Source organism: Pezoporus occidentalis, unplaced genomic scaffold, assembly GCF_034315485.1.
Source record: "Pezoporus occidentalis ecotype Australia unplaced genomic scaffold, CSIRO_AGI_Poc_V1 ctg81, whole genome shotgun sequence".
NCBI lineage: Eukaryota > Metazoa > Chordata > Aves > Psittaciformes > Psittacidae > Pezoporus > Pezoporus occidentalis.
The window spans coordinates 5,060,108-5,123,478 of NW_026916170.1; the positions used below are offsets into that span (position 1 = coordinate 5,060,108).

Below are 63,371 nucleotides of genomic sequence, written 5' to 3' on the forward strand. Positions count from 1 at the left end.
TCTCCAAGCACCTTTTCCTGTCAGTACCTAGCTCAAATATTGTTTCTATTCTTTATCATGTTCCTAAACAAAATGTTTTTTCATGCTGATTTGGGCTTTCTTAGATAGTTTGGGGTTGGATTTGTTTTTGTTTTTTTCTCCCCTTACTTCTTTGATCTTTCTGTTCCCCATTCACAACCTTTTACTTAAAAGCTAACCTGAACTCACTCACTGTCCCTTAGTGTGCTATGATGTTCGTGTCTCTATTCTTTAGAATGATATTATTTCAGGTATTTTACAAATGACCTTAAATTTTCCCGCATTTGCATTAAGAGAAAGGCTATGGCCACATACAATCTTTATCAAAATATTACTACTTTAGAGGCAAGCTGAAGGCATATAATTCTAGGTCATTCTGAGGTTCTTGGTATTTCTTCTTTCCTAAAAAATCTATTTCTTGTTACAATGTCATGACACTTAGCATGCCTAGGATTCAGCAGTAAAGAATAATTGACTCTGTATAGATGGGAGAGTTTCTTATCCAGAGAACACTTCAAAATATCCTCAGATACATGTTGCAAAATGGTCTGAAGTCTTCTTTTTAATCTATTTTTGCTCATAAAGTTTCAGTGTCAGAGTACTTTTCAGCAGCATATGAATTAGAAGTGAAAATTCAGTAGAAATATTAACATTTCTTAGCTAACCAGTGAGAAGCAAGGAAATGTTAAAACTAAGCCTTGTTCTTGTAGCCACCAAAGTGTATTGCATTTGCAAGACCTTAATTTCTCTAGTTATGAGACCATCTAACACTAAAGTTCAAAGAGCTGATTTTATTTTTCCGTAGCCCAGCTTAAATCCAGAATTTCCCTCTCAGTTTTTCATTATTTCCTTCCACAACAGAGGTTGCTACAACTAGTAGTTCCCTAATCAAAGTTCAATCAGATCTGTCTCAAGTGTATTCCCCAAGACTACCTTTCCTAAGGTTCCTCCTGTAGGTCCACTACAGTGAACAAAAAACAGGCCTCCACAGCAGTTCACAGGCGTGAAGACTAAACGAAATGCCAGATGCATGACAACTTTTGAACGTTTTAGTTTTTTACTACAACCTAATCAAAATACACTGAGTACAACCATTTATGTATGAGTGAAAATAATGGCATCAGTGAAAACATTTCTTTCAGAGAAGTCAGAAAATACTACCACTGGTATCATCAAGGACTATTTTGTGCATTTGTTGTATGCAACTTATTTACATATTGCTTTAAGAAAAACAAGGATACAAACTGCCTTTTGGGCCAGTGAAAATCCTAAGTAATTCTACCATAAACTAGGCACAAGTGTCTGATGCCTAGAATACTGCCATTCTGTGGGGAGACAGTAGCTCATCAGTTTAAGTTTATTGAATTACCAGGTATTTGGTATATCTGGAAACATGTTAGAAGCTTCCCTTTCTTCTGCGGACTTCAGACAGATATTGCCCAGAGGGCCAGATGAAACTATTTCATCTAATAATGTGCATGACCTGGTTATTGAGATTACGATGATTGAGATCTACCAGAGAGTTAGAGGTAACGGATATGTGCAAGGAGGTGATTTGAACCTGTTTCTGGAGTACAATGAAGGAGAGAGGTATCTGAGAGTCATCTACCCTAGCTGGAGTCTATGCATAAGCTAGTCATCCTTGGTTCACTTTACAGCAAGGACATAGTCACCTTCAGAGAGCTATGTGTCCCAATTTAAGATTGGTCAGATAGAGTTATACAGAGTGAATCCCACTTTTACCCCCAATTGTATGTTTCCATACAACTTCATAAGAATCACACCACCACCCATCAGTCAGAGGTAGGGGGTTATTTAATAGAACATGTGTGGGAGCTGAACCATTAATGCCAAATGATTATCCAAGTGATTATCTAATCAGTCAGCAATTACCTCAGTCAGAAAGCTTCTAAATACTTGGGTAATAGGTGCTCAGGAGGTCTCTTTCTGACAGGCTCCTTCTTGTTGCACTTCAAATTCAAAGATCTTCAGACTGTGCATCTTTACTTACTATCTTTATTGTACAGTGGACCTATGCAGTGATCTTTCAGCTATACCATTGCTAACTTAATAATCTTGTCTTTAAGTTTGTTAAATGCATGACTATGCATAAGCTATTAGCAATTTTATTTCAAAGCCAAAACAATATGAATAAAAAGCTCATTATTTATTCCTTTTTTTATATTCTAACAGAAGAAAGTAATTCCTATACTGCTCCCCCATTTTAGATAAGTGAAATTTTTCAACAACAGAAATTCAATAGGCAAATGCTTATCACCAAAACCAAGGGTAAGACCTACACCACCCATGGTGAATAACAAACTTCAGCTCCCTTTCTTTGGCAGTCGATTTTGTACAGTACCTTACAGACTTATTACACTTATGACATACTAATTTTCCCCTTTGCCCAAAGGTTCAAGACAGACTCTGACAAAGTATTGCAGGATATGAGGCCAATAAACTATTTCAATGCTGCAAACATTCACTTCTAATCATTTGCAAGAAAATGCTTAATTAAATTAGAGCTATGATTTTCGCAAAGGGAACCCAGAAAGCAGTTGCATTGACTGTGACTGGCTTACTCCAACTTCTTTTCTAGGTATTAAGCCAAAGTTAAATGCTATAAGTACAAACCCAGCAGTCAAATGCTCATCCCACGGCATGTGGAGCCACCACCTAATAAAACCAAGTATCAGGTAGCAACTTTCAATAAGCTCTCTCCAGAAAAAAACTTCTCAATATTAAAGAATGTATTCCTCATCAATAGTTTTGCAAGAGTAATGGGCTACCTCTCTGCAAGTTCTTTCAATATATGTAACTGGTGTGCATGATATATTTAAACCAAATACTTTTAAGGAAGAAAGAACTGTCTATTAGGTTCATTTTGAGTATGCAAGTCCCATTAACATTTCTGGGATACCAAAACAAGGCCTGGCAACATAGAGAAGGCAGATATTCAGGAACTTTCAAGAGTGAAAGAAATATGGTTTTGTGTATCAGAACAATACAGAAGACATTTAACCACTACATAGATGAAAAGCAATAGAGACAAAAGAGACAAAGCGTCTCAAAAACTTTTTTACTAAGCTGAAGAACAGATGATTGCACTGAGGAGAGTAGGGATGAGAAACATGGTTTGGGTTGTTTTGTTTTGTTTTTTCCCAAGAAGCGTAGTCCCACAACAGGCATAGTATAGTTTCTGTTTTCTTCTCAGGAGGCTGGCCATACAGCCAAGTCTGATAAACCTTGCTGCATGGCCAAGTTCCTCCCTTAAATGCACATAATTAGTTCCCATTGAGAAGACAAACCATAATATATCCCAGACTAGGATCTGATCCATTTCTGTTCTTCAGTCTCCTGGTGGCTATTAATGGGTGGACTAGAACTGGAACACCCTTTACTAGTTTCCAAAGTTTCCCACTTGGAAAACAGAGTTGTGTGGAATTAATACATTTCAATAATAATGTTCAGTTTCTCTTAATTTAAAAGTTTGCTACAAATTAACCCCTCATTTAGTGAAATAAGTGTAAAAAAATACAAATGTATAGACACCCTTAACCAGCAGCATAACATAGTATCACAAGAAAGGCATGCAAAGGCACGAAAAGCATGAATGTTATTTGCACTAGTCTCTATTAGTTTACCCATCCCCAACTCAGTAATACTATGAACACACTCCTGCCTGTTCTGGTCCTCATAAGAGGGTAAATGGTACCTTGAGACCTGTATTTTACTGCAGAGACACAGAAATGTAGATATTTATGATATTAAACATGTACTCATGTGTTTAGAATTACCACGAAACACGGTTTCCATGTAGCTGAGAAAAGCAGCATCCATCTTTGTTTAAAGACTATACTCATGTGATCCATTAAGAGCTCTGGCAAACCCTGACTGTGACGAACTTAGCACCGTCCCACAGAGCATGGAGAAGCAAGAATTAACACAGGTATATATCCAGTGTTAGTATATCACCACACACAGTTTCACAGTAGCATTCTCCTCAGAAAGCTCAGTGTGTGCAATGAGATTCTGTCTACAGCTAACAGATACAATCTGAAACATGTTACTCAACTGGTAACACACAGCACTGTGGCCAAATATCTATCATCCAGCCAAGCAGAGAAGAAGATCTGGAGCCCTCGTTTAGCTCACCATCTGCAGTAGATTTCCACAGTGCTGTGGACACACTGCCACCAGGTATCCTAAAGGAAAGGTAGTAAGGGTATTTGCTTGGTTTTGACTGGAGAACAAGTCTAGCAACTTCATAGACTTTAGAACAATCATACCCAAATATATAATTTTATAGACAAATCTTTAAAAAGACAAAATCTAGTCTGCTTTCCTTATTCAGACAGGTAAAGGAATCTAAAGGTCTGTTATAATCTCAGTTTTTGAAAATTCTAGGCATGATTCACCATTTTTTAACTGTAGTATATTGCTATAAAATACTTTGGATCCTAAGAATGGCAATGACCATGAATGACAATGACTGTGAAATTCTTATTGTTTTCTTTGGAATCATGGAATCATAGAATCGTTAGGGTTGGAAAGGACCTTAAGATCATCTAGTTCTAACCCACCTGCCATGGGCAGGGATACCTCACACTAAACCATCTCACCCAAGGCCTCGTCCAGCCTGGTCTTGAACACTGCCAGGGACGGAGCATTCACAACCTCCCTTGGCAACCTATTCCAGTGCCTCACCACCCTAACAGGAAAGCATTTCCTCCTTTTATCCAATCTAAATTTCCCCTGTTTAAGTTTTAACCCGTTACCCCTTGTTCTCTCACTACAATCCCTAATGAATAGCCCATCCCCAGCATCCCTATAGGCCCCCTTCAGGTACTGGAAGGCTGCTATGAGGTCTCCACGCAACCTTCTCTTCTCCAGGCTGAACAGCCCCAACTTTCTCAGCCTGTCTTCATACGGGAGGTGCTCCAGTCTCCTGATCATCCTCGTGGCCCTTCTCTGGACTTGTTCCAACAGTTCCATGTCCTTTTTATGTTGAGGACACCAGAACTGCACACAGTACTCCAGGTGTATACTTCACAAGACCAGAGTAGAGGGGCAGGATCACCTCCTTTGACCTGCTGGTCATGCTCCTTTTAATGCAGCCCAGGATATGGTTGGCTTTCTAGGCTGTGAGCGCAAAATCCTAAAAGTAGGAGTTCTTTCTTTGTCTTCTGTATCAATCATCTAGGTTGCTCAATAATTTGGAACTTCATTTCTTTATCATTAATTTCAATCAGCATTTAGCATGAATTTCAATCAGAAGAAACGTAGTATCTTCTTGCTAGAAACAGCAGAAACTGATATTCCATGGGTGGGAATTGCACTAGCAGCTAGTGTATCCTTCTGAGTCTGTATGATTCTGAGGCCTGCAGGAAGCTGTCTCACATCTTGCAACAGTCTTCCATTTCCAATACTATTATCAGTGTACTCCTTATATCTAACTGGAATTGTTCCAAGTTGTGTCCATTGCCTCTTGTCTTATTCCAGTGTACCTCTGAGAAGGTCATATTCTCTTTCCAACTTGCTTGCATTCGTGCTGTAGGTCTTCAGAACACCCCACGTCCTGGCCATCACCACTTCAGGTTTATAGGAGGCTTCTAACTTTGGGAATATTTTTGGAGAGTAACTTGATGTGCATTTTTCTCTCAGCAGTTTTGTGTTGAACATTTTCCATCTGCATCTGCTCATTTTTGCCCTCAGAGCTGCTCTATTAGGCTGTTACGGTTATTTTTGAAATATCTGATTTTTTTTTTTCCTATGAGGTACTGATATGGAGGGAGAGTCAGGTCTCAGAGGGAGATCAATGAGTTGTCTCTGCTCAAAATTATTTATATACAAGGTTTTGCTTTATTTGTTTTGAACTGGGACTCCCTCTGCTTCATTATTAAATGATGCAAGGAAAACTGCCAGAAGCGTAAGGAAAACCATGTACTTTTACACTTGCATTACTTCCATAGTATTAACATGTGGCTTGCTCAGTGAGCAAATGAGGGATGCAGACATATTTTTGTAAATATACTAGCTTTGCTTTTCTGGTTTGGGTAGACTTTAAATAGATACATCTTTCTCATTCACTTTGGAGAGGTGCTGGGTGTAGCTAAGATGTAAGAGAGACTGAGAAAAGGTGGAAAACTATTTTCCTTTTGTTGCTGAAGGAGGAATTATTATTATTATCTAACTTCTTCCACATTGCTCTCAAAAATGCTTTTTTAGGGTTTTCTTAAAGGTGTCAGCTGTTATAAAATACACGTGAAATTTGAGAGATACTAAGCCGTGTACATACCTTATTTTCTTTCTTAATCCTCTGTTCAACTTAATGGTAAAAGGAACAAACAGCATTCTTTCCTCAGCTTTGAAAATTACCATTAAGTCTGTTGGGAGGATTATTACAGTTACAGAGCAATCACTTGCAAAATGAATTGGTATAGCGAGTGTTGCCTTTGTAGAATTGGAGGCATTTCATAATGGCAAAATTATAACTTTAAAATTGTGAAACTGAGATAATCTTTCTATCAAACTAGGATATTACATATTGAAAATACACTCCACATTAATAGTATTTGTGTAAGCCTGCTTCTACATCCTTGCTTATCTCTGTGTGGATTATGTCTAGAAAGAGCTATGGAGCTGGAAGAAGGAAACAGAGTGGAAACAGATTTTATAGCTCAGAAGGCTGTCTTCCAGATTTGCGGGGAGAGCTTAAAAACAGCTTTTCTTTGTGTGCCACAGCAGAGCTGAGCCTATCTTATCAAGTTTTGAAATGAAAATCTAAAATTCTGACTAGGTGGCTTATAGAAACGGATGTTGAATCTGGTCTGAATTCAGAGTGAAGGTGTTTGGGCTTGTCTCTAGTTTAGTAAAAGGAGGTAGAGTATTTTACTTAAGATCTTGGACTGAAATTTGGAAACTTTGTGACTTCAGAACCTGGCTGTAGCATTTGTTCCTGGTATGATGCTCAGGAAACCACATGAGAAAATTGCCCCTTATGTGGCCACAGAAGTCCATTCTTTAGTCCAAGAGTTGATAACATCATGGTTGCATAAATGCGATTTCATTATGTCAAAACTCTCTACAGTCTGATGTTTAGATTATTTTAGTCTTTTCACCATGCTAAAATAATATTCTGTGGTTTTTTTTTTTAACTGAAATCAACTTTTTTGTTCTAAGATCTGCTCTTACAGTGTCTCCAAAGAAGCCTTGAAAAGACCAATTAAAAACAAGAAAACAAACCAAACCAGAAAGCCAACCGTATCCTGAGCTGCATCAAAAGGAGCGTGACCAGCAGGTAGAAGGAGGTGATCCTGCCCCTCTACTCTGCTCTTGTGAGATCTCACCTGGAGTATTGTGTGCAGTTCTGGTGTCCTCAACATAAAAAGGACATGGAACTGTTGGAACAAGTCCAGAGAAGGGCCACGAGGATGATCAGGAGACTGGAGCACCTCCTGTATGAAGACAGGCTGAGAAAGTTGGGGCTGTTCAGCCTGGAGAAGAGAAGGTTGCTTGGAGACCTCATAGCAGCCTTCCAGTACCTGAAGGGGGCCTATAGGGATGCTGGGGATGGACTCTTCATTAAGGATTGTAGTGAGAGGACAAGGGGTAACGGGTTAAAACTTAAACAGGGGAAATTTAGATTGGATAAAAGGAGGAAAGGCTTTCCTGTTAGGGTGGTGAGGCACTGGAACGGGTTGCCAAGGGAGGTTGTGAATGCTCCATCCCTGGCAGTGTTCAAGACCAGGCTGGACGAGGCCTTGGGTGAGATGGTTTAGTGTGAGGTGTCTCTGCCCATGGCAGGGGGGTTGGAACTTGATGATCTTAAGGTCTGTTCAGCCTGGGGAAGAGAAGGTTGCATGGAGACCTCATAGCAGCCTTCCAGTATCTGAAGGTGGCCTATAGGGATGCTGGGGATGGGCTATTCATTAGGGACTGTAGTGACAGGACAAGGGGTAATGGGTTAAATCTTAAACAGGGGAAATGTAGACTGGGTATAAGGAAGAAATTCTTTCCTGTTAAAGTGGTGAGGCACTGCAATGGGTTGCCCAAGGAAGTTGTGAATCTTCCATCCCTGGCAGTGTTCAAGGCCAGGCTGGACAAAGCCTTGGGTGAGACGGTTTAATGTGAGATGTCCCTGCCCGTGGCAGGGGGGTGTGGAACTTTATGATCTTAAGGTCCTTTCCAGCCCTAACTATTCTATGATTTTTTTTCCTGAAAATCATGATCCTGCACTAGTATTTTACTCACATGGATCTAAGATGTTTGTGTGCTTCTGTTCTCTGTGGAACATTCCAGTGTCCAATCCCACATGGCAGCCACTTCCAGGAGAATTGTGATTACACAGTACAGGGCAAAATGACAGCGAAACACAATTACAGAGCAGTGACAAATTGTCTGTAAATTCCACCTAACCTAAATTGGATTTTTCTTTAGCAGGGCAGGATTAGCTGTTATTCTTACAAACCATCTGAAGTTACTATGCTTGGTCAAGAATGTTGATACACAAAACACATGGTGACAAATGACATCATACTGGGGCAATTTCTGCTGCTAAGAGGGCTATGAGTCTGTTTTTATCACTAGGGCTCCTGAGCTCTGCAGATTACATCATACAGGTTGTTTCTGTATCTGGCATCCATTCAGCCTGCATTTATCCACCTCCACCTATCTGCTTAGACAAATCAGCAATGGAAAAGAAAAAAGCAGAAGCCAGATAGTATGTAAATTCATGTGCACTAAGTTACAGAAGAGTTAATATTAAACGTTGTGCAATAAAGAATTACTTTAGAGTTCAAAATAGAACAACTCCCATTTAGAGAACCCGGGAATCCAGTCCACAGCAGGAATACAAAAATTGAACACTCTTACATGTTCAAGCACAGCAGATACCAATGGGGTACAACATTACAAAATAAAACCCAAGTATACAGCTGTCTATTCAATGCTACCATATGTCAGTATTGTCTCACACTGTGAGTCTACAATGCCTATTTTCTTCAAGTCTTTGTTAGAAGACATGTATATGCTTCCTTAAACACAACGACATCAAAAATCCCACAGTTTATTGCAAGGGAGTATAAATGAGGATGCAGAGGAAGCACCTACTCAGTTGAAAAAAAAATAATATCTTTTATTATTATTATTATTTTTACATAATAAGAGTTCTGAAACAGGCCAGTGCTGAGAAAAAAAAAATAAATAAAAATTATTATACTCAAGGGATAATGATATCATTGCTTTTTTTCCTCAAAAGAAAGATAATCCTTAAACTGAAGGATTAAAGCTCCCTCAGTCTTAACATGATCCTATATTACCTGGTAGCATTTGAATAAGACAGAGGAATGGCCTCTCCTTGACAAGACAGCAGAACATCATATATACTAATTTTTCTATTATCACAACAGAAGGATAATAGCAAAACACTAGTCCTAAATGGACATGAAAAGTTTGTCCAAAAACTAGTTCATCACTGCCAATTCTGATGAACTTGTGACAAGGGCTCAGTAGCCAGTGCCCTTGGTCCTTTGTGTCACACAGAATGCCAGAGCACTCAGACATACTTGGTGCTTGTGAGTAACAGGAGGTAAGACTGTAAATTAAGACAGTGACAGAATGAGAGTGAATAAAATCAACTTACAGCTTTTGCAAATAGCTTTCACCTTCTCCTTCCTCAACACTTCTTGGATAATGGGAAGGAGCAGAACTGTTCCATCTCCCTGAGCCCAGACCACAAGTAACTGCAGACAAAATGAAAGAACACTTACCAAGCAGGCTGAAACAATGATTTCTTTCAAGCTTTCATCAACTGGAAGGGCATTTAGAACCGTGCTGTGAATTCATGGGAACAAACTGCTTGTTAGTGGTGTTAACAAGGAGGTTCTGAATTATTGCATAATTTTCAAAACAACATCTATTATTGTAGCAGCAGTCATTTTCCAGTTACTGTGGTAAGCACACCACCCAATGTGACTTTAAGGCTGAAGAGTATAAGAATGGGGTATTTCAGGAGGTTGAGCTTCCAGGCAAGAAACCAAGCATCATGGAAGAGCTGCTGAAAGCCTTCTTGGGAGGTTATGGAGAGAAAATAACAAAGCTCATCAAGAAAAAAGCTGTGAGGTCCTCTCTTTCTGAAAGTTGCCATGCAAAGGTTAAACATGGAAACTTCTTTATGAGTACTGTGGTTGTTTTCTGTTTGACACAATAATAGGAAGCAGATGTTTCTGAATAGCCACCTTTAAGGAAAGGAGAGCAGGGGTGGGTAAGGGAGAAAGGCAGCTGGATATAAATGTTATGGCTTCAGAGTTCAAATTTATTTACAGTATGCAAAGCTGAGAAGTGAAAAACAAAAAAAAAGGCAGCAAAAATATTTTCCAGGAGGGACCTAAGGCAAACACAACTTCACGTTGTGCATATTAGCAACAGATAAATGTTAAACAGATGTTTGTTGTAAAAATACCCATCTCCACATATAAGCTTAAGAAATAACTGGCTCACACAAAATATTTAAAGGAGAGGAATACACATTGGAGGAAAAAGTTGCAAGCCAGAGTGGTTAAGACCAAAGAGAAGGATGTCAACTCAGCAATGCAAATGCAGCAATAAGATGAAGTGCCACTCTGGAAGAGAGAGTGACACTGTACAAAAATGGTGAGTGGTGAAAGATGCCTGTACTGCCTCAGGAAATTAATAGTTTCGATCTCCAAGAGCCTGCAAAGATTTGCAGCCTGGGAACGAGACAGCAGATCAACATCAAACGGACAGTCCTGATCCTGCATGAAACACAACTCAGAGATCTTTTACCTGTATTGCAGACTAGGACCAAAGCCAATGATAACAGTTTCAAAAGCATTGACACAAGAAAGAAAGAAATGTGTGCACTTGTAGATATGAAAGTGTATTAACTGCATATTTATGTGAACATTCGTTACTGAAAACCAAACTAAGTTTTATAAAATATTGCATATTTAGATATTTTTTACTTTGACTTAATCATACATTGTTTCTGGTTTTGTTGGATCTTCTCTGGATCCTGTTAAGATTTGTATGAGGGCAGGAGTAGTCATAACATTTATGAGAAAAGGAGTTAAATATCACTGATCAAACGTTGAGGGAATTCAGAAAGTTCAGCTGAAGAGTAAGAACATCTCCAAAACTCTCATCTGACATTTCAATATCTTGACTGGACGCCGGACTCCTGAATGCTTCTTACAGTGGCTACAGCATTAAAGCAATAAAATCTCTATGAAGCTCATCCTTTCCAAGCACAATTTTAACCAGAAAATGTTTTCATGCTGTTTGTCTTTTTCTATCTTATAAGTTGTAGATGATGTATAAATGTTTATTTTATAGCCAGCTTTGTAAGTATCAGAAGACACCACAAGAAGGTTTACACAGTATGTTGTACTAGAAAGTCATTGTGTACTCAGGGGCTGAGAGACATTTTTGCAGGAGTTCCTAGTAGCCCAGAAACTTAGAAGATATCATTGATAAATTTGTGACACTTTTCCCTCACCTCTCCCCCTTCTTTTTTTTAATACTTCTAAGCCAATGCAGGAGAATGCATGAAAAAATGTAAATCAATAGTTTCTGTTCTGCCCACAATAAATATAAAGAATTGAGCACCCATCAGAGCAATGTACCAAAATCATCCACAGACAGTTCTTGTTCTGGCATGATGTTTGGGATTACACCAGTAATACAAAGAAGAAGAACCAGGAATAAATGAGAAGAATATGACTCCAGAAGTGAAAGATTAATATCCCAGGTGTGGTTTCTAGAGGTGTATCACTCGTGTCAAGGGGTGACTTTCAAAGGGCTAGGAACTAGTTTTGCCAGAAGAAAGCAAGCCAAAAAGAATTAAACATCCCATTTTAGAGGAGGTTATAGGCATAAAATGATCAGAAACATAAGGAATACAGTCTCACTCCAAGTAGGAGACAGTATTGAAGAGGTCAGTTTTGCTTAAGAGCAGATTGATCACTAACAATAAAAGCCATACCAAGATTATGTCATCTGACAAGAGAAGCAATCAAAGCGTGAAGTCATTTGTCTTTCAGAGGAAAGCACTGTGTACTCTGTTTTGTGACAGTGAAAATCAACAAAAATGTTCACCTAGATATGAAAAAACACTTTCTACACATGAATATGACAAGATGGTTCTTTTAGGAGCAGGGATGACAAAGGGGATTATTTTCAGGAAAAATTACATAGCCACATTTATAAGCGTTGGATATTAACCTCTAGGAAGAGGAAAGAGCTTATGAAAGGAGTCACATAAAGACAGGGTAGACAGCCAGATAAAAATCCTGAGGGTTTGAAGGAGTCCCTTTGGAAAGATTTTTTCCAAAGAGCAAGCAGTTATTTATTATAATACCAGTACTATCCATACTGCAGACACAGATGGTGTGTCCACATCTGCACTTTAGTTCAAATTATAATTGCACTTTTAAAGTAAATCTCACGATTGATTCTGCTTAGGTTCACACAGACTCATGAAATGGACTTCATGGATTTTAGCTGAAACCTTAAGATGCACTCCAAAAGCACACCTGATGCAACTGAACCATCAATGAACGTCCATGCCACGGAACCAGACAACAGCAAAAATTAGAAATTTCCACACATATTTTTATCCACGATCCCTCAGATTTTTCATTAGTTCCATGTTGTCTTTCTTTCTTTTAACAAACTTTGTCTTAGCCGTCAAAATAAACTTTGCCAGCTTTCACTGAGTTCTTGATGTTCATATGCACATATATCCTGCCGTTGAATCACTAATGCCAAATAGCTTTATAACCTCACATGGAAATCCAGACTGTGGAATACAAATGTACCATGTGAAACCTCTTACTCATATGTTTAGAAAAGCAAACTACTGCCTGATGGTATAATTTTAACAGGCTCTTGTTAATGTTGTGTTAGGCCACCCACCATCTTAAACTCATGATTTTTAATTATTTAAATGTAATAAAATACAAAACATGTCCTAAATGCAGCTTTTATGCTTGCCGTTATTTTGGCCAGAAATAAGGATTCCCTCATAGAAACCAGAATTTGATTAGATGTACTGATCCCTTGTTAGGGCCATCTTGGTTCCATGGTGTCATTAGTTCTTCCCCCCTTCTGCACAGATAAAGCAAGTGTTGCCTCATAGAATCATAGAATAGATAGAGCTGGAAAGGACCTTAAGATCATAAAGTTCCAACCCCCCTGCCATGGGCAGGGACACCTCACATTAAACCATCTCACCCAAGGCCTCGTCCAGCCTGGTCTTGAACACTGCCAGGGATGGAGCATTCACAACCTCATTTGGCAACCCATTCCAGTGTCTCACCACCCTCACAGGAAAGAATTTCCTCCTTATATCCAGTCTACACTTCCCCTGTTTAAGTTTTAACCCGTTACCCCTTGTCCTGTCACTACAGTCCCTGAGTAAGAGTCCCTCCCCAGCATCCCTATAGGCCCCCTTCAGGTACTGGAAGGCTGCTATGAGGTCTCCACGCAGCCTTCTCTTCTCCAGGCTGAACAGCCCCAACTTTCTCAGCCTGTCTTCATATGGGAGGTGCTCCAGTCCCCTGATCATCCTCGTGGCCCTCCTCTGGACTTGTTCCAACAGTTCCACGTCCTTTTTATGTTGAGGACACCAGAACTGCACACAATACTCCAGGTGAGGTCTCACAAGAGCAGAGTAGAGGGGCAGAATCACCTCCTTCTACCTGCTGGTCACCCTCTTTTTGATGCAGCCCAGGATACGGTTGGCTTTCTGGGCTGCGAGTGCACACTGCCAGCTCATGTTCATTTTCTCATTGACCAGCACCCCCAAGTCCTTGTCTGCAGGGCTACTCTGAATCTCTTCTCTGCCCAACCTGTAGCTGTGCCTGGGATTGCTCCTACCCAGGTGTAGGACCTTGCACTTGGCATGGTTAAACTTCATAAGGTTGGCATCAGCCCACCTCACAAGCATGTCAAGGTCCCTCTGGATGGCATTCCTTCCCTCCAGCGTATCAACCGAACCACACAGCTTGGTGTCATCGGCAAACTTGCTGAGGGCGCACTCAATCCCACTGTCCATGTCAGCGATGAAGATGTTGAACAAGACCGGTCCCAACACCGATCCCTGAGGGACACCACTCGTTACTGGTCTCCAGCTGGACATTGAGCCATTGAACACAACTCTTTGTGTGTGGCCATCCAGCCAGTTCTTTATCCACCGAGTGGTCCATCCATAAAATTGATGTCTCTCCAATTTAGAGACAAGGATGTCTTGTGGGACAGTGTCAAACGCTTTGCACAAGTCCAGGTAGATGACATCAGCCGCTCTACCCCTATCCATCAGTTCTGTAGCCCCATCATAGAAGGCCACCAAATTGGTCAGGCAGGATTTCCCCTTAGTGAAGCCATGCTGGCTGTCACCAAGCACCTTCTTGGTTTTCATGTGCCTTAATTCCCCAGGTCATTCATTTTCCCCTTCTTGAAAATGGGGGTTATATTTCCCTCTTTCCAGTCATCGGGAACTTCACCTGACTGCCATGGTTTTTCAAATATGATGTCCAGTGGATTAGCAACTTCATTTGCCAGCTCCTTCAGGACCCGTGGATGGATTTCAGCAGGACCCATGGACACATGGACTACAGAGTTGAGTTTAACCGTGGTAGCAACCTGAAAAATGTTATCAAATATCAAAGGATACAAACAGCCAACTTTGAGGGATATTTTATAATTTCAGCTAGAAAATAAAGTTGAGGCTCCAACTAAATTTTCAAGGTGGCAGAGATTTGTTAATACTGGTGCTTTACCTTTAGCAATCTAGTATGCCAGCTCTTCCTCATGCATATAGTTTCAGTGAAGCAATATTACCACATATCATAAATCCATATTTGGGTATTTGACTGTTTTCCTAAAGTCACAGATCCTAGCTATAAAACTGCAAGAATTTCAAATTCGAGCTAAATCTTTTTTTTTTCTCAAGATAGCCTAAAGCAATACTAAATGAATGATTTCTGACTCTCAACCAGCCAAAAAAAAAAAAAAAAAAAGCACAATTCATTTTATAATCATGATTCTAACCCAATTCAGAAGTTCCATTCATGACTTTTTAGTGTTTTGAAATGGTCCATTAAAGCTGATAGAATGATTCATGGGAACAAGAAATTGTTTGCTTTTATTCCCCTGTTTACCACACGAAAACTGTATAAAATTCCTTGATCTGAAACTACTTGGCAATAGAAATGGAAACTTTAGTTACCTAAAAAAGGGACACAGTCAGGATTGCTATTATAGCAATATTTCAGTCTGCTCTGTCCTATTTTTCACTCTATCCAAAGATTAATGTAAATGTCTTAGCTAAAGTATTTCCATTTCAACTTCTTCGGTCCTTTGTGACTCCTAATTAGAGATGAGAAAATTGGTATTTCCAGTGCAAGAAAAATTAGAATCCTAAACCAACACCTGATCCCAATAATCAGACACAGAAAGAACCTGCAACTCACATGATAACAGAAGTATAGTCTTGGCAGTTATCATTGTAACTACAACCGTATGTCAGCTGAGAATACAGAACCAAATGCCTTTGTGTTGTGAAACCGTGAAGAATCTCAAAAACAATAATAGACCTTTGTGTGGGGAAATCAGTTTCTGGCCACTCTCAAAATGGACTTATGCTGCTATAGAGAGAAGTTTCTGTCCAAAGCTATTTAGATAGCCATCCACATAAGCAGATGGTCTTTACACGTAACAGAATTATCTCAATTGACTAAAGGGATTTCACTGTTTTGACAGATATAAACCTTCATTCATCCTACATCTAACCTCATCTGCAGCTTGAGAAAATATCTGTTCTAGGAGCTGAGTACTTTAACATGCAGAGGGGGCTTGATGAATTCTGCAAAGTAGCTCTGCATCCTAGCTCACAAAAATATAAGTTCTGTCAAGCTATGTACAGTCATTTCAAAAACTACACACAAAGAAAAATCTTTAGACCCCTGGCTTCCTCCTGCAAATGCCAAGTCCAGTTGCCCCATTCTTCTCACTCTTGTCATCCTGGGTGCCTCGTGGCCACTGGCATGTTTCACTAAAATGTCAGGTAAATATGAGAAGATGTAATTTAAAAGACTTTTCCATACATCTTATCTGAAGAGAAAGTTTCATTCAAAGAACCCTAAGAGAAAAACAGTAAGATTCATTACTGATTTTAAGTTATACAAAAGAGTATCAACAGTTACTGAATTATTTTTGTTACATGCCAATGTAGTCAAGTAGCAAAAGATTTATGCTTTAGGATGTGGAGAAATAATAGGAGAAAAAATATCAAATTTTTTGGCAGGAGACCTGAAACTGAAGAAAATCATGTTAAAACCCAGGAAGTTATAAAACTCCTCAGTAAAATCCACATGGTGGGCTCATGTTACATTCATTCATAAAGTTGCTCGAAATGACAATCCCTGATACATATATGGATTGCATAGGTATCAATTAAAATAGATTGGGTGGGAAACAAGGGCTCATATGGGGGACGTTATGTAGTAGATTCTTGGTACTGGGTTCTTCACACAGGACTGGCAGCACTTTTCAGAGTTCAAGGTTTAATTTGAAAATGTAATGACTTCCATTCTATTTTAAGGGATATTTGAAGTGTGGGAAAGAAAGGGGCAAACCTAACTCAGCAGTTCCATAGGCTCAGTAAGTCACCTTCCATCCCACCCTTCCACCCCATTATGAACACTACTGCCTCAGAGGAGAAAGCATAGTAAACCATGGTACAGCCAGAGTCACATCAGTGCCTGTACTTCATGTACCCTCAGCATGCTGCGGAAACTTAATCTCCGCCTGTGCACAGGAGCTCCGGGCTCCATGAGTCTACAGAGCAATTCCTCAGTAACTTTCAGAAGGGAAGTTGCAAGTAGGAAAAATAGAAAAAACCCAAGCAAATACAAATTTGTTGGACTTCCCACCATTTTGAATAATGTGCCATGAGGAGACTGAAGTGCATGAGGATATTCAAGGTCTTAGTTATCTGGATGTAACAAGCTGAAGAAATCACTTTTCCACCCAGAATCTGGATTCAGAGGCTATAGGGAAGGAAACAGTCAATGAAAGACATTTAAATCCTGGTGCAAAAATTGCAGGAATACTGGCAGTCATAAAAGACCCTCAAAAATAATTTCACTTTCTAAAAATTATGAACTTCAGTTTTCATTTTCCGTTTTTGTGTTTTCTTTCTGTTTGCTGTCACTACCATTCACCTGGAGCTGTGAAACACATTTAGCATGAAAGACAAGAGGGTTAAATCTGAGAAAAAAAAATGCAGTGTGGCTCACACTGATTTCCCCCAGTTTTCAGTCCCATTATGACCAGGTGAGGCTATAGTTGGACCCTTGACCTCTTCTGTGCATAGGCACATGTAACTTTTGGGATGGTTAAAACAAAACCTAATTAAAATGGTAAGTAAGTGTGAATATATGTGTCCTGTTTTACAGGCTTGAAAACCTAAAGACCACAAATATGAATATCCTAGCAAATATAAGCATACTCTGTGAAATCCATTGCTCTTGTTCTCTAATTACTGTTCTAAATGAAGGACAGTTTCAGGTCATCATTTTATTATCTATCCACAAGTTACTCTTTCTGCAAAAAGATTTTTGAGGAGATAAGTATAGCTTGAATCAGGATACATGCACTACAGTTCAGAACTGAATTCTCTTCTGACCAGTAAAACTTGTCTTTGCAACCAAGCAGTATTTTAATGGCAAGCCCAGCATCAAATGATATAATCATGTCTATTTTTTGGAGTAAATATACATAATGAAAAGTGCATTTTTGAATGCAGACCTAAGTAATCGGAATATTTTCTACATGGCGCTAATTTAACTAAAATCAAAAGGGTACTTCTCCTGTACATGAAAACAAGTCTAATGAAGAGACCTGGAGAGTCTCAAGGTACTACTGTATTTCAGAAAGACAGCAGAGCAGCTGCAAACCAGCAATTGCTTTTGTGTCCAGCAGCCAGAAAAACGTAAAGTGCCTTTACCAACCTGTACAGCACATAATCAGCATCGCACATTGCTTTTTTAAGTTAGATGTTATTTGAATCCTGGGACTAAATTTGCCATCTTTTGGTAACTCCAACTTTGTACTGCTCCACTCTCCAAGGTGACATACACCTCTAGTGTCAGCAGTCTGAGGAAATCAGCAGCAGATCACAGGCTTAAAACCAAGAGTGGATGGGCAACGTCTGATTGCTTTAGGACCACTGAAAAAATTATCTTATTCAAAATGTTTTGATACAAACATAGTGGAAACTCCTGGACAACCTTTCTGCAGAGATTTTAGACTGACGCAAATAGGCACTGCTACTTCAAATACCTCTCTTGGGGGCAGGTGTGGATATTGCAGAGGATTAAGCAGGAGTGACTGAAACAGTTGCCATCCCGGGCTTCCTGGACATTCCCATTCTTACGGCAAAGATGACAGAAGAAAAAGATGGCAAAGGCTTGTGCTTAAAATGTTGAGTTTAAAATGCCAGTGCACAAACACTCTCCTGCGGCATTCTTAGATGTGGATCACAGACAGCTAGTGGCACGGTGTCAAACATCTGCCCATCTGCTGAGGTATGCTTGTTGATCCGTGCTGCACTGAGTGACCCTTGGCAAGTAACCTTGTGAGAAGTCCTGTTTTCCTTTCCTGCCTTTACCACAGACTTCCTGGGTGATCCCAGAGAAGTCACTTATTCCTCAGCTTTCCCTTCTGTCAAAAAAGGAAAACTAGTCCCTTCAAACTCCCAGCAATGTCCCAGGACTGACCTTATGCTCACAAGAGTCTATGACATGACTGAGGGGGTGGTTGATTCAAATACAAACAGGAGTGACAAAAGCTTTCCCTATTTTATTTTAGCACTTGAGGTTATTGGAGGTATTTCGTAAGAAATTCACCCAGCTAACAACACTGGCTGGTGGGAGTGGTGCATACTTTTATTCCAGAATTACCACTGTAGGTCAGAATTCTCTCAGCTTCAATATTCAGATTTGTTTCACAGAATCAGGTAATAGTGATTAACGGACCTTAGAGACCATTTAGTTTCAACCCCCTGCCGTGGGCTGGGACACTTCCCACTAGACCAGGTTGCTCAAAGCTCCATCTAACCCAGCCTTGGAACACTTCCAGGGAACCTAGCCTTGGAACACTTCCATGGGGCATTCACAGCTTCTCTGAGCAGCCTGTGCCGGTGCCTCACCACCTTCATGTCTAATCTAAGCCCACCCTCTGTCAGCTGAAAGCCTTGTCCTGTCACTACAGGCCTTTGTAAAAAGCTGCTCTCCAGGTTTCAACACTACTTCTAAAATCCTTCTGCTTTCTGAATCAACTACATTGGATATGTACTGTTAGCACTTGGGAATTCTGAATTACTGCTTCCTTGTGATTACTCAGTGACTTTCCATCAAGCTGGCCTTTATAACAGCTGCTCTTTTACGCTCTGTGGTCTAATTCTGGATGTGTCCAACTACAAATGGGCTCAGAATGCAGGGTCCAGATACTTTTGATAAGAACAGTAAATCTGACTAAATAGCCTCTGCTTTGTGCTGGTGCTATGCTGTCTCTGCTGAATCTGGCTGCCCTCTCCATATGCTCAGTACATCAGGGTTTCAACAGAAACAACTCTCCAGATCTTGGGATTGAGAAAATTGTTCATGGATGTACCGGGAAATTGGGAACAGAGTCAATGCTTTTTGACACAGTATCTTTTATTGCCAAAAATAAAAGGAAGGAAGGAAGGGGGGGGGGGGGAGGGAGGGAGGGAGGGAAGGGAGGGAGGGAGGAAAAAAGGAAGGAAGGAAGGAAGGAAGAGAGAAAGGAAGGAAGAGAGAAAGGGAGGAAGGGAGGAAGGGAGGGAAGGGAGGAAGGAAGGGAGGAAGGGAGGAAGGGAGGAAGGAAGGAAGGAAGGAAGGAAGGAAGGAAGGAAGGAAGGAAGGAAGGAAGGAAGGAAGGAAGGAAGGAAGGAAGGAAGGAAGGAAGGAAGGAAGGAAGGAAGGAAGGAAGGAAGGAAGGAAGGAAGGAAGGAAGGAAGGAAGGAAGGAAGGAAGGAAGGAAGGAAGGGAGAGGAAGAAAGAACAGACATATCCTTCTCCTGTTGGGTGCTTTTACAGTATGAAGAAGGCAACAAGGGACGTAACACTGGCAGAACATAACTGACCAGTATGGCACAGAGAATATCTTAATTTGCTGGCAAACATCAGTCACATCTTAACCAAGTTTTTCCATCACTGCAAGACATAGAATTCTTAGTTGATCTTGAAAATAAAAAAAAAAAAAACTTTATATGAAATCCAGCACCCCCGAAGAGCAAGCATTACCCTAGCAGGATATACAAGGGGTGAGGTAGTTCACATACCGGGACAGCAACACTAAAGCTGAAGGACCAGCCGGCAAGAAGTAACATAACCGATTAGCGTTACGGCTTAAACGAAACTTTAGCGCAGGGTCAGTTGCCTTAGGAGCTAAAGCGGAGTTTGTCCACGGAATACCCTGCAGCTGAACGGCAAACCCTGAAAACCCCTTGTTTACCGGGTTTCCGCACCCCTCGCAGGGCTGCCACGGCAGAGGGTGGGTGCCTGCGGGGCAGAGCCTGAGGGACGCCGCCAGCTATTGCAGGGATCAACCCTGCAGCCCCGGCCGCGCCGAGCCTCGAGAAGGGGCCGGGGGCCGTGCCGCCCGCAGGGCTGCCGTGCCTTTCCCAAGGGGACACGGCTGGGGCCCCATGCCGGTGCCCTGTACCCGCGCTGCAGCCTGCCCTCTTCCCGGCTGGGAAGAAACTCCCCCAGCCCGGTCCTGCTTCCCCTCGCCTCCCACCGACGGCAGCTGCCCCCCCCCCCCCAACCTGCGGCGTGCGGGAGGTGCGGTACGATCGCGGCCGGAGGCGGCCCCTCTCCGCCCCTCCCCGCCCTGTTAAACAGCCTGGTCCCGCCGGCAGCCCGCTCTCCGCTCCTCTCGCCCCGGCGCCGAGGGCCAGCAAGCCCCTGCCTCACCGCCTCGGGGCCGGGGCCGGCTCCGGCTCCCCGCGGCTGGGCGATGGTGCCGGCGCCAGGGAGTGCCCTGCTCGCCGCCCTCCTCGCCTCCTCTCTGGTCGCCGCGGGCAGGTGAGCAAGGACGGCGCGGCGGGGAGGAGGGAGGAAGAGGGCAAGGGGTAGATGCCCTTCTCTTGGGTCTGGGTCCTGGTCCTCGGCCGGCGGCTCCGCTGGTGGCCGGTCCCGGGCTGCCGTGCTCGCCCGCTGGTGCTTTGGTGTGAGCCGGTACGGCGGGCCCCTGCCCGCAGCGCCGTGTAGGGCGGCTGTCAGGGCGCCCAGCTCCGTGGTGCTGAACGGCGAAGGCTCTGCTGCTGGTTGTGTGTGTGTGTCGCTCCCATGCAGGGATCACAGCCGAGCTGCAAGGCTGTTTTACTGAGGGGGGAAATGGTAAATGAAGTGCAGCAATGAAAATCATAGAATGCCAGAATGGTTTGGATCGTACAGTTCCAATACCCCTGCCACAGGCGAGGACACCTTCCGCTAGAACAGGTTGCTCAACGCCCCATCCAACCTGGCCTTGAAACAATGATCCAAATAAGACAGCTCTACTGCCTATGGAAAGGTGTGGGCTGCGCTAGTCTTTTGTTTGCTTGTAGAAATAAATGCTTTAAAATCATCCTTCTATGGCAGTTGTGTTCTGCAGAGGCAGGTGCACCCTGGAAACAGAATGAGATCTTGAGAGAGAGTAATTAAAGACTTTTGCTCCAGATCAAGGCATTCCAGTGTTTCCTCTCCTAGTTCTCCAGCAGCAAATAAAAGGTGACAAGTGCTGCAGCAAGGGAGTAGCTAGTAAAATAAGAACACCGGGCACTGGAAAAACAGCACCTGGGGACGAAGCCTTCAAGATGTTGTGTGGTTTATTTCTTATCACATCTGTGAATGGGAATGTTTGTAATTAACAAGTGGCAGAGTGCTGGTACAGCACATGCAGGGCTACCAAGTGGTCAGCTCCTCCAGAGCTGTGGGTTTATCAACTCCAGACCTGCTTTTAGAGAAAACACACTTGTTCTCAAAGCAGAGCTCTGTTAAATTCTTGTGTTAGTTGTTTCTCCGTGTTGTGTATTTGCATTTGAAGCACTTTGAGAAGTGTAAAACTGCAAAACGAAAGCATTATCTCTTCCAGGGGAAAAAAAAAAACTACGGCCTGGAGTAAGCTGAAACCAAGAGCCATGTGTCTGGTAAAAATGTTAATTCACAGTAAGTCAGGAAACCTACAGCCTACCTGAGACTGTTTGCTCTACAGCCTATCTTGTCCAAGTTGATGTTGGATGATGGTGGGTGGCATCTCTGTCTTCCACCAAGACTGTCACTCTGCCTTTCCTATTGGTACGAAGGGGAAAGAGATTGAAAAATCTTGATCTTGGTTGCACTCTTGGATGACAAGGGTTTCTAATTTAAGAGCACAAAGAAATCCTGTCTGCTCTGAATAGTTAAGAAAAAAGACCAGGAGATAGAATTTGAATAAATTTTGAAAGAACAAATTAATTATTGTTTTTGTCTCTTAAGCTTTCATAACTGAGCTTTAAACTCTTCTGCTATAAGCACTTCCTTTAAGGAGTTTGGTGGGCAAATGAAGCCTTAAAGAAGGAACTTTTGCAAGCCCAAACTAAACTTCCTTTGTGTCTGAAGCTGGCTGCAGGCATATCTAAGGCAGCTTTTAAAAGATTATATGTGACACCTGTTTGGCTTTATCTAATATGAATGTAGGTGATTTTTTTTTTTCTAGAAGGAAGTCTCCCTTCAAATAAATTCATGTAGAAACAAACAAAACAAAAAACAGCCAACACAACAATCACACACACACAATGCCTTTTTTTGGCGAAGTGTTCAAATGCATCTCTGTATGGCATACACTCACAGAGGTTTTAGGAATTTCTTTCAAACTGCTAAATTGTGAGATACCAACTTTTTGTCCTTCTGGGTATACCAGTAGATCAAAATTTTAGACTTGGTGCTAGCTGGTTTTTTGCTAGCAACAATGTCCAGAATTTGTTTAGAAGAAACCTAAAGAAAGGGATAATATGCTGTCTTTGAAGTTAACTGGAAGCTGCTAATAACATAAATGAGACCTTCCCTCCCCACACCATCCCTGTAGCAGGCAGCTATTGTGTGCACAAGAGCTGACCGGTAGTGTCCTGTAGAGACCTTATGGAAACAGTGCACTAAATCTATTCAGCAGCTGTATCTTGAAGGAAAAAAAAGAAGACGAAAAAAGCTCCTAGATGCTTCTTTCCAGAGAAAACTTCAGTAAAGGATGGAATACAGAACATTAATAGGACCTGCAAAGAAACAACTGTATTAACTCAAGCCAGACCTGACTGTTAGCTGCCTACCTGGTTAAATCAGGCTTTTGAAGATTTGCTCGCACATCCTCTGTCACATAACTCAGTTCAGGCAGGGCTTACACTGCTCGTGATCACTGGTCAGGAGAACATGACAAGTGACTTTTTCCACTATTGGGATTTTTGCTTTTTTATTTTAGTTGTTACTGGTAAAATGGCTGCTAACAAGGATTACAATCCAGCACAGCTACCAGCAGGGTTATTATATCTCCAATTTTTGACTGCCCACTGGTATACAGACATTTCTAGTAGCTTGGATTTGGCCTAGGCCATGAACTAGTTTTGAGAAAATGATGCAATGTAGAGCTGTTTTCTTATTTTATAGAATGAAACAACAAAAAAGGGCTTTAGGGGGTGGCAGGGAGATTCTGCTGTACAAGCAAGTCCCAGCATCCAGGTGTGCTTTATTCACCCTCTTTCACTCATTACTGTACTTGTAATATTTTCCTTTGCAGTTGTTTATGTATTTAACCTATTGGGGATATCAGTCCTACTCTGTCAGTCAACCTCCACTGAAAGATCTAGCTAGCCAATTGATCTGTGGAGCAAGCAGACTTTCTGTACAAGTTTTATTATAACTACATGTTTTCTTTCTTTTAATGTCAGATTGACTAAATCACTGCAAGAAGTCAAAGGTCCTGTATAGAAGTTTAAGGTCTGTCCTCACATAACACACCCAATTTAGTCTGGCTGCTGCTCACGCTACCATCCTCTCTATAGGAACAACTGTTTTCAGCAGCTAAATAAATGGAACATAACTTCATACACATAACTTCATACCTATGTTTGTATGATTACAAGTAACAGTAGATCTTTCTCAGTTCATGAAAGAGACCACGTATCCTAAAATTAGGTAGGAGTTTTCTCCTGGTTCTTCAGTGCTTTTTAAGATTCTCACCCCTCTTGTGTCTGTGCTCATACTCTTGTATCTCCCTCAGAGTATTAATGGACAATAGCACAAGATCGAATTGATATAAATTGGCCTTTCTCTTAACAAGCTCTCTTCTCTTTCAGAGCTGCCCAACATGTAATAGGAAGCAATCAGATCCCCTCTCAGCTTTTGGTTTCATAGAATAATAGAATAGTTTAGGTTGGAAGGGATGTTCAAGATCATTCAGTTCCAACCCCTTGCCATGGTCAGAGACACCTTCCAGTAAACCAGGTTGCTCAAAGCTCCATCCATCCTGGCCTTGAACACTGCCAGGGATGGGGCTGCCACAGCTTCTTTGGGAAATATATTCCAGTGCCTCACCATCCTCACAGTAAATAATTTCTTCTTGGCATCTAACCTATATCTGCCCTCTTTCAGTTTAAAGCCATTCCCCCCTTGTCCTATCACTACATGCCCTTGTAAAAAGCTCCTCTCTATTGTAGGCTCCCTTTAGGTACTGGAAAGCTGCTATAAAGTCTGCCTGGAGCCTTCTCTTCTCCAGGCTGAACAACCCCAGCTCTCTAAGCCTCTTTTCACAGGAGAGGGGCTTCAGCCCTCTGACCATCTTCATGATGCTGCTCAAGCAGATCCACATCCTTCTTATGCTGGTGGCCCCAGAGCTGAACACAGTACTCCAGGTAGAGCAGAGTAGAGGAGCAGAATCTCAGCCTGCTGGTCATGCTCCTTTTGGTGCAGCATATGGTTGGCTTTCTGGCCTGCAGGCTGACATTGGCAGGTCACGTTGATCTTGAGTTTGAGCTGAATTACAATTCTCTGTAAAACAGGTAATTCTTTGTAGCTTTTATGATCATATATAAATCATATTTCTTCATCATGGATGTTAAGAACTGTGCAACCAGAATTCACAGGACTGTCTGAACTTCTGCAATTAATTTGCACATATGAGTCTGCAAATCACTAGCTTTTTATGGGGCTGGCTGATATTCAGAAAGCTGTTTTTCTGCAGAATCAGTATTTCATCATCCAAAGCAATAGCACTGTCAGGTATGGCATTATATATTTGATCCAGATTCTTCACGTGATGCAAGCTGAAGCAGCCCCTCTCACTTCACTGACTGATACTAAAAATGACTCATTCTAGCAGGAGACCTGGCTGTCCTTTTTGCCTTTGACATGTTCCTCATTAGAAAGGATTTACGTTGCATGGGTCATTTACTGCAGGTGAAACTTTCCCATCTCCCCTGTTATCCAACCAAATGTAACTTTGCATTCCTGTCTAGGAACACTGCTCTAGGCTTGGTGAAATGAAAATGCCTGATGGTGGATAAAATATAAGGGAAATGTACAACAGAGTATACGGAGCAATGGATTAAAGTGCATTTGCCTGCTGGAGCTAGTGTTTATCCTTCCTTATGCAGCTCAACAGCTCATGGGCAACTGGTGGCTGTGAGCCAGCCTGGCGTGTGTCGCTATGGTTCCAGGTTGGATTGCTGCTATGGCTGGAAAAAGAACAACAAAGGCCATTGCGAAGGTAACATTAACACTTTATGCTTGTTTCCTCTTCATCACTGTGTATTTAGTACTAATAAGGATATTTCATATATGTCTGACAGAAGTTACAGAAAGAAACCTTCTGAGGAGTAAAGTCTCTTAACTGTAACAAGTATATAAAATATGTCTGAGAGACCCTCCCCTCAAAAAAGCAGAGCTTTGTGTAAATAACACCAAACCATAAAAGATGTATTTAAAAATTCTTAGGTCCAAAAGGGACCATCTGTTCTCACTCCCTGCACAGCCCTGGTCAGTGCCTATACCATTACAGCTGCTAAGTACCAAAAATGCAGTGCTTTCTGATGCTATATATGGACTCCTAAAAATGTTTTTCTCTTGGATGGTATCCTTTACCTTCAGAGTACACAGCCTCTGAGAACCAGGGAGTTTTACCCTTTTAAAAATATAAAGAAATCCAAAGCAGTAAGTGCACCTGTCTTTGGCTTGGTGAGCTGGCCAGCATCCTGGGCTGTGGATTGTTGGCTTAATGAAGAGTCAGTGACTCTTAAAACATTTCTAATTTGTGAAAGGTTTATAGATCCCAATGATAAGGTGATGTGGAATCTCTCTCTTGCTGTGCTTGGGTAAAATGCAACAAAACCACAAAATACATGTTTTAGGAACCTTTTTCAGATGGTGCGCCTGTTGTCCCGGAATATTCGGCATTGTATATCTGGTGAATTTGAATAAAGCTTAGTTATTCATTGCTGAAAATCTACATAGCGGGATCTAAAAGGGAAAAATGCCAAAATGTCTCTGCTCTGTATGTATATAGCATGTCAGTTAAAAAAAAAAGAAAAATGTAACTAATACTTTCATTAATACTTCTGCATTGCTTAGTAGCACCTTTGCTTTAACGCCGATAAATACCTGTAGGAACAACTGGCAACTGCAGCTTTGACCAGCCAGTGCATAAGGTTGTCTTGGTTTAAAGCAATAGGTTTCTTTCATACTAAAATACATTTTTTATAAGCTTTTAAGATTCTTTTTTTTTTTTTTTTGACAGATTACTTTGAACTAGCTATAATGTAATTCTGCATTGTAAATCCAGATGCAGCAGTGTTGTCTGCTTCAGTGCTAACACTCAGCTGGTCTTGCAGCATGTTACTTTGCATTCAGGGATAGAGGTAGTGTTTAAAAAGCCTGAATCTCCAGAGTTAGTGGATCAGTTAGTAGTTAGTGGATTCTGACTGAATCTTTAAATGTAGAAAATATACTGGAATCCAGAAGTATGAATTTTACTACACAATAAATAGCACTGTGACTTTTCTACTTCCTATAGTTTGCACAACAGCTTAGTTACACAGGGTAGCAAGACGTGAAGCCTGGTGCATACTTTTTTGCTGTTTTTCCAGAGCTAGTCCTGATTAAAATGCATGTTTGGTTTGCTTTTCCTGAATAACACTCATGTTAACAATCACATTGACTTCAGGAGCCTTAAACCTTATAAAAGTCAGCACTTAATTTCTGGCAAATGGTCCAGAGGGCTGAGTTAGAAAATTTTTACTTTTTAATGTATCCAGGCTAACCATAGCCCTCTCGAATTATTGTTAACCTGATGTAATTATATGTATTGGCATGTGTGGTAAAGACATTTGCTTGGTCATTTAACAGATGTGCTTTGGATGTTCCAGCATGGGATGGACATATTCCTCAGATGCAGCTGAGGAGGCCTAAGACTGGAAAACTGCTGTAGGATAATGTGTCACCTTTGGCAGGAGAGTGCTGTTGCTTCTTCCCTACTCCAGATGCCAGGTGTAGCGAGTAAAGCTGCTGGCCAGCTGCTTCTCATATCGGCTTCTTAAAATAGGAAAAAGGCAAGAGTAAAAACTAAATGTGAATCATAATCATGGCAGAAAAACATGAGGGAGAGAGCTAAACAGAGTCCCATCTTCACTGTGTCTTTACAAACCTGGAAAAGCCCCCACACACGCAATCTGTGTTAGTGTCACATTTCTCAAGCAGAAATAAAATGCTGATCAGCAGCTACCATGTCCAAACTAGACAGAGAGGTATGGAGGATGCTGAACTTGTGCAACAAGTTTTCAGGCAACTAGGCAGGGCAAAAGTTCTCAAATAGAGTGTTTCTAACTCTTTCTTTTTCTCTTTCTTTTCTCTGCCTGACTTCGCCAGCTATCTGTGGACATGGCTGCAAGTACGGCGAGTGCATAGGACCAAACAAATGTAAATGTTTCCTTGGATTTACCGGGAAAGCCTGTAATCAAGGTTTGTGCACATGGGGGTATTACTCCAGAAAGCAAACTGTTGATGTTCTGTCTCCTTATCTTGTACTGGCGATTGTCTCATCTTCCAAAATTGTAAACCAAAATATTTTCTTGTTTACATAGAGGAACTTAGAGTTTAAGGTTCTTGCATCTCCAGCATCCCGGGCAAGCTCTGGGCCTCCCTTCAGCACACAGAAGTTTGAACCTGTATCCTGTATCTCCTGCGGGCTAATGACAGAGGCAAACTGTCATTATATCAGAGGATTGAGGCATGGAGAAGTTATATAGAAAATTATAAAATGAGATGGAAGTCAAATCCAGAACCAATGTTATTTTCTTAACCAGCAACCCATGTTATTTTCTTAACTAAGCTTCTCATCAGAAAGACATGCAATTATGTGCTGGATATGTAATTTCTCAAGCTGCCTGGGCCAATCCATCTGTTTGCATATATTGATTGGTATTTCTGAGAACCAGAATTGGGAGTTTTTAGAATTGCATATTCAGAAACTTCAAATGCATCACATTCCCCACCATAAACGTGCAATTAGACACGGAAATATTTCAGCCAACATATTGATGGGAACTCGGCCTCTTTTTCCTGTTCCAGTATATGAGACCCCTGTATTGGATCCTATGAAAGGAGCAGGTCACTGTGCATGGAGAGGGCATCCTACTGCAGTGGAGATGGGTGAACTGCAGGGGCTGTGAGGGAAGCGTGACATAAAGGCCACACAAATGGGTTGGTCTGTCTTTGCTACTTCCATTAGCACCTGCAGCTTTTGCTCAAAACCACTGCACTGACATCTACTACATACCCGTCTTTTAGAATCAAAGCAACCCATTTATTACAAAGTATCTCTCAAACAAGATGCTATAAAGATATACTGTTAAGTATTTTGTAAAATGTCATCTTTTGCACTTTTGATGTTGCTCACAGGGAAAGAAGTCAATTCCTCAGTACCACTAGGGAGGAAAATGGAACAGCAGCTGTGGTTGTGTGAAATAGATGTGTAGGTATACAAGTTCAGCCTCTAAACCCAGACTCAAAATTATTTCACAGCTTAAACGTCACTGAAAGGAGGCAGAGAAGCCCCCAGCTTCTAGGTGTTATCTGTGCAGTAAATCCAGCTTCATTTCGTATGTCTTCCATAGACAAGAGAATCAGTTCTGTGTACTTGCAGCAGATGCAGAGTCTGATGTTTGGTGGAAGCACCGCGCAGACCTACATGTTCAAATTGCCTGTTAGCTCCCTGGGCTGTTTTACCTTCTGAAGCACAGCCAAGAATTTTTTAGCAAAGTGATGGCTGGCACAGGCCAGAAATGTCCCAGAGCTATTTCAATAGTATAGCCCTATAAGTGGTTATGTTCCAGTGGCCAGGAATGCTCAGAGCAACTTTAAATTTACTGGCAGATGCAGCCTTGGTCTGCCAGTACAGCAGAATGCCTTGCTGAGCAAGCTTAACATGAGCTAACTAAAATAACAGAGATAAGGGGACTGTATTAGTCTGCCACCAAGTCTGAGCTAAATTAGCCTTATCTCCATAGGTTGTCTTTTAGAGCTCTGTGTGCTATCTGTGCATTACTGTGCATTGTGCAAGGTGGATGCAGCCAAGCACTTTTGAAAATGTATGGCCTAAGCAGAATAACTTTTATTTCCCTAGTTTGCTCTCTAGTTTCTTTGTTAAGAGTCTCAGTTATTTAGTGCAACCACAATAGCATGAAAGTCCAATAGGATTTGCACGCTGATAGGTTGTACTTTCTCAAACAGACCTTACATCCAAGTGATAGAATGAAACCCTACTTTTCTTCCCTGGACAGAGCTGTAACAAACACTTCTGCATGTGTATAACCCCCACAGTTATACTTGCTTCTGCTTGCAATGGTTTGGAGTTTTTTCTGTAGCCTGCTGGGCACATAGACATGCAAAGAGATGCTGCTCCCATTTAAAAGTGGAGCTACATAAGTTCAGCCTGCTGACGGACTTGCATCTTTACTGAATTTATATTATTTGTCAAATGTGTCCTTAAACACATGTTTAACAGGCTATGTGTGCTGGTGCATTCTGCTAATGGGTTCCATCTGCTTGCTAGTCAGGTTTCAAAATACAAGAGATAGAGGTGTCAGTTCACAGAAATCACAAGCGCAGATATTGCCCCCTTATCATAGGGTCTATAACATTGTCCGCACTGCTCTGCCTATACCACACAAATTACTTTTCAGGATTCTAGTTTTCTCCCTGTGAAGGACAGCTACTGGGAAATTGAAATTAATTTAGTTTGTGCAAAGCCTTTTAAATCCTGGATGTTAGGAAGGATTTAGGATGCTTTTATACACAGGATTTTGAGATTTTTGAAATTTGTCCTTTTATTCTTAAAGTCACACAATTCTTACCATATATTGTATTCCATTTATGCTACTGATATGCATTTTATGCATTCCATTTATGCAACTGACACTGTTGGTGTCAACGTGCATCTCAGAGAAGAAAAAAAAGAAAAGGAGAAAAAAATCTTTGTTTCACTTTATCTCAAGCTGATTTGCTGCTCTTCATCTCATATTTTTTCTTTTTTAGTACAGAGGTCAACTGGAGGGCTAAAATCTCCAGCTAGAATCAGGGAAATCCAGAAAAATAACTCCCAGAAAAGAGACTAACTGCAATTCTCTCCCCACCCCTCCATCTCTCCCTAATGAGCTGCCAGATGTGTCCAGAGTTTGCATTAGTTTTTCAGGTATAGGAGGCCGTGTGTGTTAGTTTTGCTAGCAGTTTTTCAGCCAGATGGTTTGCTAAGCTCTCATCTTGAAAGAGGCTGGCTTGTATTCAGTCCAGGCAATTTTACTGTGGGGAATTCAAGGCATTAGGCAGTATTATCCACCTATATGTATGAATATACAAACCCAGCACTCACTTTGTTCCAATGGTTTCTGCAGATCTGAATGAATGCGGACTGAAACCACGTCCCTGTGAACACAGATGTATGAATACACATGGCAGCTATAAGTGCTATTGTCTCAACGGGTACATGCTTATGCCAGATGGCACATGTGCAAGTAAGTAATAAAGCTGATAGGACAGGCACACCAAAAGCATCTAGTCACATTTGATCCCAGCAGATTTTCTTCTTGTGATGAATGGACTTAGCTTATTTAGGATACAGTCTTTGCCCCAGCTTTCTGGTACTGTCAGCCACTGACAGAGGCTTTATATTTGGCAGTACATAGATAAAGTAAACTTGTATTTTGGTCCTGCTAGAAGTAAAAATCTTTGACAGCATTAATTCAAATGAAGGGTAGCTAGTATAATCTTGGTGCATAGTTCTGCCAGTTCATCTATTGAATAAGGATGCATGAATCTATCCAAGCAAAGCACCAATCTAGACTACTTTTTACTATGCTGAATTTCATGCCATTATGCCTTACTTTACCTTTCTGTGCTCCCTGACCAATTTATTTTATCTGTGTGTTGAAATGTTTCCCATAGTTGCTACCAGCTTCTTGCAAACACTTGTTCCTTGAGCTAAGACTTATCTAAACTGTATTTCTAGCTATTTGTCTTTAAGCTATCATGTAATGGAAAACATTCTGCTTTCTTAGCCAACCTGATTTTTCAGACCGGAGGAAGAGTCTTATTTTTCAATGACACTGTTTTGTTTGTAGAAAATACTTTTCTTCACCTGAGCTGTTCCATACAGGTATTTTGGCTTTGAATTTTGTAAAACCATAAGGAACATGGTGGTACACCTTTATGGAGTCCAGTGGTCTGAAGCAGATGCATCAGTTGGACAAGGAAGTTAGTTTGTCTGAGCAGTGGAACAATCTGCTTGAAAGGTCTGTCCTGTACCAGTGGACCTAGCTGTATGGGGTGCAGCACCATCTATCCCATGTATATGACAGAAAACCATAAACTCTGAAAACCTTTGATTTCCAGACCTTGGAGACAACCATTCACTGGGCAGGGTGTCCATCTGAGGAGTTTGCTGCCAGTCTTGGGATAACTGGAAAAATATCCAGCTTTGGCAAACACGTGCAGGAGTGTGGCGTCTACAGCTCCGGGACAGGAAGGAAAGCCAGAGCTCCTATTCTCTCTCTCTTATCGCAGAGAGACTGAAATTACCACAAAAGGTGGCTGGGGCCAGAGCCTTTGGGGGATTTCCTTCCCTGCATCACAGTAGACAACAGCTGCAGCGTACTGAGATCCTTGAGAAATGGATATATATCCCTTTTGTTTCATCCAAGATGACTTGTGTGTCTTCTGCCATCATTGCCAAGCAGTTATCAGGAAGGCCACTGTCTCATGGACAGCTGAAGTTGGCAGGAGGCAGAACTGCAGCTGAAAGAAACCATCCGTGGAGCCCAGCAGAAGCTTTGTCCCATCCATCCCTCCATCCCACTCCTCTGCACACAGACGCTTGCTGCAGCCATACTTCTGAACTAAGTCAGAAAATTAGATCCAGTCTATAAATTACCGTTTTTGCTGCACTAGTTTTAAGCCAGTCATAGTTCAGGACTCAATTCCTATTTAAGAAACTCTGCATTTGTACCAAATAGGCAGTTGCACCATCCCTTGCTTAAGGCAGCACAAAATGCTGGATTTCTCAGTGGCAGTGAACAGTGTCAACTATGTATGAAAAAATGGTTTGAGCAGCTCTGAGCCCTAAAGCTTCCCTTTCACTTTGGCACATGGAAACACAAAATGAAACCAAATTTCAGGGGGCTAACCAAGTTTCCCATAGAAGGAAAGTTTTCATTCTTCACAGCTCTAGTTAAGGAAGGAAGAAATGTACATTAAGCTGTGCTTCATTAACCCAACCCATCTGCCATCTTCTAGTTCCAAAGAGCCTTTATTTTCTTCAGCAGAAACTGTGATTATGAAAGTTTTTGATGATGAAAATTATTTGCTCAAGTAGAAGTTATTTTTGATTAAATTTAGTAGCCTTCCTTTTAACTTGATGCTAACTAAAGCTTGTGCTCAGTTTAAACGCTAGGTTGTTTAACCAACTGTATCATTTTCATCATTTGATTCAGGCCAACATTTTGAGCATATTTTTTCTTTCCAATTAAATTCATCATGATGTAAGTCTCCTTAGCAAGATGAAGTCCACCTTGTCTGAGCAGTCAGGCTTATCTGCAACCATGGCAAGGGACCAGGGAGCTAGAAGAAGCATATCAGAAGAATGTGGCTTTGGGCCACAGAGAACCATTGTTTAACACTTAGGAGGTTAGTATCTAAGACAAAATCACCCAAACTCTGCATTTCTCCTAGTTTTCTAATCTTGCATAAGTCTTTCAGACAGGACCTGGCCGCCTACACTTCTATTCAGATGCTAATCAAGAATCATCTCAAATAATTCAGACTCTTAACCAAGCTATGGCAACCAAGACTTGTGTTCTGGCTAGTGCCTCATTAGATTCAAATATTTGTCCCATAAAGTGTCAAAATAAACCACAGTTTCTAAGTCCATCAGGCTTAATAATTTTAAAAATCAAATTCTATACTGGAAGCATATTTCATGGTAAATAATAAAAACATTTCACCAATGAATAACAGTCTTCTGTAAGGTATAACTGTTTCTATGGAAAATGGAAAAAACACCTTTTCTACTTTCATCAGTTCTGTCTCTGAATCTAAAAGGTACTAGTAGGAAGTCACAGAACTGGGAACAAATGAAAAAGAAGGAATAAGGGGGATAAGGAAAGAAAAAAGTGAAGGGGGATGTAAGACTATCTTATGGACTCCCTAATTGCCAATGCATCGATGTATAAACAGCTTGATTTGTGATGAATGGAATTTTGTTGTTCTAATTAATTTTCTGCGTTCACCCAGATCTAATATAAGTGCCTGATCCTAGCCTAGAATTTTGCTCTTTTTGTTATGTTAAATACTATTTTCAGGTTCTAGGACATGTGCCATGGTGAACTGCCAATATGGATGTGAAGAAGTCAAAGGAGAGGTGCAGTGTCTTTGTCCATCGAGTGGCCTTCAGCTAGGACCAAACGGAAGGACCTGCATTGGTATGGTTAGAGAGCTCACTCTTGGCTTCTTCTCTATGGGAAAACTGGTATGTCTTAACTTAGTTCAGCAAGGCGAGGTGCAGAGATTCAGTAGAAGAGCTGCTGATGCTCTCAGATTCCTGTTTCTGGGGCTTTCTCTTAAACTATTCTCTGATATTTCCTTTCTTTCGGAAAGAACGGGATTCCTGGAGTTCCTCCCCACCCTGCTCCATGACTTCAGGGCAAATAATTGTCCCCAGTGGGCTGCATCTCCAGAGACAGTTACCCAGCTTTTACCATGCCAGGTCTCAAAATCTTCTGTAAGTTATTTCACATTTTGCTGCCTCGTTCATACGAGCACATGCAGAAGCCATCCCTGAGTGTGAAATTATAGGACTTAGTTTTTAAACAACTTGTGATAGCCAAGACCAAACCATTCCCATTTCCCAACTAGTTCATTCTTTCCAATTTTACCTTCCTGTGGATCTGAACATCCCTTCTCCTTCTCTAGACATAGATGAATGCTCCACTGGCAAAGCTGTCTGCTCTCGCAACCGCAGATGCATCAACACGTTTGGAAGCTACTACTGCAAGTGCCAGCTTGGTTATGAACTGAAATATGTCAGCGGCCGTTATGACTGTGTAGGTAAGATTTAGCCCATGAATTTTCCCTTTTCAGTCTTTTGCATTCTCACACCATGCATCTTTCCTGGCATTGCCTGAAGCATGTTGGCATAGTCTGGGGATACTGCCTTACAAATGGATAAGAGTTGTCTCACTAATAATATTCTTGATGGCACTTTGAAGTTTTTTCTGGGTTTTCTCTTAGTGAAAACCTAATTACGGGCGCTTGCAAATGATATTGCCTCCTTGTACCAAGCGAACATGTGGAAGGTCTAATAGCAAATATTTGACCACAAAGAAGTGCTACTTCTGGTACAGGTTTAGTTAAAGAGCCATTTTTCGTCCTCTCAGCATTCAATCTGTGATGAATGAGCGATCCCACAGTGGTTTGGGTGTTTTTTTTTGTGGGGGTTTGTTTGTTTGTTTTATTTTGTGTCATTAATGAGGAATGTGAATCAAGTGCCTTCATGACTATAAAAGCAGTTGTTTGGATGGAGAGTAGAGCACTTAAACCCAAGAAAGTATGAAAAGAGTAGGTTTTCATTGCTTTTCAGGTCTCTGTTGCATGCCTAGGTTTCTCCCAAACAAAAATAAATACAGGCAAAAAGTTATCTTGACATGCCCAGCTGTTAAAACAAATGTCAAAGCACCTTTTACTCCTATTTCAATCTGTTAGCTGAAAGGTGGAAAACCAACATAATACAAATTACTGCATCAGTATTGTTCAAGCAGTTGACTCCACTGAAAGGGTTGGAGAAGTCCATACAAAACAGAATTCATGAGTTTTGGTTATATTTGCTTGGTGTTGGGACTTCAGGGTGGGAGAGAGATCATAAGGCAGGTTTTAGAGACTCAAGTTTGCATTTCCTGTTGTACACAAACCCTGAAAGCCTTAGAGTAGAAAAGATACTCACTTTTTCATGCAATACGTATGCATGAGGGAAAAACTGGACAGGTCTCAGTAGTCAGGATTTTATCTGCAAACCTGAATCTTGCTCTCAGACATACCCTATTTTCGAGTCAGTCTTCTTGCTAATTGCCTCCTAGCTGACTTACATTGTGAGAAGACCTGTTAGCTGACAAAAATGAAGCAATCTGGATAAAATGCAAGAGGTGTGCACCAACGTGGCTCCCTCTTGTGGGAGAAATCAGAAACATCTTTGTGGTGTAACAATAAGGGAAAAGGAGAACAGTCAGTTACTCTTGATGCCTGTACATTTTCCTGTCAGTTGAATGTAGTATTTCTTATTGAATTTTTCTTGATTATACTTTTTCATACAGCATCATATGTATGCTGGAATGTTACAGGCAGAGAGAAGATCTCAGTATCTGGGCATGCTCAAGGTTACTTTCCACTGAATTTCTTCTGGAGTGAATGAAAGAATGAGAAAGATTTGTGAATGCTTCTTTAATTGATGTCTGTCGTGGTTTAAACCCAGTCAGGTAAATTGTTCACTCACTGCCCCCCTTCTTTCCCTCCCCCTACTCCCAGAGGGACGGAGAGGAGAATCAAAAAGAACGCAGCTCCCACGGGTTGAGATAAGAACAGTTTAGTAACTAAGGCATAACACAGATCACTACTGCTACTGCCAGTAATAACAATGGTAAAGGAAATAACAAGGGAAGAAAATACAACATCTCACCACCAGCTGACCAATAACTCGCCCCCCCCCAACCCAAGCAAGCTCTGACTGATACCTCCTCTAACCCTGCAGTCTCCCAGCCCTTCCAGCTAACTCCCAGTTACCCCTGGGCATGACGTGCTGTGGTATGGAATACCTCTTTGGTCAGTTTGGGTCAGGTGTCCTGTCTCTGCTTCCTCCTGGTTTCCCCTCCTCCCTGGCAGAGCATGAGGCTCACAAAGTCCTTGGCCAAACCAAAACATCGCTATCAGTTCTGTTCCCAGGCCGAAAGTCAAAACACTGCACTGCACCAGCTACCAAGAAGGAGAAAAACGACTGCTACTGCTGAACCCAGGACAATGTCACATGTTCTCTTGGGGCCTTTTGCATTTTGTTAATAGAGTGGGTACAACCTACAGTCTGAGTGCTGTTCTCAGTCAGAAAACCACTGTGTTCACTTTGCCTTTACTGCAATGCTCTACATTTTCCATGGATGCAAATGCCAGTAGTTGGAGCTGATATTAGGCTAGAGTGAATTCTTCTGCCTCTAATGGTCTCTGGACCAACTTGGTCTAACACTAGTACTTACAATACCTGGAAACAGATGGCCAGCACAAACAGGCTGTCATGAAGCTTGGGTTTCAACACAGATTTCACTGAAGCCTTTATATCTTTCCTAGATGTAAATGAATGTGTGGCAAATACACACAGGTGTAACCTCCATGCAGAGTGCCTCAATACCGAAGGATCCTTCAAATGCAAATGTAAACAGGGCTACCGAGGAAGTGGATTTGATTGTGCTGGTGAGTACTATTGGATGTCAGGAATAGTGATAAGTTTTTCTCCGATTATTGATGATTATAAGGCATTTTCTAAGAAATGTCATGCTGAAAGTGCTTCAATACCAATCAAACAAGACTCCGCCATAAAATATTTATTGCACCAGCCATTGAATACTGCATACAAACATTGTTCAAATTCAATTTGTCTATGAGTCCCCAGGTCTCACAGTACCACTGGGAATTGCAAGTAGAACAGAGAAGACAATTTGTCCTGAAGAAACAGGGAACACAGGCTTTATGGAAGCCAAAGGAAGTTTTGTTATTGGGTTTAATAGAATGAGAACACCATCCTGGGAATTTGGAGGCTGGAGGCTGTAGCTTCACGTTTCTTTGGGTGGCATTGGCTGCAGCTCCTGCAGCCCATCCCAGCTCTAAGCAGTTGGGCCTGGGATTATGCTGCAGCTAAACAAAAGGCTTCTTAAATATGTCCTTAATACTCCACATAATTATTCCCACAGGGTGAGAATCTCATTTTCACAGGGAAGTATTAATTCTTTATAGCAACTGTCTCTACCGTGTAACAAAGCAGCTACCATGGCAGTAGTATTAGCTTTTTATAACAAATGAAAACCATTTTAATCTACAGCTTAATTTTCAGAGTATGAAATGAAAGTAACTCAGCAGATTGTTTATAATGAAATTTCTATGGCTACATCTCCTCATGCTGCCAAGTAACCTAAAAAGTAAGGTAACGTAAAATTCACTTTTACACAGACAGTGGAGGAAATTCTTTCATTTAATTTGAATGTCAATATACTAATGTAGGAGAAAGCTGCCTGAAACATCAGGCTGAAAACAGTGCTGCTTGAATGGATACTACCTGTGATTGTTCAGGCACCCTTTTGACATTTAACACTCCTATATGCATGGAACATCGGAGGCTGTTACCAAACTGCCTCTAGCACACATTTCATTTGAAAATCCATAGAAATGTAATCTTCAAATGCTCCCTAAAAGGGTTCTACCCATTTCCACATCTGGCCTCCATCTTCCTGCAATCTGTTGCTGTTCTCAGGTTCATGTGTTTCCTGATTTCCTATTGTGCATTGAAAAACTATGCTTCCCTCACCACATGCTTCTATGTGTATTTCAACTTTTAGTTAAGAATAGAGTCTTACAAGATTCCATATCCAATTAAGATTCCTGGGGGGAAAATGAACCTATTTTTGATTCACTTTTTTGGTAGGACACTGCAAAATAACAGGAAAAAGCAGTATTAACTTAAAGCCTACAACTTTCAGGCAGAGCTCCGCATTGATACTCTGGAGGGGCAGATGGCTATTCTTTGTTATGCTTTGCAGGATACCTAAATGGCAGTGCAAAGTCATGTGAAATCTCTCTGCACCTATTGTATTACTCATGTTCTTTTTTGCTCATAGGGTACCCCTAAACCCCATATATGATTTTACTTTCTTATTAATTTGCCAGTCCTGAGAAAAGTTGGGTCTAACATAATAAACTTTCAAAGCTTAAAAAGCAATTCTGGTCACATCACTGGCAAGATTCTTACGATTCAATTCAGTATAGAGCCAAATACTGCTGTAATCCTTTAATGAATAACACTTAGGCTTTTGTCACCCCACATTTCTTACTGGAAGCATTGCTGGCTGTTGTAGTCATGTATTAAGCATAGTCCAGTGTGATGAGGTTACCCTGATTTCTCAAAGCATCCTTCCCTGAATAACATGGTAAGAATTTTAGAAATGAAAAGGGCTAGGAATATATGTTGGTAGATCATATTCCATGGTGCTTAAAAGAATAATAGTCTATAATCTGTTTTAACTGATCTATGAAAGCTTTCAGACTCTCTTAAGACTATCTAAAAGAAGTTGAGAACTTTCAGAATGATTTCTGAAACTATGTCCTGCTGATCTAATCTTTACATCTACAAACACGGTAAATGGTTGTCTGTATCCCTCATCCTCTCTCCAACTTTTTATACAGAAGCTACAAAGGGAGCTACAAGAGGATTTGTAAGCCAGTCTCCTAGGCTTGTCTCTCACCAGGTTTTTAAGCATATTACCAGCTGTGAGGGTGAAAGTAGCATGGTGCCTGCTGGAGTGCAGAGCAAGCTGTCTCCTATTGCAACCTCTTATGTTCAGAGCCCCTGAGCCCCAGACTGTGCTGGCTGCAGTCACAGGGTATGTGGAAGGAAAACAGATCGCTGTCTGTCCCTCTTGTGTATCATCCCCTGAGTATTTCCCTTTACACAATGAAGGGGGGTTGGTATCTGCTTTTCCTATATTTTTTCCATCTCAACTTCCACAACTTCATCATTAGACATCCTACACCAAGCCATTTTTGTGGGTTTATAATCTCATACAGCAACTGATGACAGAAAAAATTTTAGCCGTCAGCTGCCATTTGCCTTTGTTTTTCCATCTCTTCCTTTAATTCTCTCCAATTCAAAGGAATACCTTTGAAAGCTGAAATATTTTCATACTAGGGCAATAAACACAAACTACATAAGAGCAGGAGGCATTAACCAGCACACTTCCTGGTGGAAGGTACGTAAGGAAGACCTGAATGAAGTACAATAAATTACACTTTCCAAAATTCTCTATGCAGTCATGCAGATAGAAAAATGCACAAATGTTTATGAGCAACACCTGTGCATTTATATACAGGTCCCGGGACTACAGGTCCTGAAAAATTACCACTTCAGCTGTACCATCCTGGGCTGTCAGAGAAGGTGAGCTGTTAGTTCAGGCAAGTCCACAGGCAGTGGATTCAACAGAACAAACCGAGTTTAAGGTGCTCTATCCTTACACTAGATTATTCCTTAGCCATATAAAGCCATAAATCTGCACATCTGGCTGCTCTAAAGCTGAGTGCAGGTTAGAAGTATACTAGTGATACATCCTAAAACATGCTTGGTGTCCTTCTTTGTCCCCATGAAAATATAGATTTACATATTGGAGAAGCAAACTGGAGTGTGCAAGTGCATGGGGTTTTATACAGTTTCATCCCCCTATTTTTGTCACTTCTGTCAGTTGATTTTCTGCACAGCTCAGTTTTGCACATAGAAGGAGATTGCTTTTCTGACACCACAGAGGTTATTATGTTGACCTAAGAATTTTTAATTTCACTAGAAAAACTTCAAAGCAGAAACTAATAGCAGATGTTTAAGATTGCTGCCCAGTCAGTCCTGGCTTGAAAATCTCCATAGCCTCTTTATTAACAGTCTGAAGTTTCTTGTTACTGATTGTCAAGAGGAAAAGTGTTTGGAATTAAGCAATTTTTATTGCTCATTCACAGAACCTTACATCCTTTTTTACCTCATCCTCCAGAGGAAAGTCTTACTTAGTTGAGAATTAGTAAAGAGTTTACTTGCAAATATCTGACAAGGAAGGCTGCAAGTTTTATCCAAAAGAAAAGAAAAACCAAAGCCTCAATTTTGATCTATTTTTTTATTGGCATCTATTTACTTTATACCTCCAACAGAAGCCTCAAAAAGCCTGAATGCACACCAACGTTTGATTCTGTACCTATACAAAATAACATGTAGTTGTATTTGCCATTAATAAAATGTGGCAAATTCAGATTGGTAGAATTGTATTCTCCAGGAGTGAATATAAATTCAGGCAACTTTCCTTTTTTTTCCCTACCAGACTATGGTTCTATTTTATTAACTGGTGGTTTTCTTCTGGTATGTTTGGATGAAAAGAAACACACAGAAAAAAAGTACAATCCGAATTTACAATCCAAGTCTAGTCCACCTGTCCGAAAATACTACTATAAAGTTTTTATTATTCCAAAGTGAGGAGTAAAATAGGAGCATATTCTTGCCCTGATAATTCGATCACCAAACAGCAAAAGCAGCAGGAAATTAAAATATCTGATTTCCCCACCATTTGCAATCCAAAAAGACTCTAGTCACTGCAACATCAATATTGATTGAAAATCAAATAAAAGAAAGAGTATATAAGCCTATTCTAACCCATTGGTGCAAATAGCTTCCATCTGTGGAAGAGCTTTTGTACAGCACACTGGGACTTCTCAGCTCTCATTATTTCCTAGGTACTTCACATAAAGGACTCAAACTGCAGCATCATAGAATCACAGAACACTTTGGGTTGGAAGGGACCTTAGAGATCATCTAGTTCTAAACCCTTGCCATGGGTAGGGACACCTTCCACACCTGCAGTATTACCGTAATTTCTCCTTCGAATTTGCTTTGGATTGTGCACACACCTTGAACAAAATGATCCAAAGTAGTCCTGGCTTTAGCCCCCAGTTATGATTTGACCATCAGCACAAAGAGCCATCAGTCTTTGTCAGATGACAGAAGAGTACATCTGGAAGGGACTGAAAAGATCGGTTTATCTGTTCTTTTGCTTTGAGGCAGATCATACCCAGTATATTCATGACAGATGGTAGCCTAATAATTTTTAGAAAGTTCTAGAGATACAGTTCAAATAATCTAAGTGTCTTGATCCTGTATTTTACAATCCTACAGCAAGGATAGTAAGAAAGATTTTCATAATATGTAACTAAAATCTATCCTCATTTCATGTCAACTGATAATTTTCCTATCTTAAGAGAACATGGAGAGCAGCTGGCCAACATACTATCTTAAAGGAGCCCTCTGTGCTGCTACTGGGTCTCACCATTGGTGGAAAAATCAGTCCTGCCTCCCCACATCCCTAGAAATGCATTTTCAAATGGGTCTGTGAAAAATGTCCTTCATTCAAGCATCCAAGCATAGTTTGATTATTTTACATAGAGAAAATTTGAATTTTAAAGGAAATAAAAGGCTTGTAACTTGAAACTCAATACGCAGACAAGGAAAGCATAATTAGAAAATCAGGGCTACCATGTAAATGCAAAAATGTCCTCTTACCAGTGAGTGTTTTGAAACTTTTGCCCAAGCATAGAAAGGATATTTGACTTTATTATACTTCTTAATAGCAAAAACCCCACATTCAGGTGTTTGGATATGGTTTGGGGTTTTTTTGTTTGTTTGTTTGTTTTACAAATTTGAACAATCTCAGCTGTCTTTCACCCACTCTAAGTTTTTCACTTCCGGCAGAATTTGTGTTTCGGAGCAAAATACAAATTTGAAATATACTACAAGGTGGATTTATTTTTAATTTTTTTTTTTAAATATTTGAGGGGGTTTACCTCTTATAACTAAATATCCCTTAGAGATAAATGAAATGTGATGGAGCAACTTGGTGTTTTTCCTCTCAAAATATGCTCCATTTCAGTGGCTTGCAGCCTGTTGTGCAAGGAAAGTTAGTCCAGAGAAGATCACAGAAGATGGGTAAGAGAAAAGCTCATTGCTGTAGGCTGACATCTGTTATGCAGGGAATCACAGCTCCACGTACATCTTTTACTAGTCCACAGGTTGAAGGAGGATAATTTTTCTTAACCAAGCTCCGGTGTAAAACTGATTAATCTAAAGGGCTCTGTAGCCTGTGTTACAGAGGAGTCCAAATGAGGTTGTTGTAGAGGATTTCTATTGTCTTTTTTTTCACTGTAACTTAGAGGGTCATCTCTACAACAGAGCTAAACAAGTGCACATGTATTGAGTTTTGTGCAGAGCTGAACTTATATCTCGTACTAAAGAATTTTGCTGTATGGGTCTTTGGACATTTGAAAAGATACCATGGTCCCATTTATTAAATGTTGTCATTGCTGAATGATTCCTTAGATGAATATTTAATATTTTCTTCTTGGTTCTAGTTATCCCTGAAAAGTCAGCGAAGGAAATTGCAAGAATCCCTGGAACAGCTAAGGACACAATTAAGAAACTCCTTGCACATAAAAACGGTGTGAAAAAGCAGGAAACAATCAAGAATGCAATCCCAGAAGCAGCCGTGACACCGTCTTCTAAGACACAGTTGCAGTTACTGGACTATAAAGGTGGCGTTGATCTTGGTGGGAGCTACAGTGAGGAGGAGAAACAAACTGAAGCTACTGAAGAAAAGGAGGCAGAAGAGTCAGATGAAGAGGAAAATGAAGATTTTGAGAATCAGATCGACCATGAGCAAAGACTTAGAGGAGATGTCTTTTGTAAGTTTCTTCATTAAAAAAAAAAAATAATCTGGTTTCAATATATATATATAAGCACTAAAATATATGAAACATTACAGCCATCTTATTAGAATTTGCTTGTAGAAAAGGAAAAGAAACTTAACATACCTAGTGGTGAGGCTAAAGATACTAAACCTCCCTTTTAGGTGAATTAACACTTGCAGTTAACGTGAGCACAGGGAGTGCAGCATTCTGACAGGCTCTGCTTTCAGAGCAGTTTAGACATAGCACATAGAAGAACATGTTCATAGAAGAACAATGATGCGTGCTGCTTTGTTACATGACAGTACTTAGCTTTGATTAGTGACAGGCATACTCATCCTATGCAGTGTGCATTGCTCAGAGACAAAACACAGACTTTGGTGTTCTTGTGTTTCAAATAATATAGACCATACAATAGGCATTACTGTTGTTCATGTCATTCCCAACAGAAAAAACAACCTGCGTGAATCACAAAGAGATTTTCTTTCTCTCTTTTATTTAAATGTGGGAGCTTATCTGAATGAACACTCTCAAATTTGATGGTATTTGAGCAGTCATATTGATTAATTTCTGACAGTCATTTATCAGGAGGATTGATATGCATGTCCTCACCCTGCTTTCAGGTGTTTCCTTCCAACTATTATCTTGTACACCATGCACTTTCTCTCTGTGTTCCATATAAAGTTTTCAGATGCATTTTAATTGGTTCTTAGTACAGCTGGCTCAATCAAACATTCTTCAAATGGCAAAAATATTTAATATGAAAAATATATACTGCTAATAGTTTATTCATGATACTTTCTCTTTTCCAAAGTATAGAAAAATAAGAAGTATGATCCCACAGTCATTAAAATTACACCCCATATTCCACAATGATAAAAATGAACGCAAATGAAGATTAAGATAGCATTCAAATTGTTGTTATTTGATTTGAAAAGACATGGAAGTATAATTTTTTTAAAGAAAAGGTCATTTCAAGGTCCTCTGTAGAAAAATGGTCTGTAATATTGCTACTGTAAGAAAGCCAAAAAACAAACAAAAAAGTGATTATTCACTGAAATACATTTGAGAATACAAGCTTATTTGCCAAAGGCACACTTCTAAAATTGCCTTTTTTTCAGTTTTAATTGGTAACTTGCCTGTTTCAGTTCAGACTAAGGATAAAGATTAATATTGCCTTCCCAAATTATGTTAACGAGAATGAAGTCAGGTCATTGTTCACCAACCTCCTTCCTTCCTGAAAATATTAACAGTGAGCTTTTACGGCATATTTCAAGTTTTCTGACAATACCAAACTGGGGAGAATGACCCATATGCTAAAGGACAGCGCTGCTATTAAGAGGGACCCAGCCAGGCTGTGAAGATGGGCTGAGAGGATCACTATAAAATTAAACAAAAGCAAATGCAAAGAGAGGAAAAAACCTCGTGCAACATTATAGACATTAGGAAGAAGCTGTGCAGAAGTGGTTCTTCCACTTTGGCACTTGTGAGACTACAGCTAAGGTTCCGTGTCCAGTTTCAGTCTTTCCATCATAAGACAGATACTGGCATGAGTACAGCAATGATCAATCAAGGTCAGGGTCTTGGAGAACATTGCATATGAGGAGGGGCTAAAAGTAACTATTTTTCAGCACTAAGAGGAGGCTAAGGGGAGATCTTATAGCTGTCTTCAACTACCTAATGAAAGGTTATATGGAAGGCACAGCCAGACTCTTAAACATGTACTGCAGTAGGACAAGAAGTAACATCTGCATGTTGGCAGGGGTAGTGGTGGAAATCTGATTGGATATAATGAAAAGAATATTTTACCATGAAAGTGGACAAAAATGGGTATGGATATGCAGAGAGGTTATAAAATATCCATCTTCAGAGATATACATAATATGATTGAGCTGGGCCTCGAGCAGCCTCCTGGTCAGCAGCTCAGACTAGGCGACCTATAGATGTTCCTTCCAACCTACATGATTCTGTGATTCATTCTGTACTTTTAACTGAGCATTTCAAAGCAGTTCAGAAAATAGTGGTATCTAGTGTGCATAGACCTGCATCAGCTATGTATAAGACTTCAGTCATTGTGCATTTGCATTTTAATTTCAGGATAGGCTGCATATATTAAATGTGTTTTCTTTCCTTTTAAATTTCCACATGCTATACTTGAGCCTTGTTATTATAAAAGTTCAGTCATGATTTAAGCACTTAATTGCTTAAATGTTTGGCTTTAAAAACTCTTGAATTTTTAATGATATTGAATAATCCTTTGGAAGGCATGATAAGCTCAAATTTACAGCTTGTAAATTTACATGTAATTTTTTTTCCTCCTCTGCGGATGTCAATCTATCAATGAGTCCTTTACTACCACATTAAGTTCCTCAATATAATCCCCTCAAGTACTCATATAGAGTCTGCCTTTTGTATTATTAATATTGGTACTGTTTGTCTTTCCGGAAGAGTAGCTAATTAGGAAAAATTGATAGGTCACACTTCTTAGAGATCTTACTTATTATTTTTAAATGTATGTATTAATTTATCATAGCAGTTTTGCTACACAATGGAGAGTTTCCACAGAAAAATACTGTTGGGGAAAAAAGTAATTATTATATGGAGATGTAAATTATTAAAATAGGCCAACTATCAAAATACAGAACCTTTATGAAAACTACTATTCACATGGGGGAGGGGGTAAAAAACCACAACAGTTAAAGATAGAAAAGTGAAGATCCAACATTTAAGAAATGTCAAAATTAAGGCAATCTGTGAAAACTTAAATTTTTCTTCTTATATTTTTATACCTTATGATACAGTCTTTTAATGACTTTGAATGACTATTTTCTATGGGATCCTTACCTTGTTCAGTGTGAAGTCAGGACCTGTCCTGCTGTGAAAGGTGCAGTTTAGTTCTGTCCTATTGATTGCAAAAATCGCAGATGTATAGAAAATGAGAGGAAACCAAAGTACTGGAAAAATCCTCACTGTGTTAGAAATATTCTTTCTGTACATAGAATAGTTGGACCAAGGCACTTGGTTATAGAAACAATGACTGTACAGATGCTATACTCAAACTGGAGGTGAACTTAATGTGCACGACCTCAATTCTGTCATTTTTCTAACATTCCAGTGCTTTTCATGTACCATTCATAATCCAGACCGATATTGGCAACTGCAAGTAAATTCCATATTCTGTACTTTATCAGTTTGTGAAACTCATATCATTCTTAAAACACTCTGTAGTATCATGTAGCCAGCTAGGTTAATTACAAAGCCCCTTCCTTTGATAGCGCCAAAATTATGAAGAGGTTTTGGTTTTCTGGTTTATTTGGCAATACTAAAAGTGAACTGTTACCCTTATGGGTTCTAGGCTCTTCGTTCTGAAAAAGAGCAGTCTCTCAGTTAATCAGGATGTTTGCTCTTAATCTTGCTCTTTTCTGATAAACAGATCTCTGTGTGAGTGAATAATGCTCAGAGCTCAGTCCACAGCTGTAGATAAAATGCTCAAAAGATGCCAGACATCTGGCAAATGTAATTCTTTCAGAGGAGAATGTGATAGCAGAGATGTGGCATATTTCTTTGAGGTCAGTATAGCGATATACTGTGTATATAGGAACCTAGTCTTTGTCTTACTACCTCTTATATTCTGCTTGACATTTTTACAATACCTATTCTGGTTTTCTGGGTTTTGTTTTGGTTTGAGCTAGGTTTTTTTATTTATGGACTTTGAACACAAGAAAGCAATGTTAGAAAGACAGCAAGTGCCATTTTTGTGAGAGTTCCCACATGCTGCAGTTTCCAGCACCTTAGAATTCGACGTGTTAGAATTACAAACAGTGAGTTACTTTTCCCAAATTTTGTGTTTTATTTTGTTTTGACTAACAAGACTACCTAGGCAAAACCAGGCATAGACTTCTTCCAAGGGAGAGAAAAATCAAATAGCCATAACAAGAAATAAGAGTTGCCCACAATTAGTACACTTAAATGCATGGGTGCTTATCTAGCCATTATGTATATTCTGATATATATATATATATTAGATATGCTGCTATATATCCATTCTTCCAGTATAGCTGCATCACAAAGAGCTAAATGTGATGCCACAGGTGATGTATAAAAAATAAAGTCCCACTAACAGAGGGGGAAAAAAAAAAGCATTAAAGCTTTAAGGATAACACATGCATTAATTCAGACAAATGGCAAATTACTTCCCGCTGCAAATGAAGCCATATTTTTTTCAGACAGAAGTGTCATTTCCACATGCACTACAAGTAATTTTATATACAGCAGTTCCAAAGCAAAGAGGTGAAACCAAGTGCACATAATGGAAAATATGTTAGTATTTTCGGTAAGGAAAATCTATCAGCGTTTTCAGTAAGTTCCTTTAGCACTACAGTCACTTACCAGTCGCTTACCAGTGCTTTTGTACTGTTCTGAAGGGTGCCCATAAAACAGCGCTCCACAGACCTATTCTAGTGAGCTTCTGGAGTGCTTTTCCAGATATGCTCCTGAAGCTTCCTATTGCTTTCATGATCTCATTGGCCCTTAATTGACTTCTAGACTGACTTGAGGGTCTATCTACATGGTACTTTTCAGGCAGACCTGAGCTAATTCCAGTTATGCCCCAAGCAAGCCCAGTGCAAGACAGCTCCAAACAAGAAGTGATATAGCCAGAGTTGGTGCAACTGGTAGAGCAGTGCTAACAGACCTGTTTGACAGGCAGAGTGAATTGGTGTCTGCCTCCACTCCTGTGGAACTGATGTTCCAGTCCATCTGATCATCTAGTGAGGGCTACACTCAGTATTAGTACACTAATGCTAATTATACACACACTAATAGTGCACTGCTGTGCACTCTACCAAAGGATATGCTTGAACCTCACTAGCTGTTTGTGATATCTTTTAGTGGCAGTCTGTTACCTTTCTTTGATATCTAAAAGTCCTCACACAGAGAGATAGATAGAAGATAGTGTTTGTAGTGATAGAACAAGGGGTAATGGGTTCAAACTTAAACAGGGGAAGTTTGGATATAAGAAGGAAGTTTACTGTGAGGGTGGTGAGGCACTGGAATGGGTTGCCCAGGGAAGTTGTGAATGCTCCATCCCTGGCAGTGTTCAAGGCCAGGTTGGACAGAGCCTTGGGTGACATAGTTTAGTGTGAGGTGCCCCTGCCCATGGCAGAGGGTTTGGAACTAGATGATCTTAAGGTCCTTTCCAACCCTAACTATTCTATGATGCTCAGATAGCTCTCAAATCTCATCTATTTCATTATCCACAGCACTTCCTGGTAAGCCTGGTGTTTTTAAAGTGGAATTCTAGTTTTATGTATAAATTTGTTTCTAAACCCCCTTCATGGCACTCTATTTAGGCACACTTACTTATACTAGAACAATATCAAAGTGCTTTTTTTCATCACTACTTTCTCATTTCCTGAGATTATTGCTAAGAAGCATTTCCATGATTGCAGGCATTCTCAGTTGTTTCAGAGTGGGTTTGTGTGAGTCCTGTTATTTTTTAGGGAAGTACTTTTAGCCTGATAGAACTGGCTGGGACTGCTCTAGTTTTGCATAAAGTCTCTTTCCTTGCTGCAGATCCTGATACATAATACAGTTCATAGGATCACAGAAGGGTTTGGGTTGTAAGGGACTTTAAAGATCCTCTAGTTCCAACTCCCCTGCCACAGGCAGGGACACCTTCCAGCTGACAAACTACATCTAACATGGTTTAAAGAAATTCCTCCTCCTCAGAACAAGGGTAATGCTCAGATATATCTCACAGACAGTAACTCTGAATTTCTTCCTATTGCAAGAACCTGTGTCAGCAACAAGGTGGCTGCTCTCAGGACCAGAACATCCCCAAGTTACGTATGCTCAGATCACCACAGACATCCATAGACACAAATCCTATGGAAATCGTTGGTAGCTAGTTACATAGGTACCTCTGAAGACCTGGACATTAGTTCTCTCTGCCACTAATTCCTGTTTATTTAATATCAAACCATCTTACCTCATAAGAGCAACATGCTGACCTTAGCAGTTAAGAATGTGTGGCACCATGATATGAAGGATTTTATATGTAGAGATTATATAGTAGCTAAGTGCTGCAGACAATTAGGTGGGTGGGCACCCGCAGTACAAAAAGAAGGGTAGACTGTGCTGTGCCTAAAATGGACATATGTGAGCTTTTCTTGGTCAGTCTGTCCTTAGAGAACATGAGACAAGGCCTCCCTTTCTGCAAGCAGAAGAGCTGAAAAGAGTAATCCCAACTTCTGCTTACTACTTAGGAGGGGTAAACTTCAGATCTTAGTTATGTCCAGTGATGGTCTGATGTAAAATGTAGGCACATTCAAAGAAGGTTTATTGGAAATCTTTCTGTAACCTGAAGCTTCAATTTCTTATAACATGAGCTGGTATCTTCTAGTAAGTGGAGAATGTGAGTATAATGCCTGACTTGGAAAACAAAAATAGATTTGGATACAAGATTTGGTTTTTTCTGTGCATGACAGTTCTTCACATGAAGCATCTGCAGCACACAGCTACACCTGCATGTATATCCTTCAAGTGAATTCAAGTGTAATTCAATAACTCAGTAAATAAATCATTCTGACAGCTGTTCTCCTTAGCTAAATCGCTCTACTCTTTCCTGAACTGATCATATTTTAATAGCTGTCTTCATTTTGGCAAGGATTTTCACAGCCTGGGCCTCTTTAAGTGTGAGGCCAATGCTATGGCGTGACAGTAAATTTAATAATCTCTATACGCCTAATCTCTATATGCCTGTTCCTCAATGTGTGTACGTAGACATGTATTAATTTGGAGAAAGAGATATTAATCCTTGCCTTAAGTAAGAATATTATCCAGGTGTTTCAAGCAATGATCTGGGTGAGAGGAAGGCTGCAAGAGCAACAAGAAAGGACACGCTCCTGGCAATTCATCAGAAAGCTTGTAAGACTGCATTAGTCTCCCTTCTTTGCTCAATTCAGCACCTCTGGAAGTGCCTTCAGGGCCTCTTCTTTAGTGTGTGTTTTCTCTGGTGCAACATGGAGAAATTTTTTGTGAGTTTTAAAGGAGAATAAAGATTAAGTCTTTACGGTGCTAGGAGTCTCTGGATTGAGTTGTAAGTGTATTCTTAAAATTGAGTATGTGGTTACAACTGTAACGTATGTCGATAGAAAGTCCAAGCTCAGTGGAACTCATGGGAACAAACTCCCCTCTGAAGAAATGTGCATGCATGTGAAAGTAATGACTTTCAAAATATTTGGCATTTATGACTTTCTAATAGTTTGTATGATACAATGCTGAGTAGGGAATAGTAATTTCCATTTCCATATCTTCTCTCATCTGGCACTGTTGAGGAAGTCTGAGGTTTTCTTAACGTTGCTGCCCATGTGGTGTGGCTGAAAAGTAAACTTCAGTCTGTCAGGCTTTCCATTTCCACTAATACTTTCTGTAAGCAGTAATCCTCACTCATTTGCTAAAATGGTACATTTAGGCTCCTGTTTTTGTAGGTGTGTACCTATATATCATCGAATCCTCTGCAAGTAAAAGCAGTGAAAGCTATCTTCCCCTTATCTCTTGTGTGATTAGTCACTTACACAAGCTCTGCACAAAGAACTTGAGACTAATTATTTTTCTTTTTTAGTGAATGCACTTTTCTATTAATCACCTAAAATAGTACAAAAGAAGTCTAATCACAGAACTTTAAAATCATTTAGGGTATTTTAGAGTATTACTTAGAGTAAGTAAGAGTTTGCAAACTTCTTTGTAGCTCTTCAGACAGGAGAGGTTTTGCCTTAGTCTCTGAGGCTGCTGCTGAAAAATTGTACTTCTTGAGTAACTACCTACTTTAGGCTAGTATCTTAGAGAATAAACCTAACATTCATTGTCCTAGTGACAGGACAAGGGGTAATGGATTCAAACTTAAACAGGGAAGATTAAGGTTAGACATAAGGAAGAAACTCTTTACTGTGAGAGTGGTGAGGCAGTGGAACAGGCTGATCAGAGAAACTGTGGCTGACCCATCCCTTGGAAGTATTCAAGGCCAGGTCAGAGAGTGCCTTGAACAACCTGGTTTAGGGGAATGTGTCCCTGTGCATGGCAGGGAGGTGGAAGTAGATGATCTTAAGGTCCTTTCCAACTGTAACCATTCTATGAGCCTATGATTCTATGACTGTGCTGCTGTACTAACTCTTCCAGTTTGGCACAAGGCATGTCAAATGATTTTTGCAAAAGAACTTACTCAGGGGTTTCCACCAGGACTGGTTATCAAAACATCAGGCTGTGCTTGCCAGCTGTTGCAAGGATGGTGAGAAGGTCACTGCACCTTTCTTTCCCAGCAGACAGCATTGCTGATCAGGTCTGCTAGGGAACATGTACCCTAGCAGAGAGTACGGCTTCAGAAAAACAACTCCTGGGGCTTCTGTTACAGCAGCACCAGCTATCATTTACCTGAATACAGTTCTCTGGCCTTTGATCCCCCAGTGTTCATGGCTTTTATAAAGCTTCTCACAGTTTTTGAGGCTGCTGTGGGCAAAGTGATGTCAAACCATTGGGTTGTCTTCACAGATACTTTGATCATTAGCTGAAGTTTCATAGCAAGAAAGCAGATCACCACACCTCAGAAAGGTCATGTCAAAGTTTTATGACCTTGTGAATCTTGTAGCTCCATTGCTTATGTCTTAGAAGCTGTAGTGCTGCGGAAAACAGCAATTTTAGCAAAGTTTTAAAATTCCGTATCTTAACTGGGGTTAGGAATGTGAGTTTGGTGGTGGAGTGGAAAACACATACATTGAGCTATTTAAATAATTCATGGCAACTGGTAGAAGGGAATAAAATTCCATTTTCTGTTTTCATGATGACTCAACACTTGACAAATTGTTTTCCCTAGTTCCCAAGGTGAAAGAAGCAACTGCCTTTGGCCCTCTCCCTGCACAGAGGAAAGCTCCAATGTCAAGACCAGAGCAAGAAGGTACATTATTCTTATTCTACAGTATTTATTTTCATGTGTATTGTGTGTTTTCATGACAACCTATGTTAGCCAAGCCAGAATAAGTTAAAAGCCTTTGACATAAAAGGTTTGGTGAGTGTGTTAGACACATTATATGGCCAAAGCACTCTGCCAGTTCCAATGTGAGAAGCTGGTTTTGTGTCCTTTTCAGAACATATTTTAAATGTTTATAAGCCATCCAGGAAGTTCACTCACATTGAAACTTGACTTGTAACTGAATTTCACTTGCAATTTATTTCATATTCACAAAAAAAAATAAAATCATTTCTATAGTCTATAAAATGAAACCATGTTAGGAGAGTGTGCATAGAACACAACAATATGCCAAAGTCCTTCAGGCATATTCTCTTGGTTTTTCCCCTGGTCCTCTGTCAGAAGTCAACAGGAGTTTCACCTGAACAAGACTGAAGAAATATTTACTCTGAATTTTAAATGGCTTGGCTATGAATTTATGACAGTTCCCAACTCATCAGTGAGTCCTGTGAATATCAGCATAAGATGATACGACTTGTTCTTTCTCATATTAAAAAAAAATTGTTGCAAAATCAGTCAGGGGAGCATACAAGGTCTAGGATCTGTCAGTTTATGTACGGAACTTAAGCTTCTGCTATACCTTCGGAAAGTGCTTCACGCACTTTCAAACAGAAAATTTCACTTCCTGTTGGGGACTATAGCAGATTGAGTGTAGTTCTGGTCAAAGCAGATTAAAGGGCACTCCTCCTCTCTCTCCTGGTGGGAAATAGTTTCTCTGTGATGCACCGAATCGTAAAGCTGACTATAAAGACCGGTTTATGAAAGCCACAGGAAAAAGGACAGAAACCAAAAGGGAGTACTGAGAGATAGTATTGATCTGATGCATTTACAGGGCAGTAGCATCCTCTTGGGGAGTAACCAGACAAGTGGGCAGGGGCTGAAATGCTGGGATTGGCTGTAGCTGAGATTATTTTTACTGCAAGTTGGTTTTCACCCCCCAAATATTGACAAATGCTTTCAAATCTTAAAGAAAACAAAACAAAATAGATAGATGTGTTGGCTGACATTAGGGTAAGATTCTGGGGTTTTTCCAGTTCAGAAAGTAGTAGTTTCAGGAACAATGGATTTATACATTAAAACTCTCTAAATGTCATGTACTGTACCTCTGTGTCTCATGATAAAACACATTAAAAGAACAAGAAGTATGCTTCATTCTGAGGAAATTCAGATGGCTGATGCATTATTCTCAATCTGATCTGTCATGGTTGCATTGCACAGTGTTTCTTTCTTTGTGTGTGTAAGATTTTTCTTCCATAGTCATGAAGGCTGTAGTATGCTCTGAGTGACACCCTTTTGCAGTGTACTCTAAAGGTCAACTGATTTAGGCTATTCCCAGGTCCACATTGTATGAGTATCGAGTGCTGACACAAAGGATTACTCTCATGGGAGGCCAGCTTCTCTCTTTCAATGGATAGAGCTGGAGCTCGAGCATCTCAGCTGATTACAGCTACAGCAGTGTAACAAATAGAGGGGAACTCTAAAGTTGGCAGATCCCAAACCATTTATGATGCTTGAGTTCAAAACTAAAACCCCCACAATACCTGGCAATCAGCAGGCACTCAGTATACAGAAGTCACAGCATATAAACTCATGTGCAGAAGTGAGATTGGCAGTAAAAAGACAAAACAGATTTGTCTTTCTTTAACTCATGTAAGTTAAAGAAAGAATTACTACATAAATTTTAATGTTTTGCTTTTCTGCAATTTCATCTAGGTCAACACTATCTGAACTCAGCTTGTATATGATTTTAGAATGACCTATACATTAATAAACAGACTAATAAAGAGCAAATTATTTCTATCAGTACTTACGGTGCAGTGCTCCTCTTATCTCTGAGTCTCCATCGCCAGTTTTGGGGTTTTTTTTTTTTCAGTTGATTGTAGCTTCAGTCGAGGAGTCTGTGACTGGAAACAAGATGCTGATGATGACTTTGACTGGAATCCTGCTGATAGAGATAAAGGTATTCAAATATCTGTCCTCTAGCTATGCTTAGATTTGATGGCTCACCCCTGCCAAAAAAAAAGGGGGACGAAGGAGAAAGCAAAATCAAGAACTAGCTCTCCCATCAATGGGTTATCTTTATAAAAGAAAAAAAGGACCAGAGAATGCTGGGAGTGGAAATTGTTTCTTTGAAATATCCAGTGGCAATTGGTAATCAGCAACATATTTCAACACAAATGAATTAAAAGATGACAAAAATTATTACAATGTAACTGTTCAGAATTGTAAGGTACAAGGCAATGGAAACCTTCTTAGTTATGCATTGTGTCTCTCCAAGACTGGTAGGGCATTTAAATGCACTCCGCCATTTAGATGGATATGGCAATGTAGTCACTCACATGGCTTAGACAGCACTGTGATAACTGCTTGGAAATCTCAAAATCTGCAAGACACACTAGTGACAGCATTCCTCAGAAGGAGCCAAACGCAGGGAACTATTCAATAACAGCTGATACCTGACCTGATACTGACAGCAGGCCTGCTAAAACCTGGGAAAGAGCTCCAGGAGTACAATGTGTGACTGCTGTGCAGGTGTACATGTGTGGTTGAAGAAACTTATTTGAAAGGATGTCTCTTCCCCTGTGACACAGGCAATGTTGCAAAAGCTTCTGCAGTAGGGACCAGTGGATCCTGCAGATCTTACAGGCCACTTGTTCCAGTTCCTACACACACATTGTCTCCCTCTTCCTTCACAGTCTTTCCATCTCAGTCTTTCTTCACTAATCCTTCCTCTCCTTCTCCATATATTTCCTTCTCCCCAAGTTCCTTCTCTGTACTGTAACTTCCAGGGAGACCTTATTCTGACCTTACCCTGTCTTCCCAAACTTACACCTGCTAGTTACGACTTCGTTTATGGGCCCAGATATTTTATCCCTTTATCCGTTTGTGTATATCTGTCATTCCATTGGGCCCCCAGGATTTGTGGAACAAAAATCCATTTATGAGTTTGTCATCACTGTAGAGGACAGTGGAAAGAGTGTTATCTAGCTCAAGTACTAAAAGGATCTGACCACAGAGGCACAGCAGCATGTTTCAGACTGTTGCATTTGGAAAACTGAAATGGTTTTGCCCTTAAAAGATAGTGCAAGGAATAATAACTGTAATTGTCAGTGAAATATGAACTCATCTCCCCTGTAAATTGATCTGACTTCCAGCAGTGCAATTTTATTCCTTGCAAAGTAAGCCTCCTGTTGCTTTTCTCCAGACCGATTTTAAATTATTCAAGTAACACAGCTTCCATGTATTTTCTTAGCAAATATGTATTCAATTTACTAATAATGTACACAAGACCATTAAAGATGCATTTACGGGTTGTTTTTTTTGTTACAAGGCGATGGGTACTACATGGCAGTTCCAGCTTTTGTGGGGCACAAGAAGGATATGGGGCGTCTAAACCTTCTCCTCACCAACCTGAAACCAAAGAGCAGCTACTGCCTGATTTTCAGCTATCGGCTTGCTGGTGAGAGAGTGGGGAAACTTCGAGTGTTCCTGGCAAACAAGAAACCTGCTCCTGTCTGGGAGGAGAACAAAGGAAAAGATGAAAAATGGAGAACTGGAAAAGTAGAGATATTTCAGGGGGCTGAAACCACCAATAGTGTAAGTATAACACAATTTATAAGCCAACTGTCACAACCAACACAACAGCTCAATTTCATAATCCTCAAGTGTTCCACCAACTGTTTTATAGGCATCAATTACTGGCAATTGAAAGGCTTATCTGAAATGGGAAAGAGGAGCACACATTTTAGAAGAGAAAAAGGTTATTATCTGGTTGCAATTTCAGAACTGAATTACCCCAGTTGGTTAGAACACTAATGCCAATAATCCTGTCATTTTGTAGAAAACCTGCATCAGATCATACATTAACACATGCAATCAAAATCTGTCCTTAATATCTCATGCAACAGAGGCATATGTACATGCCTGGAAAAATGCAAATGATCTCTTTCATAGGAGAGGATGCTCTTACGCCACACTAAGTGAGACCATTATAGCAAAAGGAGACATCATATATAAACAAGTGTGGCCAGCTGCCTTAGGATCAGGACAAACTAGCCAACAGGGAACATTGTCCACTAATGTATGCCTGAGAACTGCCTCAATCAGTACATCAGCAAATTTTTTCCTTGAAATTCTAGGGTCTGGTTCTCATTTATGTGACTGAACATGTTCAGTGCTGTGTAAAGGCTTTTACTGTATAATTGAATACTGTCAGTATAAACTAAATGCAACCCCTTCCCAAGGCTCTTTGCACTGCTGGAATGATGCAGAAAAGCCCTTACATGAATGAGAATCAGACTATAAAATAAAAGCCCAGGCATCCTATTCATAAAAATAAATCTATTCTTTCTCTATAGTATACATAGAATCAGAATCATAGAATAGTTAGGGTTGGAAAGGACCTTAAGATCATAAAGTTCCAACCCCCCTGCCATGGGCAGAGACACCTCACACTAAACCATCTCACCCAAGGCTCTGTCCAACCTGGCCTTGAACACCGCCAGGGATGGAGCACTCACAACCTCCCTGGGCAACACATTCCAGAGCCTCACCACCCTAACAGTAAAGATGTTTCTTCCTTATATCCAATCTAAACTTCCCCTGTTTAAGTTTTAACCCGTTACCCCTTGTCCTGTCACTACAGTCCCTAATGAAGAGTCCCTCCCTAGCATCCCTGTAGACCCCCTTCAGATACTGGAAGGCTGCTATGAGGTCTTCATGCAACCTTCTCTTCTCCAGGCTGAACAGACCCAATTTTCCCAGCCTATCTTCATACAGGAGGTGCTCCAGCCCCCTGATCATCTTCATGGCCCTCCTCTGGACTTGTTCCAAGAGTTCCATGTCCTTTTTATGTTGAGGACACCAGAACTGCACACAATACTCCAGGTGAGGTCTCACAAGAGCAGAATAGAGGGACAGGATCACCTCCTTCGACCTGCTGGTCACGCTCCTTTTGATGCAGCCCAGGATACGGTTGGCCTTCTGGGCTGCAAGCGCACGCTGCCGGCTCATGTTCATTTTCTCATTGACCAACACCCCCAAGTCCTTCTCCTCAGGGCTGCTCTAAAATCTCTTCTCTGCCCAACCTGTAGCTGTGCCTGGGATTGCTCCGACCCAGGTGTAGGACCTTGCACTTGGCATGGTTAAACTTCATGAGGCTGGCATCAGCCCACCTCACAAGCGTGTTGAGGTCCCTCTGGATGGCATTCCTTCCGTCCAGGGTATCAACCGAACCACACAGCTTGGTGTCATCGGCAAACTTGCTGAGGGCGCACTCAATCCCACTGTCCATGTCACCGACAAAGATGTTGAACAAGACCGGTCCCAGCACCTATCCCTGACGGACACCACTCGTTACTGGTCTCCAGCCAGACATTGAGCCATTGACCACAACTGTTTGCATGCGGCCATCCAGCCAGTTCTTTATCCACCAAGTGGTCCATCCATCAAATTGATGTCTCTCCAATTTAGAGACAAGGATGTCTTGTGGGACAGTGTCGAACGCTTTGCACAAGTCCAGGTAGATGACATCAACTGCTCTACCCCTGTTCATCAGTTCTGTAGCCCCATCATAGAAGGCCACCAAATTGGTCAGTCAGGATTTCCCCTTAGTGAAGCCATGTTGGCTGTCACCAAGCACCTTGTTGTTTTTCATGTGCCTTAGCATGCCTTTCAGGAGAATCTGCTCCAAGATTTTGCCAGGCACAGAGGTGAGACCGACTGGTCTGTAATTCCCCGGGTCATCCGTTTTCCCCTTCTTGAAAATGGGGGTTATATTTCCCTTTTTCCAGTCATCTTGAACTTCACCTGACTGCCATGATTTTTCAAATATGATGGCCAGTGGCTTAGCAACTTCATTCTCCAGCTTGTTCAGGACCCCGGGATGGATTTCATCAGGTCCCTTGGAATTGTGTACTTCCAGGTTCTTAAGACGGTCTTGAACCAGATCCTCTCCTACAATGGGCCTAGGGTCTTCATTCTCACAGTTCCTGCGTCTGCCTTCCAAGACTTCGGACTAGAGTACATACAGTAAAAATATGTATCAAATATACATCCAAAACCTAACAATCCTAACAAATAGATCAAAAATGAACAGTTGTAATGTCTTCAAGAAATGAAGTGCACTCATAACACACACTGTAATAAAACTTCATTATTATAACAGGATTTCACTCAATTTGCCTTTTTTTTTTTTTTTTTGTACAATGAAAATAAGTAATCTTATTACCAGCATCCATTTGGTATTGTAAACCTGTGCAGAGGATTATAAATCTAGTTCAAATAATGCAGGGAAATTCTAAAAACTGCAAGATTTAAGTCATAAAATTAATCCTGTATTGTCATAAAACATTCCTCAGATATAGCATTATAATTAATTAACATTAGGAATTGCTAAATGGTTGGATATACTACATTTTCATTAATTAATACATCTCTTTTCTTATGACAGGTCACTTTTGAATCAGAACGTGGGAAGGGCAAAACTGGAGAAATTGGAGTGGACAATGTTATACTAATTTCTGGTCTATGCCCAGAAGATACCTGATAATGGATATTTGACTGTACTGGATTTAATACTATTTTTAATATTTGCCTTACTAGTAGTGTATTTTTGTATCATTTTGTTCTTTATAAAAAAAAAACAACAACAACAAAAAAAAAACATAAAAACTGTGCATTGAACTTAATGCACCAATGCAAACAGAAAAACTGACATGTGCAAGATGCAGAGTACACTTTTGTAGGAGTTATTCTAATACACGCTTTGAGGGTACCACTACAGTATTTTATCATTGAAGGTCAGGGTTTCTAAAGTGTTGTCTAGCTTTTTTTACGAAATTGACATGCTTTGATTTCTTCAAGGCTATTCTTAAGTCTTCTATTTCATCTCTTCTACGCTACAAGAACATAAAGCAGTATTTAAGAGGATGCTGGTACTTCTTGTGACGTAATTTTAACTTCTTGCTTAATGTGCAAATTTTCAGTATATGTAACAAGTAAGCAGAAAGAGAAGAGCTTTATTTCCTTCTTGAGGGAGCTAAGCAAGTTCTAAGAGGAGTCCTGTATTTGAGGAATATATTCATTACTAATAAAGTATGTAAAATACTTTGTTTGCCATCAGTGTCTTTGAGTCATGCAATCACTATTTAGAAATGATCCCTTTATAGCTTTATAAGCATTTAATGTTCATTATTAGCATATGATGTAACCAACTGGCACTGAAAAAAAAAAGGTAAAAAAGAATGACCCATTATTAGCACTTACAAAATTTCATCTCATGTGCCTCCAGACTTCAGCAAAAGGGATGGAGACTATCTGTCATCCACAGGAGCAGGAAGGTGAGCAGAATCTTCTCCCACAGACTAGGAGCTGCCACCCCACCACCCTCACCCATTCATACACACACATACAGGTATACACACATATATATATTTAAGGGAGGCCTAGAATCCAGGTTCCACCTTTTATGAAAAGAAGACAACGGTGTGGAGAGCAAACCCATCTTCTTCCATCTTGTTATATTTTCTGAAAGTACCTACTGGTCTGAATTCCAAGAGGACAGAGATGCTCACAGAGAAGCCCTGCTTCAGGCAGTGATCAGTTGAAGTGCACACATACATTTTCCTTTTTGTTAGTTCTATGTATCCCCTTCTAGGTTGACTGCTCACTGTTTATTTTTAGTGATGCTCTTTATTTTTTGTATGAAGAGGACATCCAGAACAACCAAACAGAATTTTATAGACCAACAGTAAAGAGCCTTGAAGAATATAGCCTATATGAGCCCAAGCTTTTTAACAGAAAACAACTACAAAAGTTCAAACACCTTTAATTGCACCTATGAAACAAGCTAGGGATTTCTTGTTGAAACACAGTAATTTTGCACTTTGCACACGGCTGAAGAAAGGATAAGCAGGACTGGAAATGTCTGGAAAGTTCCAGAAGAAAAAATCAGGCAAGATTCCTGTGTAATCTGGAAATGTTTGTTCTTTGTTAGAACTGGTTTGTGTTATGAAACAGGTGCTCTGAGAACTGTACACGGACTTCAGCTTTGACATATGAATTTGTTTCCTGGTGTCTTCGGAGGTGATGAGGAAATTACAGAATAAGGAGTTGAGAAAACCAAACTCTCTTTAATCTTGGGCAAAGACCCTGGGAATTTTACAGCAAGGAGGAAAGCTCCTTCAGTAGCTTTGGATTGGATGCTGACTGTGACCTCAGGATGCCTGAAGAACCTGGTCAATGAGGCAGGAAAGTGAAACAAGTATTTTTCTGTATGTGCTCCTCCTTGGCTGACTGTCTGAACTATTCTTAGTGAAGACTAAGAGAATGTAGTCAAATTCTGTGTCTAGCTTCAAACAGCAACAATTTACACATACACAGTGCCCCTAAAGCCTAAGAAGCCCATGAATTGTTACAGTCTTGAGCATTACAGTGCAAATTATATATCTGAAATACATATGTGGAGCAACTAAGTCTACCTTAAAAGGCACAGCTAGCCATTTCTTGCATATGCAGTTATTTGGCATGGAAAGATAAATACTGTTTCTGTAAAGCATAACATCTAAATGTTATTTGCTCAATACACAAACAATAGACAGTAAACACAAAGGATATGGTCAGATATGGAGCCAAATATGCTCCATATTATTCATTGTTGGTTAAATTGTAGTCCACCATGACTAATGACTGTGACAACTGCTTTAGTAGTTTTGGATGCATTCCATCCAAAAGACAAGATAAGAAAGGAAGATTTTTCATTTCATGGAACAAGCAAGAAAATTATTTGCATAGATCAGCAGAGAGTGCAAAAGCTACCATAAGGCTTTCTGTAGGAGGTGCAGAAGTTGTTTCTCATTTATTTGCAATGGGTTGTGAGATAGCTTGCACCACAGCAGGTCATAAAAATTATTCTAGTATAATAAGACCTGAAGAGCAAAACTGAAACCTTTTTTGTTGTGAATAAATTCAAAGATAGCTTCTGCAGAAGCAACAAAATAAATTCATTATGTAGATACATTCACATAAATCACATCGGCGCATCAGCAAATTAACTGGTATTGTTTGCAACATTCATTCAGAAGATTCAACTGCTCAGAGCAAAAGCTACATTTCTCCTTCAGATGAAAAGTTAAAGGGCATATTATGTTCTACATTCATTAACATCTCAAAATGTTCCTGACAGTTTTCCATTACTGTGAAATATGAAATTCATTATCTGCTTGATTATTTTAGACAGCAAGGAAACTGCACTAGGAGTATTCAAAAGTGTTACAAGTATGCTATAATCAAGTGGCTTTAACTTTGATAACATCATTTGCAACTTTTAAGTCTGATAATAAACACTGGAAATGGTACTCTGCCTACAGGTTAGTGGTAAAAAATTGCTTCTAGCTAATTACTGAAATCTATACTACATCCTTCAAAAACTACTCAACAGATGTGCTCACTTAATCTTGAATATTGAATAACAAAAGGTTTTGATCACTTTTCTTCAATTGCCAAAAGAATTAAAGGAGACATTTCATTTTGTGAACACATGGAAATGATGAGGCATGTTCCCACGAGGCGATTATCTTGTACCCTGCAATTGAAAGAAACTTAAAACATTTTCCAACTTTTAGATGTTATTTTTATACATTAAATACGGATTCCCCCCTGCAATTTTTCAGATTAAGACAATGGAGAGTGCTTTCAGTAACTGATTGACACTCATATTTACTTCATAATTGCTATATTTTTTATATGCAGAGTCATATACCTGCATGTACTGGAGGTATTGAAATTCATTACATTACATTAATGAAAAAATATATAACAAGAAAGCATGGATAATAACTTACTCGGTCATATGTGTGGTGTTACATAAAAGCTTATAACAGCAAAAGCTTTTTGATGGGAATGAATTTCTAATTTTGATAGTTATTAACCTCTCAAATACTTGACTTTAAAGTTTGATTTCAACACGTTCAGTCTCACTGACTCTCCCCCTTCCAACCGTCAGCTATTCAGGAAGCACACATTATAGAACTGTTGAGAGAACACGGATTGTTAATTTTTTATTTGGGGAATATTTAGTCTTCAGTGATTCAGTAAAGCGTGAAAGCATGACTGAATGTTTTAAGGAAACAGCCCAATACTCTGTCTGAAAATCTCTAATTTCTTAATGTTTCTGCAATGAATTATACCAATTTCCATTTCATATACACCCCTGCCAAGAATATTCTCCTTGGAGAGATCTGAGAAATAATTTCAATAGTGATCCTTTTATGTATTCCGACCTAACATTAATCCTACATTTAAAGTGTTTTATTAATTTATTTTATATTAAATAAAAATATGTCAAAGCTAAATATTATCTAGAATAATACAATTTATGATAGACAGTTAATGCATCTGATACTAACAGAAATAAGGTCTGAGTTAAAGGAAACAGCATTTCCCTAGACTTGCCTTAAAATAACATTTCATTCTTTTTTCTTCATATACTTCTTTTTGCTTCCATGCAAAGATGGTGCTTCAACAAGTTGGATGGTGTGCAAGAGCAACTCCAAGCACTGCCTCAAATGATTTCCAGGACGAGTTTATCAGTCAAAAGCACACCCAGGAGGTAATTTGCATGCAGCAGCCCCACTTTTTGTAGCATAGAGGAGGAGGTGCCATATTTAATTTCCTGCTGTTCCCTCTGCATGCAGACAATAACAAAGTTAGCAGCTCAAGCATGCACTTTAAATCTTCTTCCAGAGTTGACTGCACTGCTCCATTGCTTTCTGCTTGCTGTACATGGAACATCAGTGCTTAATTTTGATGCCCAAAATCTGTTCGCTGAGCTGGAAACCTCTGGGGTGTCCAGTAAATATGACTTAGGCAGGTAATGCAGTCAATCAGAATTTGCCCCTTTGTTTCAGGCTGATAGAAGTTTAAATCTATGTTTTGATTCACTGCAGTTTATTACAGTTACTCTAATCTCTGTGCTTTGACTCATTGCAGTATTTCAGTTTTATTGCTATAGTTGATAGCTTAATAAGTGGTATTTTTGTGTACTGCATCAGGAGTTGTCTTCTCACCTGAAAATATGACTCAATTTACAATGATATACCATAAAAACCCAGCAGTCATGAACATGATAAAACGATAGAAAACACTGATTAAAAAACTTT

General features: G+C 40.2%; 1 protein-coding gene across 1 annotated transcript; it reads left to right on the plus strand.

The window, feature by feature from the left end:
* Positions 1 to 20,915: 20,915 nt before the first annotated feature.
* Positions 20,916 to 59,070, plus strand: EGFL6 (EGF like domain multiple 6). The gene is made up of 12 exons (XM_062603634.1): positions 20,916 to 21,152; positions 25,733 to 25,845; positions 27,999 to 28,091; positions 31,022 to 31,141; positions 33,983 to 34,102; positions 34,593 to 34,727; positions 37,008 to 37,130; positions 42,858 to 43,187; positions 52,060 to 52,140; positions 54,086 to 54,172; positions 55,544 to 55,809; positions 58,664 to 59,070. The coding sequence occupies exons 1-12, from the start codon at positions 21,085 to 21,087 to the stop codon at positions 58,757 to 58,759; spliced, it is 1,632 nt and encodes a 543-aa protein (XP_062459618.1). The 5' UTR covers positions 20,916 to 21,084; the 3' UTR covers positions 58,760 to 59,070.
* Positions 59,071 to 63,371: the final 4,301 nt, after the last annotated feature.

Coding starts and splice junctions, on each gene's coding strand:
- EGFL6 (XM_062603634.1), top strand. CDS start 21,085: ATGGTGCCGGCGCCAGGGAGTGCCCTGCTCGCCGCCCTCCTCGCCTCC. Junction 31,142..33,982: donor GCCAGATGGCACATGTGCAA/GTAAGTAATAAA, acceptor TACTATTTTCAG/GTTCTAGGACATGTGCCATG. Junction 55,810..58,663: donor GGGCTGAAACCACCAATAGT/GTAAGTATAACA, acceptor TTCTTATGACAG/GTCACTTTTGAATCAGAACG.